Raw genomic sequence first — 72,089 nt, 5'->3', positions numbered from 1 at the left:
ACTGGGAACACCCACCACTGACTTAGTGCGGGAATCAGGAACGGGCCGGACCGGACTGGCGACACGCACCACTTGATTGGTGCGAGGAGCGGGACTGGGTTCCTTCATTAACCCCCGCTTCCTTCTGCTGCCTAACCAGCTCCTCTCGCCGTGCCTCTACACTTTCCTTCTGCTCCCTCTGAACCAATGACCCCCCTAATCTGGTGGCCTCCTCTGCTAAACAGCTGAACCGCTCTATCGCGGCCTCCTGCTGCCTCGTCGTCCACGGCGTGAGCCCCCCCCTAAAATGTTTTGGGGATTGTCTCGCCCCCGTGATCATGGCCTCCATCCCGCTTGCCAGACTCTCGCTCATCTCCTCCCAAGTCCATCCTCTCTCCTCGTCACACTGCTTGATCCAGGATTGGTGGGATCTTCTGTCACGATCGTTTACGAACGAGAAGGACCAAGGCGCAGCGTGATATGCATTCATATTTATTTACGGCTAAACACACGACAAAACAACAAACGAAACGTGAAGTCCAAGGTAGCATACAAACAACATACCTTACACGGAACATACACACCCTGACTCAACAAATACAAGTCCTCAGAGTCAGGGCGTGACAGTACTGTTGAGGGGATTTACAGATACCTGGTTTATATGGATATTTGGGCTGACATATGCAGGTGTAGATCTGGTTTATATTAGTATTGGGAGTCAGTCAAAGGTGTAGACTTGGTTTGTAGGAGTACTGGAGCTGAGGTGCAGGCGTAGATCTGGTTGACAGTTTATGAGTTTTCAGGCTTCGGCACATTTAGACCTGACTTAGTTGACTAATTGGGTTCAAGCACAGGTGCAGACATTGTAGGTATGTAAATGGAGCTGAAGTACTGGGGTAGACCTGGTCTGTAAGAATATTGGGGCTGAAGTACAAGTATAGACCTGGTTTGTATGAATGTTGAGGCTTGGGCACTGGGGTAGACCTGTTTTATATGAGTATGCCCATGGATTTACCTGGTTTATATGAGTAATGTGGTGTAGAGATACACAAGGCTCATACAGGTAATCGGTTTGGATGGACATCTATTGCCCATTCAAGTTTTTGGTAGGAAAAAGTGAATGGCTCTGGGGCATATTTTGTTATAGCACTGTACTATACATGTATCTATAAAAAGATTAGCATATACAGGTCAGAGGTCACAGGACTAAGATATGCAAATAACAGGGTTGGAATGTGCAGCAAATAGCTGGATATAGGTTACTGTTGGTGACTTGGGGAATACAGGGCTAAGGAAAGTGGGTAACAGGACTGAGATGGGCAAGTAACAGGGATGAGGTGTACAACATTTCAGACACACTTTCTGTGTAAACTCTATATTTATTTATTTATTGACTGTTTTGTCCTATTCAGGTCAGGTGAATATCATTTGCATCACTGTTTAGATTTAGCATAGGTTTTTGTGTAAAGTAAAATGATAAGAAATCACATTTCATTTGTTAGCGTTTGAAGATCTGTCAATTCTGATCTCCAAATAACATTTTGTGCAGCATCATGGAACGTGCACCTTGTCATTGGCATCACAGTACATTTTTTCTGGAAATAGGTTTTTTGCTTATAAATGGTGGAATTTCACTCACTTTACTGTAAACCCAGAGCACGTCAGACAACTTTATCATGAACTGCTCCAGCTCCAGAACTAGGTGTAAATCTCTTGATACAGCCTTTAACATTTACTTAAAGACAAGAACACAACCACAATGGAAATGTTGCATTGTAAAGCTAGTTGCGCAAAAACATCAATTTAAAATACTTTGGCTACTAAAGGAAATATGTGGTTAGGAATATGCTTGTATAATATTGCAATGTCACTTTCTTCCTAAATCCGAAAAAAATCATCATGCAACTCAAATGATTTGAGCAAAGTAAAACTCCATGCTCTCGACCAGCTCTTGATGTGGTAACACCCACCCACGCTATGAAGAGGTCAACTTCGTCTCTCTCCGTCTGCCCGATACAGAAAGGCTTGAATAATAATCATAGAAAACAATGTAAAAATACAGTGGTAAGTAGACTGTTTCATAACCCTCAAAGCAGTGTTTTCCCTGCCCTGATAATATTAATTCCAGCACTTGGAGAGGAAAATGGATCCCATGGTATTCTGAAATAATGTTGAGGACTTGTACAGTAGGTTTGTCAGTACTTGTTTACTGTATTGCTCCAAATAGTACTATGATTATTTGTCACAACCGTTGCATGCACTTTTACTAATTTCACGTGTATGAGATTTATTTTACAACATTAAAATGTATGTAGGTCTATCTATGCCACTGAAGACAGGGAGCTGATTGAAAACATGTACACCTCTGCAGCGTGGAACTGAATTGTAGGTGATCCAAGCCTTCTTTTCAAAGAGCCCTTAAATGACAGTGATATATGATGATGTCATTAGAATCAGTGGAGCTCAACCACTGACTGGCTCTCTCCCTCGCATTTAACCCCTCCCTAACCGGGCACTTGACAGCAGCAGTGGGGGTTTGATATTGGATGAGAGACCTCAGTCAGTGCTATAATCTCAGTGAGAGCCATTTACATGAAGTAAATATGATTACATAAAGAAAAACTGATTTTCGCCAAGCATGATTGAGGGAGAGTCGAGGAACAGTGGGCACCCTAAATGCACTCAAGAAAAAGAGAAAGAGCGGACTCCAGACTTGAACAAGTAATACATTTTATTCTGTGTGACTTATTCTTTCAAAACAAGACCATATCTGAAAGACCTGAATAGATTTATTTCCGTTCAATAGGGAAAAAGTGCTTCAATCAGCAAATGAGGGGGACCTTGATTGGCTGGCCTTATGCTAAAGCTGCTTTGTGGCTGCAAGGGGCTCCAGTGAAGACTGTCTGCTTGGCGCTTTTATGGGGGACTATGTGCTGCAGAGTCGGACCAGCAGGATCTATATATCTGAGCCTTATCTCCGAGCACCAAATTGAATATTACCTTGAGCCAGCACAGCTTTACATCTCAGTGGCCACAAAAATAAACACTCCAGGCCACCAGAGTTAGTAACATTCAAAGGATCCCAGTGCAATGTTTCTGCCCCCTGCAACCATTGTCAAAGGCCTGCTAACAATAAATAATGTTCTGGGTGTCTACCAGTACACTAGTTTTGGTTCACACTACATGGTTAGAGACCATACTAAGCTCATGTCATCTTGCAGTCATGGTGTGAGCTTGTTGCAGCCTTATGCTTCACAGGGAGCGAATAGCAGTAAGTAATTAAGTAACCTCACCTTGTCCATTTTCTTTTCAGTGTTCGAGGAATGTTTGTTCCAAAGGAACTGTCCCACAACGTTCCCAGAACTCCAGGGGGCGTTCCTTGATCTAATTATGACACAAATAAAAGCTTTTCCTTTGCTCTGATAATTTCTGAGTGGTTGTGCTTGACTGAACATTGTTGGACAAGTTTGGCAAACATTGCACTTTAAGGTTATCTCACAACCAAATGGGCACTAGACAAAAAAAAATCCCTTTTATTCTAGCATCTGGTTAGCTGGCCTTATAGAGTTGTGTGTGTCTACAAAGAACTAATTGAAATGTCACTTGCAGGTTTAAGTATATTGACACTAATAATTAAAGCAAGGGTGTTATAACTGTATTCTGAGAAAAAGTGGCAGAGGGCTGGATTCTCAATAAGACTGTGACAAGCACCAGGCTAGTCTGTCAGGAGCTCATTTAGCCTCTTTTAACCCCCACCACTCTCTCTCCCCCCTTCAGCCACATTGTGACACTGAGGGAGCTGGATGTGTTCTTTGTGGTGACATCCCAGAGGAGAGGGATAACCCTGGGGTACAGAGGCAGGCAGGGAGGAGCAGCTGGAGAGCAACTCTCCCTTGGCTCCTGTCCCAGTAAGCATGGTCTCACATACACATGTGCACGGACACACACTCACACACATACACACACACGAGATTGAATAGCCTCTGGATCACATTGAGGCCTGTGGGGCCAGAATGCCAGTTACTGGAAAGAAAAGCACGCAACCCCAGTTTGACATTTAGACAGCTCTAGTAAATATCTGTCTCACAAACAAAATGTTAAAATGTTCCACTAATTGATTTATATCCTGTAGTGACATTTGATTTCTGTATCGTCTTCCCCATTAGCATGATGGTCTTTAGAAACCATAACATGATTTGGCAAGACATCAGGACAGGAGTTAAGACCAGGACACATCCCTGTGGTTATGGACATGTTGGCACAAACCATCAAACAACCCTCCTTTCTGTGGTGACTCAGCTCCTGGCTTTCACTTGGCACGTCCCTCTCACAGACTGACAATCTGTGTCCGAGTGGTGTCCTCATCCTACCAGAATTTATTTTTTACATCTCTGGCAGAAATGCAACAGTCTCTGTCTTGTAAAAAAAAAATGCTGTATGAAGCCATGGATCAGCAGAATATCCGCCAGCCAATTCTCTGCTGCTTGGACCTGACCAAGCTCTTCTTGGCAGTGAAGGATGGTAAAGCAAAAACTTGGAATGATTTCCACACTGATTCCAACTATGCAGATTGCAACTCATTCAGTCCCTACGCCCCACTTTAATATTCCAGCTTCTCCTAGTACGCAGATTTCAAAGGAAGCTGACTGCGACTGGGAGGGACATTTAATGGCGGCACCATTTCGAGACCCAGTCTTGTTCTGTCGGAGCTCATTATACCGTCTCCACAGGTGACTGACAGCTGTTCTCTGGAGCTCTGCACCACCTCAAGGAATGATGGGAAATATCTGTAGCGAGGGAGACAAAGAAAAGGGAGGGAAGGAGGAAATGGAGGAAAGAAGGCCATGAGCAGCCATTAAAATATTAAACATTGAAGATTAGAGATGGAAGGAAAGTGGAGACGGAGTTATTAGACTTACTCCCTGTGGAGGGAGGAGGCCACAGATGTGCCTCTCTGCTGCAGCTTGGAGGAATATAGCCCAAGTTGAGGCCCAATTAAAACATTAACTGTAATGTTAGGCATGACAGTACAGTAAGACTGATAATTGTTTACGACAACACTAACTAAATACGACACCTCATGGTGGATCCATTGTACTACAGTTTATGGTAGTCAGTCAACCACTGAACGTAAGTGTGTGAGCCATGCAACGCTTCTAGATCTGTGTCTGGACATTACTTTATTATTCATATTGAACATATGGAATATTACATTAACCAATCAAAACTGTACCACAGGAACACATTAGGGGGTATATTAGACCCCGATCACACCCAGTCAATGATACCAACCACAGCAGCAAATGAGATGGTTGCACCCAGCAATCACAAGTGCTCAATCTAATAAAGTTAATTTACCTATCAATCTAGAGACATTGTTTATTGTCCAGAGATGGTAGGTGTGGGCACAAGACCAAAAATGGTGGGCTATCTAGACGTAGAAAAATAAATGTTAAGACACTGATGGATTCCCTTTGTGGAAGCAAATTGAAGCTATAGTGTTGAGAGCCATCGCCTCATTTTCAAGTGTAAAACAAGGAGAACCAATGGGCTCAGGTTCAGATATTGATATTGTCATAGGGACTTAGCTCCCTTGATTGGCCTGTAGAAGGGAGGTGTCAGGAAGAGTGGATCTGATCGGACACTGAAGTGGTTCTGACTCCTGGGCCATGATGAAAACGGACGGGACAGAGTGGGTATTGGGGATGTGTCAACAGCACATCTGTTTGCAAGGGGGTACTATGATGAAACTGAGCCAAGCAACCAATTGTCTGTGAAACAGAAGGCAGCAGTCACATAATGTGAAGGATGTGAGAGGGAATGGATTGACTGGGAGCAGACACAGCAGAGTGAGGTGGACTGTATCGACGACTCAGGGCTCTTGGAAAGGGAGAAATGCTTTGCCACTGTGAGAGTTGCTAGTGTCAAGGCTCCTGGCCAGAAGCCAGTGTAAATATCCTACAATTGTCATGAGCCCTCTCACTCCACCGGGTTACCACCTTAATGTGTTTCCACTATCTTCCACTCTGCTCATCTCTCTCTCTCTACTCAGCCTAACGAGCTCCACCTGTCCCTGCTCTGCTCGGCTCTAATTACTCTGCCAGCTGCGCTGCATTACCCACTAACCTCTCCCAGTATTTAAAGTCCCGTCTGTCAGCTCTCCTTTGTCAGATCGTCTGCAAAGCTCACACCCGGAACCTGTGTGCTCGCGCTTCTGGCTCACCCCTGTTTTGTGACCCCGGACCTGCCTGATTCTTGGATACTCTTCTGCCCCAGGAAAACCAGACCTGCTTTCTGCCATTACGACTCCTGACTACTCTTCGACCCCGGTAACTCTGACCAGCCTTCTGCCTTGCTACAACGTATTTGGATTGCCCTTGAACTGTACTTCTGCCTGTTTTCATCCGCCCCGTTGTGTCTGTGTTTCCTCCCCCCCCAGGACTTCTGGACCACCAACCACCGGCGTCATCGGACGCATCGCTGCCACTGGGGGGAGGCACAGACCCAGCACATCGGACGGGATAACCCCTGGAGCCTTCACTCACTCCCTACATCCCTTTCCCCTTAAGTTTAAATAAACTTTCTGGTGTGACGCAATTGTGGTCCTCTTGTCGTCTGTCTGAACCGTGACAACAATGGCTGTGTCAGCAGTGGTTTCATACACATAGCTTGGTGTTTTATGTCCTCTCCACTCCTCCTTCACCAGTTTATGAAGAAACCAAATGAAAAAATCTTGAAAATACTACTGGAAATTTCACAGAGTAACTAAATGTGTGTTTAAGCACTACTCATCCAAAAACACAGGTGGTGCCTGTCATACCCAGTTGATGTATGACTTACTGACATGCTGCACAATGTGTCCTAGTCACCAGGCTTCCACATTATCTCATCTCCTGACATGAGGATTTTGTCATGCTGCAGATGGCTCGCTGTACCTCGGCCCATATAATAACACATGACAGGAAGCTCCCCACTGGGAATATTCTTGGATTAAGAATGACACAGGCATGAATTGGAGTATTGATATACAGTGGGGAAAAAAGTATTTAGTCAGCCACCAATTGTGCAAGTTCTCCCACTTAAAAAGATGAGAGAGGCCTGTAATTTTCATCATAGGTACACGTCAACTATGACAGACAAATTTAGATTTTTTTTCTCCAGAAAATCACATTGTAGGATTTTTTATGAATTTATTTGCAAATTATGGTGGAAAATAAGTATTTGGTCACCTACAAACAAGCAAGATTTCTGGCTCACAGACCTGTAACTTCTTTTTAAGAGGCTCCTCTGTCCTCCACTCGTTACCTGTATTAATGGCACCTGTTTGAACTTGTTATCCGTATAAAAGACACCTGTCCACAACCTCAAACAGTATTGAGAAACTTTTGTTATTGACCAAATACTTATTTTCCACCATAATTTGCAAATAATTTCATAAAAAATCCTACAATGTGATTTTCGGGATTTTTTTTTCTCATTTTGTCTGTCATAGTTGACGTGTACCTATGATGAAAATTACAGGCCTCTCTCATCTTTTTAAGTGGGAGAACTTGCATAATTGGTGGCTGACTAAATACTTTTTTCCCCCACTGTACTACACATTAGTAGGGTAACACACTATACATTGATTGTGGATATCAAATAGTAAATCTGAATATAATTTTTTGGAGTAATACAAGCTGTTTTCAATGTCCCTAGAAATAAAATACACACTTTAACAAAAGACTTGAGCTGGGCCATCTCCCTCGGAGGATTCAGCATAGTTAAAAAAATAATTGAACCACCCAATAGTCAAATGTCCCTGCATCTCCATTCTACAGCCTTCCTGTCCCTTAGTTGTGTCTCTGAGGAGAGAGAGGCTGTACTAGCAGAGAACAGCCTGCCAGCATACAGGGAGCCCTCCAACTGTAATTAAAGAGGCCATTCAAAGACACACTTAACTCCCAAAGAACTTGTGAAGTATAAAACGGTGGGCGTAAAGTAAATAACACAACATTATAAAATAGCCTTTGGGTTACAGTGATATGTCCTAACACTGAGTGGTGGAAGTGAGTCACTATGAGTGACAACAGCAGGAGATTGAATTGTCAGGTGTCACTGACGATTGACGTCAAAGTCCATTCAGTGTTGAAATACTTGGGTTACAACTTCATATGGCCAAATTGAATGGGTTTCCTCTATGGTTTCAAATGGAGGTTCTTTTTAATCTTTTGTACAAACTTTGAAAAAAGCTTTGAAGAAATTGACAATTAAAAGTCCTCTTGTATAAGTTATTATCTTGTATAATAGGTATCCAATAACAAAACAAAACAAATAACTTTTTGGAGAGAACTTTCCCCTCGCCACCACCTCATGGTATAAATGTTAATTCACTGCCAAATTAGAGATGGTTGTTGCACCATTTTTCAGAAAAACCTATTATGAGTTCTCACCTCCAGTGTGGAGTGGTACAGTACTTAGGGGGACCTTGGGGTAAGGTGCCCTGCCTGCTTGGGAAAGAGAGCTAATATTAGTACTAAACAAGAGTTGGACTATATCAGGAAAACCACAGCATAACAATGCATTTTATGTCTACCCCCAAACCAACGGTCTCATTTTCTGAAATTACATTTGTCCAAGTAAAGGATGTATGGGCCATTCATTTTATAAATCACAGCTGTACTACATTTCAGTTAACAAATACAAATAGCAGAAAAATACTGCATACTGCATTGAGCAGATTCAAGCAGTCAATACAGTCATCTGCGTAAATTAATCAAAATAGCTACAGTTCCAATTATCTATGTCATGTAGTCAATGTAGGAGATTTAAAAGAAAGCAATTGAAAACGATCCTGTCAAAACATTAATTGACCGTAACAATGCCAAACTAAGCCCCTCTGCATATGGTTGCATAACTGAACACACACACGCTCCATACATACTAGGTTTAGTCAGGACAGCAAGAACAGTGCAGTACCAAAACATCCCAAGAGGGTCTGCCTCTGTCTTCCTCATGGAGCACAATGCAAGTAACTCGCATTATGTCTCCAGAGAGGCCTGGGTTTCAATTAGACGATGCTATAGCACTATGTGTTGACAGAGCTTAACTTTCAAACCGAAGTCCATGTTAATCAGGCGTCCAATGTTGTCTGATCCTAGAGCGGTTAGGCTAAACAATAGGATCACAACACAACGGGAAGCTAAAGGTAAAGTCATGATCGTTATGAGAAGCGGACCAAGGCGCAGCGTGATAGGCGTACATACTTTTATTAAGTGTACACAACACGAACAAAAACAACAAAACGATACGTGAAGTCCTAGGTAATACAACAAAACCATACGGAACAAGATCCCACAAAACTAAAATGTCAAAAGGCTGCCTAAGTATGGTCCCCAATCAGAGACAACGAGCTACAGCTGTCTCTGATTGGGAACCACCCTGGCCAACATAGATCTAAACGATCTAGAACAAAACATAGAAAATGTAACAGAAATTCCACACCCTGGCTCAACATTTAATAACTGTCACGCCCAGAGCCAGGGCGTGACAGTACCCCCCCCCCCAAAGGCGCGGACTGCGACCGCACCACACCAACACAACGGGGTAGGGGCCGGGTGGGCATTCCGCCTCGGAGGCGGATCCGGCTCCGGGCGTGACCACCACTCTCTGTCTACCCCCCCGTAGCGCCCCTGGTCTGGTCTGGCCCCGCAGGCCGGAGCTGGACTGGACACCGGTGGCGCGGATTGCTCTGGCTCCGGTGTGGAGCAGCTGACCGGTGCCGGACAGAGAGTGGTGTGGTGTGGACAGGAACAGGCACGGACCGTGCCGGACTGACGACGCGCACCACTGGCTTGGTGCGGGGAGCAGGAACGGGCCGGACCGGGCTGACGACGCGCACCACTGGCTTGGTGCGGGGAGCAGGAATGGGCCGGACCGGGCTGACGACGCGCACCACCGGCCTGGCGCGGGGAGCAGGAACAGGCCGGACCGGGCTGGCGACGCGCACCACCGGCCTGGCGCGGGGAGCAGGAACAGGCCGGACCGGGCTGGCGACGCGCACCACTGGCTTGGTGCGGGGAGCAGGAACAGGCCAGACCGGGCTGGCGACGTGCACCACTGGCTTGGTGCGAGGGACAGGAACAGGCCGGACCGGGCTGGCGACGCGCACCACTGGCTTGGTGCGAGGGACAGGAACAGGCCGGACCGGGCTGACGACGCCGCACCACTGGCTTGGTGCGAGGGACAGGAACAGGCCGGACCGGGCTGGCGGCGCGCACCACTGGCTTGGTGCGGGAGCAGGAACAGGCCGGACCGGGCTGGCAACGCCGCACCTATGGCTTGGTGCGGGGAGCAGGAACAAGCCGGACCGGGCTGGCGAGCGCACCACAGGCTTGGTGCGAGGGTCAGGAACAGGCCGGACCGGGCTGGCGACGCGCACCACTGGCTTGGCGCGGGGAGCAGGAACGGGCCGGACCGGGCTGGCGACGCGCACCACTGGTTTGGTGCGAGGGACAGGAACAGGCCGGACCGGGCTGGCGACGCGCACCACAGGCTTGGTGAGAGGGACAGGAACAGGCCGGACCGGGCTGGCGACGCGCACCACTGGTTTGGTGCGAGGGACAGGAACAGGCCGGACCGGGCTGGCGACGCGCACCACTGGCTTGGCGCGGGGGAGCAGGAACAGGCCGGACCGGGCTGGCGACGCGCACCACAGGCTTGGTGAGAGGGACAGGAACAGGCCGGACCGGGCTGGCGACGCGCACCACTGGTTTGGTGCGAGGGACAGGAACAGGCCGGACCGGGCTGTGGAGACGGACTGGAGGTCTGGAGCGGAGAGCTGACACAACCCGTCCTGGCTGAATGCCTATTTCCACACAACCTGTGTGAGGCATCAGCACAGGACGTACAGGGCTGTGCACTCGTACTGGCACTACAGCACGTGGCACTGGCGCAGGATATCCGGGACCGAGGAGGGGTACTGGAGGCCACGAGCGTTGAGCTGGGACACTCCGTCCTGGCTGCATGCCCACCTTAGCACGACACGTGCGTGGTGCTAGCACAGGACGTACAGGACTGTGCCGGAACACTCGCGGCACAGTACGTGGCTCCGCATAACACGGAACCTGCCCAGTCTCACGCTGCCTAGCCTGAGTACGGGGAGTTGGCTCTGCTCTACCTCTAGGCTCCGCCAACCACCCTTCCAGCCCCCCAAACCTGGTGGCCTCCTCTCCTAGTCCGCAGATTCGCCCTGTAGCTGCCTCCAGCAGCCCCGTCGTCCACGCCGTGTGCCCCCCAAAAAAAATTACTTGGGGTTGCCTCTCGCTTGTCCGTTGTCGGCACGGTTGGCGCCGTTTCTCCTCTCCTGCCTGGGCATTTACTTTTGCCCATGGCCCTCTGCCCGCGAATGTGTCCTCCCAAGACCACCATTCGCCCACCTGGGACATCGCCAACTTCTCCTCCTGGGCACACTGCTTGGTCCTCTGGTGGTGGGATCTTCTGTCACGATCGTTATGAGAAGCGGACCAAGGCGCAGCGTGATAGGCGTACATACTTTTGTTAAGTGTACACAACACGAACAAAAACAACAAAACAATACGTGAAGTCCTAGGTAATACAACAAAACCATACGGAACAAGATCCCACAAAACTAAAATGCCAAAAGGCTGCCTAAGTATGGTTCCCGATCAGAGACAACGAGCTACAGCTGTCTCTGATTGGGAACCACCCTGGCCAACATAGATCTAAACTATCTAGAACAAAACATAGAAAATGTAACAGAAATTCCACACCCTGGCTCAACATTTAATAGTCCCCAGAGCCAGGGCGTGACAGTGGCCTTGGAAAGGAACAGTGGAAGCTATCATTAACATAAATGCCTTCCAGTAGCAAGGTGCTCATTACCATGATCGAAAAGGCTAAATATACTGTAGTCTTAATCCAATGCCCAAGGGTAGACAAACTAATCACAGTGCACAGCGCAATTACAGATGCACTTACACGTACAACGTTTCATTATTACTACTAAAACATTAACTATCGACATGAAATCCAAGGCGTTTTCTGTCACTTAACATATGACCCTGTGAGAAGCATTACGTATGCTGCAGTGAGGCTGTGACTGAGAACCATGGCTGCAGGCTGGAGGATGTCAGGGGAATCTGTGGAAAGGTCACAAGCCTGTACTTTCTCTGTTTGAGACGAACAGCAATGGAGAAGAAACTCACGTTAGAGAAAAATACAATGTAGTTGAGACTGAGGATTGCAACCTCTTTTGTTTAGTTGTATAGAGCAGTGACAATTCTTTGAGCAATTTCTCTTCCATCTTAGCTTTGTATGTGTAAGTACAATGTACTATACTATTGCTGACGATTGAAGGATGACTCATTCAGCGGGACCTTGCAGCATGCTTCTATTTACGTAAAGGGACTAGGCAGTACACCTACGCAGTCAATACAGTACATGCGTACAGTAAATCCATAAATTGCAGTGGCTAAGGAAAATGACGGTTCCGGTTGTTATATATTTGTTCCTTGTCATCCGGGTGCTTCCCTTATTATCCAAATGTAACTTACAGCTAGAGGATTATAGCCAGAGGAGTCAGCCAGGGTTCACTCACTGAGGATTTCATTTGGATCGGATGAGTAATCACTGAACTTTCACTACAGTTTTTCCCCCTTGGTCACACTAGCTTTAGTCTATTTACAGTAGCCTTTACCCTGGCCTGACCTAACCTACCAAATGTTCCAAAAGTCGAGATATCCTGCAACTATGTAATAATGGTATGAAACTCCATTGAACATAAAGGGCCAATTTTAGTCCTGGAATAGTCAGCGTCCGCGAACCAGTCCAGAATATTTGTAACCCTAAAAGTGAAGAGACGACACAGCAGTATGTATATGTGCCCCAATACAGCGGCGCAAGAAGAAAATATATTCCGCTTAATAAAATAACTAATGGGGTGGTTTTTGCCTTTTGCGGAATATATCAAGCTTAATGTTGTAGTTTAAATGAAATATATTCTATTTATGAGGGACGGTAGGTGTCATTTTGTACGAGTGAGCAGAAAAGTGAACACTGTTAAACTCCTGCAGTAGTGTGGCGTGTAAGTGAGTCAGTTGGAGGAAAAACACTTTAGTCATCCAGCGATGCGTCATGACTGTAGTGAGAGTGAGGACAGTATACCTCTTGTGGTTTAGTGTGTAGGTGGAAGTGGGGAACACATAGTCAAGGTGAAGAACAGTGAGTGAACACTAGTAAACAAATAATAGCGTAAATAAAAATGTGGCTCATATACTCAAATCTCATTTGGTCCCTGCAGTTATTCAATACCAATAAGTAGCACATTGCAAAGTAGGCAGTACATATTATTTTACAATTAAAACTGTCCATGAAAATGGTACCTCAGGGCATACCCACTGGGCACACACTGGTTGAATCAACGTTGTTTCCACGTCATTTCAATGAAATGACATTGAACCACGTGGAATAGATGCTGAATTGACGTCTGTGCCAAGTTGATATTTTGTCAGCAAGTTATTCAAGTGTTCTTTGCAGATAGTTAATCACAACATTTTTGGACACAGTGGACACTATTCTACTGTAGAGGCCTTACTACAGGTATAACTACTGACTCAGTCCTACTGTATACTATGGTACGTGTTTTGATGTTTCTGAATCAAATCTTAAATAGCCCAGAACCATTTGTCTGCCTTTTGAAGTCTGTTTATCAGATTTGGCTGAACAAGGAGGTTGCATCCCAACTGGTTGTAGAGTTTTAATGTCGGAATAGAAAACTGTCTCGGCGCAGAGTCAAGCCCTGCAGAAGCTTAGAACTTTGTTACCACAAAGTATATTTTGAAGATAGAGCTTCAAGACACAAATAACTGAGGCCTCTAATTGGAGCCATTGTTTGGGCCTATTGATTTACCAGTACCATTGATGTAGGTTTTCTCACTTTGAACAGAACACTCCCTCTTGAATCACCAGAGGCCTCCTATGAAGAAAATAAGAGAAGTCTATCACATACATCATTCCAAATGTGTAGTGGAAAAATTAGAGAAGGTGATACTCGCGACTAGCAACTGGTTCGCGTGGGAGCACAGCATGAGGACTCAATACATTGTTTGGATGGATGGCTGTATATTTGCACACTTTAGCCATTGAAATCTCCGGGGAAGAGATGTTTCCACAGATGTCCTGGGGTCACTGACGCCAGGGGGAGAGGTGTGAAGACTGATGAAAACTTTAATCGACTAAATGAGTGTTACTGTGTGAATTAAATTGTTATGTTTGGTTTGCTTCAAGAGTTCATAAAGAGCTACAGAAAAACTGTGTTATTCTGTTCGTCGGATGGCAGATAGTTCAAAAGAGGTAGCGACACGGGAGTGCACTCCTATCATTTAAATTGAGTTGATTTGATTAGAATCTGAGTGTGTTGTTTCTGCCTTTTGTTTTAACTAGCAAAGTGCAAAGAAATGTTAATTCAGGTTGAGCGTGAGTTTCTGCTTGAATTTGGTTAAAAGGGCAGTGAATTCGCTCATACTTGGAGAACTTGCTTCCAAGCTCCTGTGTGTATCAGACGCACATCGTTTTTTCTCTTAGAGATTATTCTGAACTGAAGACACGTGTAACCACATCAAGTCTTATTTACTCTGGGTATTCTGTAATGTATCATGTATTTGATGTACACTGTAATTGTTTGAGTGTTAATTATTTCATGTCTAATAAATCCTATTAGTTGAATTGAGTAAATGCATTCCTCGTTTTACAGAATAATTTTATGATTGACTATACGTTCAGAATTTAGTAGGTCTATTGGTAAATATTATTTACACTACACATAGTATACAGTAGACTTGGGTTCCACCTTGATATCCCTGGTCTACTTGACTCAATAAATTAATGCTAGAACATTGGTTGCCAGGATTAGCTATTTGTATCTTGCTTCTTAATAATTGCATAAGTGCAAGTTAGACACATGTTCATTATAGTCATACTGAGAGGTGATGAGAGGCTCGCTACCTTGATTAGATCCTCCAGAGACGCACAGGGCCTGTTGCATTTATTCACATAATAATGGAGTCAGATTGATGAATGTAGTTTATTATTATATTCAACATAGTTCTACACAGTGGCAACCCGTCATTTTTTTGGGGGGGTTGCCTGTTTTGCATGTTATTTTGGCATTAATACGTGTCACATATCAGTTTGCAAACAATGTTTAAAAAAAATAATTGAGTTAATAAAGCCGCATACAAACATGGTCTCTTTTTTGCTTTCTTTAGTAAGGCAGCTCCAAAATGCAGATGTTTCAGCCTAGCTCAGTGCTTTCTGTGGTGGAGGGGCAGCCAGCGGAAAATACAGAGCGTAGGTGTTGGTAATGTTCTCTAGTTGCGCCGTGATTGGCTCAGTGTTCTGTCACTCATGGGGACACTACGTCACCGCCAAGCCTAAGGGTAGAGCTAGAAAATTCAAGCCTCTTGGGTGCTGCCATAGAGTTACATTAGAAGTACCCATCCAAGAAGGCTCAAGGTCATTGGCCACAGATAAAATGACGTCAAATCACGTTATATCTACAATAGCTTTGATTGGACTGATCATGTCAACATCATACTTTCAAAATCTTAGTTAGCAGTCATCATCATGAATCAAGTTGACAATCTACTGGCAAATCCTTTTTAATCCTTGTCATATGAAGAGAAATAATGAAGAGAAATTATAGATAAAACGTATCGATGCTCATCGGCCATTGGACATAAACATTACACAACAAGTTGGAAATCGCAAATTCAACAATGAGTGGTTTGGAAGGAATCAGTGGCTAACTGCAAGCATTGCAAAGCAATCACTAGCCTGGCTGTGTGGTCCCAAATCTGGGACCAAATTTTAAATGATAAACATTCAACATTGGCCATGCTGTCAATGAAGCATGATTTGTGCCGCGCTCAAAACAACTGTTAACTCAGAACTGCGAAAACTTAACTGCAGTGAGTTCAAGACTGGGAACTCGGGAAAAAATGAGCTCCGACTGGGAATATACGCTTTGAACGGTCATCCAACTTGGAATTGTAAATCCGGAACTAGGGCCTCTTTCTAGAGCTATGACCTGAAGATCACTGACGTCATCATGATTCAACCTTGTTTTTTTCCGAGTTCCCACCACAGAAAGCACCATAAATCCAGAGAATGCCAGACTTTGATGACAAAATTTGCCCACGAAGGACCGCTGCGCCACCTTCCTGTTCAAGTGAGCACAGCACAACAAGGTGAGTCCAAAAATGTATTGTATGCTGCTGCATAAATTATGTAATATGCCAGGGAGATATGTATACTGTAGCTAAGAAAGTAATACTAAGTGTATGTGTGCCTCACCCTAATAATTTGGTATATTTTCCCATCTTAATTTCGCCTACAGTTCTGACTTTGTGGTGCACATGTAGCCTATAACCTGTTTTAGAAAAATGTAATCATTAAATATTGTAAGAGCTTTCATTGTCTGCTGATATGCCCCCTTTATTTATCCTACGGCCCATATTCTGAATTCTGTCGCTGTACATTTCAAAAGTGCTAAAGAAATAGTTATATTGACTACATCCGTCCTAGCTCTGTCAAGAATGCTGTAGGTGGGTGTAGTGGTGGAATCAAGCGCAGGACACCGAAGTATAGTCCAAAAGACTTTAGTTCAATTTCCAACAAGGAAAATACGAATAAACTTGCCCGAAGTCGAAACTACGCACGAAGGCGACAAAAACAAAAGGCGCACTAAACATGTGCGTAAACGCTCCAACACAGTGGAGTAAAGCTCAACCGAGCGAATAAGCAATATACAAGCACAACACACGACAGAAATAAATCAATCACACACAACACTAGACAAACACAACGAGAAACTTATAGGACACTAATTACGCTAAACGAGAACAGGTGTCACAACAAACAGACAAAAGCAAACGAACATGAAACATACAACGGCTGCAGCTAGTATTCCGGAGACAACGAACGCCGAAGCCTGCCCGAACAAGGAAGAGAGGCAGCCTCGGCCGAAACCGTGACAGTACCCCCACCTTGACGCGCGGCTCCAGACGTGCGCCGACTCCGGCCTCGGGGACGACCTGGAGGACGCGGAGCAGGGTGCGTCGGGTGCCCACGATGGAATTCCGTCAGGAGAGACGGGTCCAAAATGTCTCTCCTCGGCACCCAGCACCGTTCCTCCGGACCGTACCCCTCCACTCCACTAGATATTGGAGACCCCCCATCCGACGTCTCGAATCCAAGATGGACCTCACGGAGTACGCCGGTGCCCCCTCGATGTCCAATGGGGGCGGAGGAGTCTCCCTGATCTCACTTTCTTGGAGTGGGCCAGCTACCACCGGCCTGAGAAGGGACACATGGAACGCAGGGGTTAATACTTTTATATTTAACAGGTAGTTGTAATTTGTAACACACCTCGTTCAACCTTCTCAGGACTTTAAATGGCCCTACAAACCGCCCGACCCAGTTTCCGACAGGGCAGGCGGAGGGGCAGGTTTCTGGTAGAGAGCCAGACTCGATCACCAGGTGCGTACACCGGTCCCTCACTGCGGTGGAGATCGGCGCTCGCCTTATGATGTCGGAGGGCCCGCTGCAGGTGGACGTGTGCAGCGTTCCATGTCTCCTCCGAGCGCCGCGCCCACTCATCCACCGCAGGAGCCTCGATTTGGCTCTGCTGCCAAGGTGCCAGAACCGGCTGGTAACCTAACACACATTGGAAAGGGGGTTAGGTTAGTGGAGGAATGGCGTAGGGAATTCTGGGCCATCTCGGCCCAGGGAACGTATCTGCCCACTCCTCCGGCCGGTCCTGGCAGTATGTTCTAAGAAACCTACCCACATCCTGGTTCACGCGTTCCACCTGCCCATTACTCTCCGGGTGGTAACCCGAGGTGAGGCTCACCGAGACCCCCAACCGCTCCATAAAGGCTCTCCAGACCCTGGAGGTAAATTGGGGACCTCGATCAGACACAATATCCTCGGGTACCCCGTAGTGCCGGAACACATGGGTGAATAGTGCTTCGGCAGTTTGCAGGGCGGTAGGAAGGCCCGGCATGGGGAGCAAACGACAGGCCTTAGAAAACCGGTCCACAACGACCAGTATAGTGGTATTCCCCTGTGAAGGAGGAAGGTCAGTAAGGAAATCCACCGAGAGGTGAGACCATGGTCGTTGTGGAACGGGCAGGGGTAGTAACTTACCCCTAGGCAGATGTCTAGGCGCCTTACACTGGGCGCACACCGAGCAGGAGGAAACATAAACCCTCACATCCCTTGCCAACGTGGGCCACCAGTACTTGGCACTAAGACAGTGCACTGTCCGGCCGATACCAGGGTGTCCAGAGGAGGGTGACGTGTGAGCCCAATAGATCAATCGATCCCGAACCTCGAGCGGAACGTACTTCCGACCCTCCGGGCATTGCGGTGGACTAGGGTCGGTGCGTAACGCCCGCTCGAGCTCAGCATCGACCTCCCACACTACCGGTGCCACCAGACACGACTCCGGCAGTATGGGAGTGGGCTCCACGGACCTCTCCTCCGTGTCATACCGCCGAGACAGTGCATCTGCTTTACCATTCTGTGACCCAGGGATGTACGTGATCTTAAATGTAAACCGGGTCAAAAACATATTCCATCTTGCCTGGCGAGGGTTCAGCCTCCTCGCTGCCCGGATGTACTCCAGGTTACGGTGGTCCGTCAAAATTAGGAAAGGGTGTTGAGCCCCCTCAAGCCAGTGCCTCCACACCTTTAGGGCCTGTACCACGGCTAACAGCTCCCTGTCCCCTACGTCATAGTTTCGCTCCGCCGGACTGAGCTTCTTGGAATAAAAAGCACAGGGGCGGAGTTTAGGTGGCGCGCCTGACCGTTGTGAAAGCACGGCTCCTATACCGGCCTCAGACGCGTCCACCTCTACCTGAAATGGCAAAGAGGGATCCGGATGCGCCAGCACCGGGGCCGAGGTAAACAGGTTCTTTAGCCTCCCAAACTCCCTGTCCGCCTCGGCAGACCACTGCAGACGCACCGGACCCCCCTTCAAAAGAGACGTGATGGGAGCTGCCACCTGTCCAAAACCCCGGATAAACCTCCGGTAGTAATTCGCAAACCCCAAAAACTGCTGCACCTCCTTCACAGTGGTTGGTGTTTGCCAATTACGCACGGCTGACACCCGGTCTACCTCCATCTTCACCCCTGACGCAGACAACTGATACCCCCAAAAAGGAGACCGACTCCTGGAAAAACAGACACTTCTCTGCCTTAACATACAGGTCGTGCTCCACCAGCCTCCGCAACACTCTGCGCACCAGGGCCACATGCTCGACACGGGTAGGCGAGTACACGAGAATGTCATCTATGTACACAACCACCCCCTGCCCCTGCATGTCCCTGAAGATCTCATCCACGAATGATTGGAAAACTGACGGAGCGTTCATCAACCCGTATGGCATGACAAGATACTCGTAATGGCCCGAGGTGGTACTAAAGGCTGTCTTCCATTCATCGCCCTCCCTGATGCGCACCAAGTTGTACGCGCTCCTGAGATCTAATTTAGTGAAGAAACGCGCCCCATGCAATGACTCAGTCATGGTCGCAATCAGCGGGAGTGGATAACTGTACTTCACCGTGATCTGATTGAGACCACGGTAATCGATGCACGGGCGTAAACCACCATCCTTTTTCTTCACAAAAAAGAAACTCGAGGACGCAGGGGAAGTGGAAGGCCGTATGTATCCTTGTCTCAGAGATTCGTCTATGTAAGTCTCCATAGCTTTCTTCTCCTCCTGAGACAGAGGATACACATGGCTCCGTGGGAGCGCAGCTCCTGCCTGGAGGTCTATCGCACAATCTCCCTGCCTATGAGGCGGCAACCGCGTCGCCCTCGACTTACTAAACGCAATAGCCAAATCCCCATACTCAGGGGGGAACGTGCAATGCGGGCACCTGGTTTGGACTCTCCACCGAGGTAGCCCCCTACGGAAACGCCCAAACATCGACCCACACACTGGGCAGACCACTCCATCAGAGCCCTCTCCTGCCACGAAATAGATGGGTTATGGGTACTCAACCCGGGCATGCCCAGCACCACCGGATACGCAGGCGAGTCAATCAGAAATAGCTGAATCATCTCCTGATGACCCCCCTGCGCACACATCCTAAGTGGCGCAGTGACCTCCCTGATCAAGCCCGCACCCAACGGACGGCTATCTAGGGCATGAACGGGGAAAGGGACATCAACAGGAAGAAGGGGAATCCCTAAGGCTAAACAAAACTTCTTATCAACAAAATTCCCAGCCGCGCCTGAATCTACCAGCGCCTTATGCTGGGAATGAGGTGCTACCTGTGGAAAACGCACAGGTATACAGAAATGTGCAACAGAGAGCTCTGGGTGAGTGGGGCGCCTACTCACCTGGAAGGAATCCCCAGTGCGGGACCTGTCGTCCTCTCCCCTAGGAGGCCATCCCCAGCACCTAGCCGCGGTGTGTCCTCCCCGACCACAGTTGGTGCAGGAGATGGACCCCCTCGTAAGCCGACCCCTCCTCTCTCTAGCGCCAGCGCCCCCGAGCTCCATGGGGCACGGCTCGGAGGCGCTGGAGGGTGAAATGGTCGGACCCCCCTCGGAACGTCCGTGGGTAGCTAGCAGGTTATCCAGCCTGATGGACATGTCGACCAAATGGTCGAACGAGAGGCTGGTGTCCCTACAGGCCAGCTCCCGACGGACGTCCTCGCGTAGACTACATCTGTAGTGATCGATGAGAGCCCGCTCATTCCACCCTGCATCTGCCGCTAGAGTACGGAATTCTAGGGCGAACTCCTGGGCACTCCTCTTCCCCTGCCGGAGGAAGACCAGACGCTCCCCCGCCGCTTTCCCCTCCGGGGGATGGTCAAACACAGCCCTGAAGCGGCGGTAGAACTCGTCGTAGGTGATGGTGTCCGCGTCGATCCTCCTCCACTCCGCGTTGGCCCATTCCAACGCCTTCCCGGAAAGGCAGGAGATCAGGCCGGACACGCTCTCATGTCCCGAGGGCGCCGGGTGCACGGTGGCCAGGTACAGCTCCACCTGGAGAAGGAATCCCTGACACCCGGCCGCGGTCCCATCGTAGGCCCTCGGGAGCGAGAGTCGAACTCCTCGGGGTTCCGGAGCGGGAATGGGCTGACTGGCCGATGGTGCTGGCAGGGAGGATGGCGGTGGAGGAGTCCCCCAGCCTCGGATGGTGGTGATCACCTCCTGCAGTGCGGACCCCATATGCAGGATCTGGTCACTCTGTTCACGGACCTTGTCCTCCAGCGTCGCCTGGGCTGCTGCGGCTCCTGCTGATTCCATTCTTGAAGGTGTGTGATTCTGTCAAGAATGCTGTAGGTGGGTGTAGTGGTGGAATCAAGCGCAGGACACCGAAGTATAGTCCAAAATACTTTAGTTCAATTTCCAACAAGGAAAATACGAACAAACTTGCCCGAAGGCGAAACTACGCACGAAGGCGACAAAAACAAAAGGCGCACTAAACATGTGCGTAAACGCTCCAACACAGTGGAGTAAAGCTCAACCGAGCGAATAAGCAATATACAAGCACAACACACGACATAAATAAATCAATCACACACAACACTAGACAAACACAACGAGAAACTTATAGGACACTAATTACGCTAAACGAGAACAGGTGTCACAACAAACAGACAAAAGCAAACGAACATGAAACATACAACGGTGGCAGCTAGTATTCCGGAGACAACGAACGCCGAAGCCTGCCCGAACAAGGAAGAGAGGCAGCCTCGGCCGAAACCATGACAAGCTCGCTCATTAATGTCTTAATCGAAATTACGGATTGCCTCTTATCCGCTTGTCGTCCCCTTATGCCATAGTTTGTACATCTCAATTGTCAGTAGAAACCACATTTGTTTAAGCAAGTCAGTCATATCTGCTATGTTTTTTTAAAAGGCAGTAAATAAGGCTGAATGAACTGTTTCGCTGCCAGACAAGGCTCCACTGATAGACAGGTGTAGCAGTGGTAAGGTGTTGGGACTGCTGTTGGGACTCTGCTGTTGGGACAGCTTTATGTAGGCCCTAACTGTTTGTGGGCACCGTTTGTCACCGTTATAGTGCAATTAATGTATTGTTTAGTGTTGTGTTGTGTAGTGGCTTTGCTGGCATGCATTCCACATTTTTTTTGGATTTGCCCCACCAAGATTTACATGCTAAAATCTCCACTGATTCTACACAACTACGAATGTACACAAATCAAAACTGGAAAGAAACAGCAGCTCCTGTTTTATTTACCATAGTTTTAATGCAAATCAAAAATGTAGCTGAACTAGTCCTTCGACTTCAAGTTCATCAGGAAGTGGACACGTTTTTAAAGTATACTTTTCAATTTTTTGCATCATCCTCATTTGAATGTTCCTTCACTAAAGATGTCCAAATCATTAGGGAGATGTAGTCTTTTCTCCAATAACCATCTGGATGCCCTTTCCCTTAACTGCATGTTATGAGACTGAAAAGCTCCAAGACAGAATGTACTAGCAGACGGCCCTTTATTGTTTCCTGTCTAACAAACAAAAATTGTCAGTTGCCAGTGAAAGCATCACTCAAACTCTGCAGACATAAACTACATACATTATGATTCAAAATGTAACTATTTGTGTTCCAGGCAGAAAGGGACACATTTCACTACCCATAAGCACCTCACATATTTTCTAGTGTAGTTAATAATGCCTAGCTACTGTACCTCCCCACCACATCAATAATGTTCCAAGCTGAAGGTTAATCTAAATAAGCTCATGATCTGTCTTTCAGAGTTTGAGCTCATGCTCAGAGAAGTACTGAAAAAGCTGTTTATATTACATTTCTTCCCTCTGCGAAAATGCATCTAATTCTCAAGTCTGAGTCAGAAAATGATACACCACCAGCCCCAAGAAGATTTCAACCCTGCCATGAGGATTCTATCCCCACCGAAACAGATCAAGAAGTCCTTCTCACATTAAAAACATCATCTCACATTGCCTTTTACCTCAGTGGCCGATATCCCTACCTGTGAGTTGACTGTAGAGCTTGTAGTTCCAAATATGATCTTGTTCCTGGGGATATACAGTCATGTAGCACAGCAGGTGACCCAAGCCTCACAACAGCTCTGTAGGAGATGGTTCCCACTGCTAGGAGAAGGGGGCTGTGACATCCCATCAAAGCCCATCGCCCTGAAGCATCAAAGAGTCAGACCCAGCCTCTCTCTCGCCTCCCTGGCCCCTGGGTGAAGTCAAAGGCCTCTATGATGGAGAGATAATCACATCCACTGGTGGTGCACTGGTGGTGCACAATCCAGGCTCTGTCGTAGCCGGCCGTGACCGGGAGACCCATGGGGCGGCGCACAATTGGCCCAGCGTCGTCCAGGGTAGGGGAGGGAATGGCCGGCAGGGATGTTGGTAGAGCATGGTGTTTGCAACGCCAGGGTTGTGGGTTCGATTCCCGCGGGGGGCCATTATGAAAAATAAATACAAATATGTATGTACTCACTAACTGTAAGTCGCTCTGGATAAGAGCGTCTGCTAAATGACTAAAATGTAAATGTAAAATGATTCCCACGGGGGGCCAGTATGTATAACTGTAAGTCGCTCTGGATAAGAGCGTCTGCTAAATGACTAAAAATGTAAAAATGTAAATGTAAACACTTGGAAGAGAACATTGAAACCAGGGGCTCAAAGGGGGACATCAAACACATTCACATGACATCTACACAGCCTTTGCACCAGCCAGGTATGGGAGGGAGGTTGGAGGAAGGGAATGATCGGATTGCTATGGGTAGACACAGTGACCTAAAGCGAATTAAGCTTTGTGATGCTCTTCTCTCTGGTTTTGGTCAAAATAAAACAAGCCTCATTGTAGGAGGTTTTGTGGATGACTGTAGATATTTAGTTCAGAGAAAAATAACACAAGACAGTATGTCTACCCATTCAAAATGAATACAATTACAGGTTCAGGCTATCTCTAAAAGTGGAGTGTGTGTGTGTGTTCAGTAGTGCGTGGGTGTTGTTCAGTGGGGTCAGATATAGCGTCGGCCCACTCCATTCCTCCCACTTGCTTTTCCCTAAGTTAATTTCTCTTGCTTAAACGGGATGTTCTGTTCTGGTTACATGTTTGTTAATGGATGCTGAACTTATATTTTTAACGAGCCTTTATTATTGAAAGGTGACAGAACCTGCATTGCCATGGATGGCCCTGGTAAGAACAATAGCCCCTTAGTCCAGGTATACTAACTGTACTGTATAGGTACATTCATCAGTCCTAGAGGGTTTCACCTTGTTTCTACAGTGTGTGCCCACAAGCACACACACACGCAGGCACACACACACACACGCGCACACGCACACACACACACACACACAAACTCATGAATTTTCAGGACTTTTTGGCAAGTAAAAATGTATTCCCATTCAAAATCCTATTTTCCCTAACCCCAACCCTAACCATAACTCTAACCTTAGCCCCAAACCCCTAAAACTAAACCTAAACGTAAACCTAACTCCTAACCCTAACCCTAACCTTAACCCCAAACCCTAAACCTAACCCTTAAAAAAGTCCTGACATTTCAAAAATGTTCTTGTTTTCACCTTGTCAAGACATTCTGGTGACTTGTCAGGACATTGTGGTCCTGATAATGTAGGAAAACATGTACAAACACACACACACACACACACACACACACACACACACACACACACAAACACACACACACACACACAGTTTCATATAAACAGTAATTAACCTTTGTTTCTGTCATAATTTCATTTATTCAAAGTCATATTGGAGGCCAGCAGATATTTGAAATGCAAGGTTCTGAATTAAGTAAAAGCCCAATCCATGAACATCATTGGCAATGAACTGTCATGCATTTCTATGGGACCCAAGATTTAATCAAAACTGCATGTTTCCAAACTCAAACTCACGCTTAAGATTAAGGGTCTATTCAGTCAAATCCGCTTTAGCCGACATCCGCATAGCGGTATTTTTGGCGGTGTCCGAGGTAGAACTGCGTTAGAGCTGTAAAATCCACAAGCGGCTCCTGGCATTATACTTAAAGCGGACATTGCCTTTGGCTGCATGGAGTCGCATTACGAGAAATCCCATGCAGCCTTGTTTACAAGTTCTAACACTGGAACACTGGCATATGAGATGCAATCTACACCTCGATTAGGATGATAGATATCCTTATCATTATTATTATTATTATTATTATTATTATTATTATTTCTGTATTATTTCTATATAGCCTACAATTTCTCTTTCTGAACATCTAACACCAGTGGGGCGGATGTTGCTTCATGACAATGATTGCAAGAGCAGCTAATCACTGATTTGACGGCTCCAACGTGCCAAAAAAATCCTCTATGCGGGTGTTTGCTATCGATGGTAGCTGATTGGCCTAGCGTTTGCTTTTAACCTGAGCAGAAATGTGATTATGGCGGTGACTTTTGTCGCGGGTTGTTTCTCTGTTCATTGTTACTAGCTGTGACATCTTCATAATCGTTCGGCAGGCTGTTTCAGGGGAAAACAATCTCCTAATACAAGCTGACTCAGAGATGGTGTTACACTGCTGGGTGGTGAGTATAGCTATTTCTGTTACCAGGGATTCTTACTCAATCGGAAATCATTTAGAAAGGCAACAGTGAATAAGCTGGGAATCATATAGCCAGGATTTGGCTCCTTTCCCTGATACCCTATGAGATAATGTTTTTGGTCAGTAATGATGAGGACAGAAAAACAGTATCACCCACACAGCTCTTGGCAGTCATACAAGAAATTGTGGTTCAATGCATGCTGTATGTACAGTACAGACGGTATTAAATTCATACATTGCCTTGGATTTCTATTTCTTGTTTGTATCATTGTTCCCTACCAGCTGCCTGTGCTTGGTAGTGTGTTTGTGCCCAGAGCTTCCATACAAGAAGAGATTGTTCCACACCAATTATAAATGGTTGCTTCAGTCTGTTTCTCATGATTCGATGCACCTCTAATCCAGTTGTCAGGTAGCATGTGTAAAAGTCACAACTGTTTTACCGAGCCTTGGGTGAAATCAGGCCTTGCTCACGCTGCAGCTTGTGCTGTGTACTCTCACTTCCACTAGCTCTCTCTCTGTGAGGTGAATAACTCCTAACCACACAAACTTACAGAGGACTAAATTAACACACTAACAAACACACAGACGCGCGCGCACGGACAGGCGGACACAGACACCCACATAAACAGGCACACATGGAGCCACGCACACACATGTGCACACGTGTGGGCTCACACACACACACACACACACACATACACACACACACACACACACACGGTTCTCTAACAGAAACATACTGTACTGTGCTTTTGGCCATACTAGGTTTATTACCATGAGAACACACAGAAAACAGATGACATTCCAGCTATAGGAGAAGTCTTTTTCTCTAATGATAAAGGATCTTTATGCAAATGGTATAAATATGATGATACAATGTCACAGTGAAATAAAATACATTGATGGGACAAGTGTTCGGAGAAATGCAAATAAATGTTATAGAAGGGGGAGAAGGGTTAAATTGAAGAGATTTGTCATCTTAGCTATCATCAACATATTGGTATACAATATCTGTAGAAATTGCTCATTGTAGTTTGCATGCCTAGAAAATACCCTGTATTATTAGTAGTGTATTAAACTTGCTATGTCGAGGGGACAGTTCCTTATCATGCAAGCTCTGTCACACACATCCCCAAAAGAAAACTGTAGAAAATGTGACACACAGGACAAGTGACAGGGTCATACACTCTCTCAAGCAGAGACAACAGTAGCTAGCTGAGTCCAGACCAGGACTATGGGCAGAATAGAACTGAATCTGGACATCTGCAAAATATGTCTACGCGACCGATACAATTTAATTTAATTTAGATTTCATTTAAAGAGAACTAACCAAAGGTGAAATAAGAGGAATAGCACTAATAGAGTGTATTATGTCACAGTGCAGGGAAGAAATACTTATGAGCGTAGACATCATTATAAACCTGCTTGTATCATCAGTAGCCTATACTCAACACCATGCACTAAAATATGCACCAGTCAGGGGCAGGAGGGGGGACAGGGATGGAGGGAAGGAAGGGGGGGCATATCAGGGTCACAGGACTTGTGCTTATGTATCATGAGTATCAAAATGAGGTACTGCCCGTTCCTCTGGGTCCAATACTGAGGGGCTCTCTGGGCCCTGTGTTTTGCTCTAGTATATTCATCACACGTAATGTGATTAAGCATGACAGCAGAACCGCGAGGGAGACTGGACAAAACGTGAGGGTGATTGGACAAAGAGACAGAGCTTGATCTATAGCGGCGAGCTGAACTGAGCTGAGCTCCACTTCCTGCCTATAGGAACAAAGGAGGGCTAAAGCGCGGCTGCGTACATATTGCCTTCAGTTAAGAGTTTCCGTAGCAGAGTAATAACAAAGCGTGATGGGATTGAAGATAAGGATCTGGTCCGCACATATTCTGTCCCTGTATTAGGAGCAGCAGGGAGCAACGTGAGGAGATATTAGCCAAGAGATGGAATCAATACTCAGTCAAATCAGCAGAATCAACAACCTCTAAAATTAGGATATTGGATCATATGTAAGCTGTCATATTTGTTGGTCATGGCTACCTGTTCTACTTCAGGTTACAGTATATCACTTGAGCTATTACTACTGTAATTGAAATATGTGTTTGCCTCAAATGTAAAAAGACAATACGACCAATCTGGAGCATATTATGTGTATTATGTGTATGTATAAGTGTGTGTGTGTGTGTGTGTGTGTTTGTTTGTGTGTATTTGTGTCTACAAAACAAATATATACTATAGATTGACATTCTGGAGAAGTACTGCATGGGGAGGGGGGATCTTTGATCTCCAAGCAATGCAATGGAACAAGCTGGCCATTGACTAAAATAAGCATAGTCTTTAGTAACTTTGTCTCTGGCTTGGCTTATCTGAAGTAGTCAGTTCAGTCCGGGCTGGTCTTCCAGAGCTGCAGCCGAGCCGTTGATCTCCCCCCTCTCCCCCTCCTCCCCCTTGTCCACCTCTTTGGTGAGTGGATTGTGGGTAGACAGGGGGTCCAGGGTGTAGGGTTTGAGGGGCTCGGGCGTCAGCGAAGAGAGCGTGGGGAGCAGCTGGCCCTCTCGTAGTGTAGCGGCTAGCTCTTTAGCGCTGCATGACGGCGTGTTGGTCTCGTAGATGTCGTGGAAGCTGTTGTAGTCCACCTCGTAGAAGCCCTTCTCCAGAGACAGGACCGGGGTGAAACGCCAGCCCCACAACACCTCTTTGTCCAGATAAGAGCTCCGGGCCTGGCAGGTCATCCCTGTTTAACACACACAGACGCGAACACACATGCACACACACAAACGCACACGCACACACAGAAATACACACACACACACACACACACACACACACAGACAGAAATACAAACACACAGAAAAGGAGAGCCAGATGGAGGGAGGAAGAGGAATAGTAAATTATTCACAAACAAGGCTCAACTCCAGAGTCAATAACGGTCTGAGGTCTCAGGATCAACAAACATAGAGGATCAGTGAGAATAAGGTATGAGGAGTATCAGGACTGAGAGGTCCAAGAAGATGTATTCCACCTGGGATTCTCTGTGTGTCTATGCTAATATCCATGCCTCTGGAGAATCTGTCTCATTACCTGATAGGAATCCAAAGTGTGCTTTACAAAGCATTGTAAGTTAGATCTCACTAACCATACAGCCCTCGCTGTAGTGTCCAACATAACTGATGGAGAATACAGTATCTATCCACATAGATTATGTAGCCTATACTGCCCTATCAAGCAAAAGGGCATTAACTACACATTTGGTCAAAAATTAGTTATTTACATTTTTATATATTTAATACATGCTTTATCATGTGGACAAATATCCTGCCTCCATTATGTTGTGTTATGGAGAAAATGGGGGTGTCATGTTTGCAGTAGCTGCAAAGAGTTACAGTGAAACCAAGGAAAAAAGCAGTAACTGCCATCACTTACGTCAGTTACTGCCTTTTACCTTGGTTTCACCAAGCTTTGGGCTGCAGTGTCTACGGTTTACCTTGGTTTTATTGATTGTTCTTTGCTGATACAAGTATCAAACTATATGAAACTGACAGACATATACAAATAAATCTATGAACACAAGTTTGTGTAAAAAAAAATCGTAATGGAAACGTATTCCAGTGGGTATACCAAGCAAGAAGGCAGTAACTGCCGTTTAGGGTCAAATGTCATGTCAGAGGTCAGGGTCAATATGAATAAAAAATTACCTGTTAGTAAGACAACAAAAACCACATATCCAGTGATCTGCCTACAACTAATTTGGTTGGACAATAAAAAAACTTTAAGGCCATTTTTATCAGTTCCACTCAATTAGCTGCTCTTTTGCATGGTAGGGCAGAATACTGGAAGGTCCTCGTGGTAATTGACAGCACACAGCGTCCTTGATACACAATCAATTGATCTGCGAAGCCAACTGCTTCTTTAGAGAACTGGCATAGGATATTTTTTCTTGGTGAATCACTGAACAAACATCTCTTGGTCTGTTGGGGAAAACAAAGACCCACCTATCTGCTGTGATCTAGAGCTAAATAACAGCATCTCCAGGAGCCTGTTACTCTCCTGCTGTGATTACATTAATTAAAAGTAAATCCATTACTCTGGGCGGGAAGACGAAGACACAAACACTATCTATTCTATGGGAAGAGAGAGAAAGACGTGGTATGGTCATGTTGACTCAGCCTGGTCTCATAGACTAGAAATAACATAGTAAACGTAAATCCGGGACACTCAAATTAGTATGATATGTTACGTTTGGTATGGTTACATAAGACAGATGGTTATTTACGGCAAAAACAAAAGTAGGGTGGTTGGTCAGGGTGGATGGGTGGGCGTATAACGCGAATGTCTAGCAACCCAAAGGTTGCTAATGTTAGCAACCTAGCCACCTAGCTAGAATTAGTACCATATCATACATTTAGCAAATTCGTACCATCAAATCAAATCAAATTGTATTTGTCACATGCACTGAAATGCTTACTTACAAGCCCTTAACCAACAATGCAGTTCAAGAAACAGAGTTAATCAAATATTTACTAAATAAATTAAAGTAAAAAATGTAATAAAAAGTAACACAAAATAACAATAAGGAGGTTATATATAGGGGGTACCGGTACCGAGTATGTGCGGCGGTACAGGTTAGTCGAGGTAATTTGTAAATGTAGGTAGGGGTAAAGTGACTATGCATATACTATATACTATGCATATACAGTGGCTTGCGAAAGTATTCACCCCCCTTGGCATTTTTCAAATTTTGTTGCCTTACAACCTGGAATTAAAACTCTTATCCAGAGCGACTTACAGTTAGTGAATACATTTTTATTTTTTTATACTGGCCCCCCGTGGGAATCGAACCCACAACCCTGGCGTTGCAAACGCCATGCTCTATCAACTGAGCTACATCCCTGCCGGCCATTCCCTCCCCTACCCTGGACCAATTGTGCGCCGCCAATGAGTCTCCCAGTCGCGGCCGGCGGCGACAGAGCCTGGATTCGAACCAGGATCTCTAGTGGCACAGTTAGCACTGCGATGCAGTGCCTTAGACCACTGCCCAACTCAGGAGTACACAACATGCCTACCACTTTGAAGATGCAAAAAATATTTTATTGTGAAACAGAAAACTTGAGCGTGCATAACTATTCACCTCCCCAAAGTCAATACTTTGTAGAGCCACCTTTTGCAGCAATTACAACTGCAAGTCTCTTGGGGTATGTCTCTAGAAGCTTGCCACATCTAGCCACTGGGATTTTTGCCTATTCTTCAAGGCAAAACTGCTCCAGCTCCTTCAAGTTGGATGGGTTTCGCAGATGTACAGCAATCTTTAAGTCATACCACAGATTCTCAATTTGATTGAGGTCTGGCCATTCCAAGACATAGGGTGAACGCACCAATTGGTGAGTCGCTCTGGATAAGAGCGTCTGCTAAATGACGTAAATGTGCCCTTGAGCAAGGCACTTAACCCTAATTGCTCCTGTAAGTCGCTCTGGATAAGAGCGTCTGCTAAATGACTAAAATGTAAAATGTAAAATGTTTCCCCTTAAACCACTCGAGTGTTGTTTTAGCAGTATGCTTAGGGTCATTGTTCTGCTGGAAGGTGAACCTCCGTCCCAGTCTCAAATCTCTGGAAGACTGAAACGGGTTTCCCTTAAGAATTTCCCTGTATTTAGTGCCATCCATCATTCCTTCAATTCTGACCAGTTTCCCAGTCCCCGATGAAAAACATCCCCACAGCATGATGCTGCCACCACCATGCTTCACTGTGGGGATGGTGTTCTCGGGGTGATGATAGGTGTTGGGTTTGCGCCAGACATAGCATTTTCCTTGATGGCCAAAAAGCTCAATTTTAGTCTCATCTGACCAGAGTACCTTCTTCCATATGTTTGGGGAGTCTCCCACATGGCTTTTGGTGAACACCAAACGTGTTTGCTTATTTTTTTCTTTAAGCAAATACTTTTTTCTGGCCACTCTTCCGTAAAGCCCAGCTTTGTGGAGTGTACGGCTTAAAGTGGTCCTATGGACAGATACTCCAATCTCCGCTGTGGAGATTTGCAGCTCCTTCAGGGTTATCTTTGGTCTCTTTGTTGCCTCTCTGATTAATGCCCTCCTTGCCTGGTCCATGAGTTTTGGTGGGTGGCCGTCTCTTGGCAGGTTTGTTGTGATGCCATATTCTTTCCATTTTTTAATAATGGGTTTAATGGTGCTCCGTGGGATGTTCACAGTTTCAGATATTTTTCTATAACCCAACCCCGATCTGTACTTCTCCACAACTTTGTCCCTGACCTGTTTGGAGAGCTCCTTGGTCTTCATGGTGCCGCTTGCTTGGTGGTGCCCTTTGCTTAGTGGTGTTGCAGACTCTGGGGCCTTTCAGAACAGGTGTATATAAACTGAGATCATGTGACACTTAGATTGCACACAGGTGGGCTTTATTTTACTAATTATGTGACTTCTGAAGGTAATTGGTTGCACCAGATCTTATTTAGGGGCTTCATAGCAAAGGGTGTGAATAGAAATGCACGCACCACTTTTCCGTTATCTATTTTTTAGAATTTTTTGAAACAAGGTATTTTTTATTTCACTTCACCAATTTGGACTATTTTGTGTATGTCCATTACATGAAATCCAAATAAAATCCATTTAAATTACAGGTTGTAATGCAACAAAATAGGAAAAAACGGCAAGGGGGATGAATACTTTTGCAAGGCACTGTACCATACTGTACGTTTTGCAAAATCGTTACATATTGTACGTTTAGTACATTTGTAACATATTGTACGTTTAGTAAATTCGTAACATACTGTATAATACGGATTGTACTTCGTAACATATCATACGAAATGGGTGATTGACAAATACAAATTACGTAAAGAATAATACAAAATGCTCTGAGACCTGGTTGGTTGACTCTGTAACCAGTGTTTTTTCATGTTTCAAATGAAGCAATAAATCCACTTTATAATGTACGATGGATGTTTTCTATACAATTTCAAAATCTAGGTTAACATGTGGGCTCAGTGTGCATTATGCAAATGTGTGTAGGCTACACAAGTAACCTATATGTGGTTATATCATGCAAATGTTACATTTTGTTACATTTTTACATTTAAGTCATTTAGCAGACACCCTTATCCAGAGCGACTTACAGTTAGTGAGTGCATACATTTTTCATACTGGCCCCCCGTGGGAAACAAACCCACAACCCTGGCATTGCAAACGCCATGCTCTACCAACTGAGCTACACTGGGCACATAATACAACAACAAGATACTATATTTAACATATTCATGAATCTGTTAGTAATTCTGTTTTAAATTTGACACGCTCTTCTTTGAAATCACACTGAAGGAGAGATATTGGAGAAGGATGTTCAGAAAACAGACAAAAATGTATTTATCTCTCTCCCCACCCTTCCTCCCTTTCATATGCCTAGGACTGTTTCTTCTCTCTTTTAAAGGGATGCATACCCAAGGACATCTTTATATAGATTTCAACATTTACACAACAACAAAGATGTTGGAAAACGGAATAAAACAGGCATATTGTTATGTGGGCAGCTTGTCTCTCCCTTTTCTGTTTCCCTTCCTCCTTGTTTTGTCCCCTCTTTTTCTGTTGTATCTGTATGTGTGTTTGTCCCCTTTATGTGGGTGTGTCTGGAGTGGATCAGGGGGCGTGCTCAGGATCTGCCTCTCCTGTGCAGCTGCGGGTTGTTTCCAGTGATTCCTGCCTACGCAGCTGCATCCTATTCTCTCATCAACCTGCACTACTTATTCCTGGGCATGGCTCTCCACCGGCGCCAGATCGTTGTTCTTACCAGAGCGTTTCGGACATATCTCCCAACCTGCCTGCCTTCCTGCCTGTCGGTCTGCCTGCCTGCCTGCCTGCCTGCCTGCCTGCCTGCCTGCCTGCCTGCCTCAGCCTCTCCTTCCTCCGGAGCCGACTAGCCCACTCTGTTCCTTTACTCCAGTTGTTTTTGGACTAAGACAATTTTAACTTTGATTAAATATTTTTGTTTCTTCCACTCCCTTTGTCGTGTTGTTTCTCTGAGTGCTGGGTTGAACCATAGCCTAACAGAACGATCTGGCCATGGACCCAACAGAGAAACAGCACGGGGCAAACAAAGACAGCTTCCAACAAGCTATCCAGGCTCAAGGAACGTTGCTAGGACAGCATGACCAGTTGATTCGGACTCTTGTGGAAGATAATCATCAACTGCTGAACCAGGTGACTCAGTTAACTACACACGTCTCTAAATTGTCTGTTATCAGTTCTCCATCTCTCTCTGACCCCCAGTTTGATGCACCCCAAGTTGTTTCCTCGGACACTAGGCAGGCTTCGTTCCGTCGGGAACCCCCTGTCACGTCGCCTGAACCGTTCAATGGAGAATTGGACAAGTGCCGGGGATTTTTGCTTCAGTGTGACTTGATTTTTTCGGCAGAGACCACTGTCGTTTTCTACTGATTCATCTAAGGTACATTATGTTCTGGGGCTGTTAAGAGGAAAGCTCTGGTTTGGGCTGAGGCTGTGTGCTCAGATCAAACTTTGACTGGATTGACTTTTGCTGATTTCTCTGCTAAATTGAAGACTGTTTTTGACCATCCTGACCATGTGGGTAATTCCTCCAAGATACTTTTTAATTTGAGGCAGGGTTCTAACAGTGTGGCAGAGTACTCTATTGAGTTCTGGACGTTGGCAGCGGACTCCAAGTGGAACAATGTGGCACTTCAAGGAGCATTTCTAAACGGTTTGAATGAAGCCATTAAGGATGAACTGGCTGCTCGTGATGAGCCACATGATTTACATTCTCTCGTTTCCCTGTCCATCAAGCTAGACAATCGGTTGCGGGAGAGGCGTCGGGAGAGAGGCGATCGGCCACATCTAGGAGGACGAGTTCCCCAGCCTTCAACCACTCGAGTCTCGCCTCTCCGGAGTCGGCAGCTTCTTGTTCCTGATTCCATCCCGAGCACAGAGGAGGAACCTATGCAAGTGGGTCGAGCTCGACTACCTCCAGCAGAGCGGCAACGGCGCCTCCAGGCGGGTGAGTGCCTGTACTGTGGAGACGCCACACACATTCTGGCTACATGCCCTAAGCGGCCAAAAGACAAGGCTCGCTCGTAACGGTGGGTCTACTTGCGAGCCCAGAGTTAGATCCTGAACCCATCATTCCCCGATTACAAGTACCTGTAACCTTACGTTTCCAGAGTCATTCCCTGCCACTCTCAGCTCTCATAGACTCAGGTGCAGAAGATAACTTTATTAGCCACCAGTTCGTTACACAAGCTCGTATCCCCATGGAGCCACTACCTACCCCCATTCGGGTCACAGCCCTTGATGGGCGCCTCCTCGCGGAGATAACTCATCAAACCACCCCCGTTTCCCCTAGTGATTTCTGGCAATCATTGTGAAAGCATTCAGCTAAGAGTTATGTCTGGCTCAGCTACCTCCCCTAATCCTTGGCTTCCCCTGGTTGGCTCTTCACAACCCACAAATTGATTGGACACGTCACACCATTCTCAGTTGGAGCACTAACTGCCATTCCGAGTGCCTGAGGTCAGCGGTTCCCCCACTAAGTGTAACCCAACTCCTCCCTCAGCTCCTCTTGATCTGTCATCTGTCCCCAAAGAATACCATGACTTAGCGGAGGTTTTCAGTAAGGACAAGGCTCTGTCTCTACCACCACATAGGCCTTATGATTGCCCTATTGAACTGCTTCCTGGTGCTCCCTTGCCCTCTAGTCGGTTATACAATCTGTCCCGACCGGAAAGAGAGGCAATGGAGCAGTACATTGGTGATTCTCTGGTCTCGGGCATAATCCGTCCCTCGTCGTCTCCTTTGGGTGCAGGTTTCTTTTTCGTGGAAAAGAAGGACAAGTCGTTACGCCCCTGTATCGATTTCAGGGGTTTAAACAACATAACTGTTAAAAACAAGTATCCCCTTCCACTCATCAACTCAGCTTTTGAACCTCTGCATGGCGCCACAGTGTTTTCCAAGCTCGACCTCAGGAATGCTTATCACCTTGTCCGAATCCGAAAGGGAGATGAGTGGAAAACCGCTTTCAACACTCCACTGGGACATTTTGAGTATTTGGTCATGCCCTTTGGGCTTTCAAATGCCCCTGCGGTTTTCCAAGCCATGGTGAACGATGTTCTTAGGGATTTTTGAACCGTTTTGTCTTTGTATACCTGGATGATATTCTTGTTTTTTCCAAGTCACCCGAGGAGCATGAGTCACACGTCCGTCAAGTCCTTCAACGGCTCTTGGAGAACAAGCTGTACGTCAAAGCAGAGAAGTGTGAGTTCCACAAACAGTCTACATCGTTCCTTGGATTCATAATTGAGAGCGGGCAGGTGAAGGCGGACCCCGAGAAGATCCGGGCAGTGACGGAATGGCCCACACCCACCACCCGTAAGCAACTTCAACGATTTTTGGGCTTTGCTAACTTCTACCGTAGATTCATTAAGGGTTTTAGTAGAGTGGTGGCACCCCTTACAAGACTCACATCTCCTAAAGTCCCTTTTCGGTGGTCCCCTGAGGCGGAGCAGGCGGTAGGGGTTTTGAAGGAACTGTTTTCCACCTCCCCGTGTTGATACACCCCAATACCTCTCTGCAGTTTGTTGTGGAGGTGGACGCGTCGGACTCAGGTGTGGGAGCAGTCCTCTCCCAGCGCTCCCCCACTGACCAAAAGCTTCACCCCTGTGCTTTTTCTCCAAGAAATTGTCACCCACAGAACGGAATTACGACGTTGGAAACCGGGAACTGCTGGCGGTCAAGCTTGCACCGGAAGAATGGCGGCACTGGCTGGATGGAGCTGAACTGCCGTTTGTGGTCTGGACTGACCACAAAAACTTGGCTTACATCCAAGCCACTAAGAGACTCAACTCACGCCAAGCCAGATGGGCCCTGTTTTTTAGTAGGTTTAACTTTATTCTTACATACAGACCGGGGTCAAGAAATGTTAAACCAGATGCTTTGTCCCGCCAGTTTGCTGACCCTTCGGAGACCAGCGAGCCTGAGGCAGTCCTGCCTTCCTCATGCGTCGTGGCGGCTGTTCAGTGGGAGATCGAGTCTCTTGTGAAGACTGCACTTGCCACGGACCCGGGACCGGGTGATGGACCTCCCAACCTACTCTTTGTTCCCGAGACGGTCCGGTCTCAGGTGTTGCAGTGGATTCACACCTCCCGTTTTGCTGGTCACCCTGGGATGAGACGCACGTTGACGCTGCTTAGGAGACATTTTTGGTGGCCTTCAATGGAAACTGACGTTCGGGCTTTTGTGGCAGCCTGTTCAACCTGTGCTCGGGGCAAAGCCTCCCATCAGTCCCCTTCGGGGCTGCTGCTACCCCTCCCAGTTCCCAGCCGTCCCTGGTCCCACATTGCCATGGATTTTGTCACCGGCCTACCCAAGTCTGAAGGTAATGATACTATACTTACCATTGTGGACAGATTCTCTAAATCTGTCCACTATATAGCATTACCAAAATTACCGTCTGCCAGTGAGACAGCGGACCTCCTAGTCCAACATGTATTCCGTCCCCATGGAATACCTGTGGACATCGTATCTGATAGAGGCCCACAGTTTACTTCCCGTGTTTGGAAGGTTTTCTGTTCTGCTTTGGGTGCTTCCGTTAGTCTGTCCTCAGGGTTTCATCCCCAGACCAACGGTCAAACAGAAAGAGCCAATCAAAACCTCGAAGCAACCCTTCGTTGTGTGGCTGCTCAACATCCATCATCCTGGGCCAAACATCTGCCCTGGATAGAGTACGCCCACAACTCCCTCACCGCCTCTGCCACCGGTCTTTCACCCTTCGAGGTTACCATGGGTTATCAACCCCCTCTGTTTCCTGCTCAGGAGAAGGAATTGGCTGTTCCTTCGGTTCAGGAGAACCTCCGCCGCTGCCAGAGAGTGTGGAGCGACGCTCGGGAAGCATTGCTTCGGACCACCGACAGGAACAAGACAACAGCGGATAGGAGCAGGACTCCCGCACCTGTGTTTCATCCTGGTCAAGAGGTTTGGCTGTCATCTAAGAACGTACCGCTTCGTACCAAATCACGCAAGCTGTCTCCTCGGTACCTGGGTCCGTTTGTGGTGGAGTCCATCATTAACCCCGCTGCGGTTCGTTTGAAGTTGCCTTCAGCCATGAAGATACACCCTACTTTCCACGTCTCCCAACTGAAACCTGTGTCCTCCAGCCTTTTGTGTCCGCCGGCTGATCCACCTCCACCTGTTCGCCTCATTGACGACCATCCGGCCTACACCGTCAGTAGGCTCCTGGACTCTCGGAGGCGGGGTAGGGGTCTCCAATACCTAGTCGATTGGGAAGGTTATGGACCAGAGGAGAGGTCTTGGGTCCCTAAAGCGTTTTGTGTTGGATCCTCAGCTGATCACGGACTTCCATCACGACAACCCTGACAGGCCTGGTGGGTCGCCAGGTGGCGACCATTGAGGGGGGTACTGTTATGTGGGCAGCTTGTCTCTCCCTTTTCTGTTTCCCTTCCTCCTTGTTTTGTCCCCTCTTTTCTGTTGTATCTGTATGTGTGTTTGTCCCCTTTATGTGGGTGTGTCTGGAGTGGATCAGGGGCGTGCTCAGGATCTGCCTCTCATGTGCAGCTGCGGGTTGTTTCCAGTGATTCCTGCCTACGCAGCTGCATCCTATTCTCTCATCAACCTGCACTACTTATTCCTGGGCATGGCTCTCCACCGGCGCCAGATCGTTGTTCTTACCAGAGCGTTTCGGACATATCTCCCAACCTGCCTGCCTTCCTGCCTGTCGGTCTGCCTGCCTGCCTGCCTGCCTGCCTGCCTGCCTGCCTGCCTGCCTCAGCCTCTCCTTCCTCCGGAGCCGACTAGCCCACTCTGTTCCTTTACTCCAGTTGTTTTTGGACTAAGACAATTTTAACTTTGATTAAATATTTTTGTTTCTTCCACTCCCTTTGTCGTGTTGTTTCTCTGAGTGCTGGGTTGAACCATAGCCTAACACATATTCGGTCTATAAATAAGGAGAAATTGTTTCATCCCCCAACTCTTCTGAGGACATTAAAAACAACAGCATTGCATGTAGGCAACAAGAAACACTGCAGGAAGCTCTTTGATGACTAGGGTCTTCGGCCTTGCAACTCCACTAGCTACATAATTATCAGCAGGGCATTCTTATTTGTGATTATACACAAAAATACTGTATATTCCACATTTTAAAAACATACTTTTTTTTAACAGCTCTTCTCACTATATAACTACGCCACTTTTATAACACTACGCCACGGGGGTCTCTACACACCACTCCCACCCCTCCTCTCCATCCCCATCCACAGTCACTTCTCAGGGCCATCAAGCTTGAAGAGGCATGTGTGGGAGAGAGATGTCACCTCTATGCAGCGTTCATTTAGCATCCAGCAGCAGCACAACAGAGCCCATTCACCCACATACTGGACCTGGATCCCTCTTAAGCCTGGGAGTCAATAGAACACTGGAATGTGTTTCTGGCCCCTTAAAAACACTGGCCATCACCTCAAGGCCAGGGTTCCTCTGGCTATTTCTATCTAGAGAGCTGTGTGTGTGCTGCAGTGATTTCAGCTGATACAATGGAACGCTTGTACGCGGGCACGTGCGCTCACACAACACTGGGTAACACAGTTTCTCTGTACCCCTGCACGGTCTATTAATGCCAAATAATATAGTCAGTCCACCCTCAAAACATTAGCTTACTAGGGATTGTTTCATTATGAGGGTGTACTATCTATAGCTACAGTGCCTTCGGAAAGTATTCAGACCCCTTGACTTTTTCAACATTTTGTTAGGTTACAGCCTTATTCTAAAATGGATTTTTTTTTAAATCTCAGCAATCTACACACAATACTCTGTAATGACAAAGCGAAAACAGGATTTTTGAAATTTTTGACTCTTCCTAGAGCTGGCAGCACAGCCAAATTGAACAATTGGGGGAGAAGGGCCTTGGTCAGAGAGGTGACCAAGAATCCGATGGTCACTCTGACAGAGCTCCAGAGTTCCTCTGTGGAGATGGGAGAACCTTACAGGAGGACAACCATCTCTGCAGCACTCCACCAATTAGGCCTTTATGGTAGAGTGGCCAGACGGAAGCCACTCCTCAGTAAAAGGCACATGACAGCCCGCTTGGAGTTTGCCAAAAGTCACCTAAAGACTCTCAGACCATGAGAAACAAGATTCTCTGGTCTGATGAAACCAAGATTGAAGTCTTTGGCCTGAATGCCAAGCGTCACGTCTGAAGGAAACCTGGCACCATCCCTACAGTGAATTATGGTGGTGGCAGCATCATGCTGTGGGGATATTTTTCAGCAGCAGGGACTAGGAGACTAGTCAGGATCGAGGCAAAGATGAACGGAGTAAAGTACAGAGAGATCCTTGATGAAAACCTGCTCCAGAGAGCTCAGGACCTCAGACTGGGGCGAAGGTTCACCTTCCAACAGGACAACAACCCTAAGCACACAGCCAAGACAACGCAGGAGTGGCTTCGGGGCAAGTCTCTGAATGTCCTTGATTGGCCCAGCAAGAGCCTGGACTTGAACCCGATCGAACATCTCTGGAGAGACCTGAAAATATCTGTGCAGCAACGCTCCCCATCCAACCTGACAGAGCTTGAGAGGATCTGCAGGGAAGAATGGGAGAAACTCCCCAAATACGGGTGTGCCAAGCTTGTAGCATCATACCCAAGAATACTCTATGCTGTAATCTCTGCCAAAGGTACTTCAACAAAGTACTGAGTAAATGGTCTGAATACTGATTGTAAATGTGATATTTCTGTTTTTATTTGGAATAAATTTGCAAACAACCAGTTTTTGCTTTGTCATTATGGGGTATTGTGTGTAGATTGATGAGGGAATAAAACAATTTAATCAATTTTAGAATGAGGCTGTTACGTAACAAAATGTGGAAAAAGTCAAGGGGTCTGAATATTTTCCGAATACTTTCCGAATGCTACTTTCCCGAATACCGCTATTTCTAAACTTTTTATACAAATTACACATCAAATAACCTAACAAAGTGGAAAAAAGTAGTTAGCTTGATGATACATTCAGGCACTATTTATTGTTGAACTTAGCAGGTTTTGTCTGTTTAATAGCCTACACAAATGGGCTGCAATATTCAAGGTCAATTAAATCAAATTAAATCCAACTTGAGAGACTCCCCTGCTTTTTGGTTCGCAAATGTTTTCACCAAGGGCTGCAGGTCCAGGTTGCGCGCCAGACTGTTTTCTATCCTGAGTATTGCCAACCTAGAGAGTCTTTCTTGAGACATTGTGAATTATAGGCCATTGCGCTGCACACAATTTAAACTTAGTGTTGAATGATGCATTCCAAGATATACCAGAGATAACGGACTATTGGTATTTGCAACAACACAATTCAAACACCGGTTCACCAGTATGAATGAAATCAAGCCCTCAAGAACTGTTGTCCGCTAAATATGATAACCTCCTTGCATCTGCTAATTTATTGGCTGTCCCGTGTCCAGACGACCTGTCCCCAGAGCTTCCTATACAGTTAATCTCTTTCTGTAATGTGTTGAGGCCAGCAATTAAGGAGAATGGGAGGATCAATTAAAGATGTTGCAAAACTGCTGTATTTGAAGCACAACTCCCCTCTGCCCAGTTTCCCTGATAGTACTACTGCAATCAAGCTGTTTTTACCATCCCTGCAACTTCTACAGAGAGATTGTTTTCTAAACAAAAACTCATAAAGAACTACCAAAGAAGCATTAGGCTCTTGGTCTGATATGCGCTTCTAAACACCTGAGTAAGTTCCACTCATTGAACTGGCGCCGGCTTGGCCAATGGCATTTGTTCACCAACATCCCCTTATACGTTAAATCAGTTTTAAAAAATCACTTTCAAGACCTGAGGCACTTTTTCAGTCACATTCCCGAAAGCCAAGAAACAAACACTTAGCTTCCTAGTACATATGGAAATTAAAAAGTTTTATGAATGACTTCTTGGAGGGTTACTATCAAAATGTTAAAAAAAAAATAATAATACTAGACAACGATGATAGGCTCCCAGAGCTCGTGGGCCCCCCTAATGTGCAGGTGCTGCGGGGGTGACACATGCACACACGCGCACACACACACAGGGTGATGGCTGGTAACACGATGCAGGCTGCATGAGGACATAAAACACCTTGCTTTCTCTTGTACATTGCAATACCTGCTGATATCTGTTTTCAGTTCAGTTTGTCAAGGAGGATTAAATAAGTGTATTAGCTTAGCTAGGCTTGAATTGTAAATGTAATAGGGTCTCATAAAATGTTGATTTGTGATATTGTATTTGAAGCAGGTTCTAATAAACAGTGTATTGACATATTAATAATGTGCTGAGAGAATGATAATTAGAGTATCTTACAAGACCATTTGATGTATTCCCTTTATATTTGTTACTGTTGAAATGACAAAGACATGGACATAATGTTCTTTAACAAGATAAATGATCATCTTGTTTTCTAATTATCTGAAATGCTCAAGGCGAGAGAAATGAAAGTTGTCAGTGATATAAGCGGCTGACTTAATGTTATTATTAAAAACATTTATTTTTTATCTTCAGGGTGGTAGGTTGTCAGTGTTGGCAAGGGAAAACTGATGTTGGGCCAGTAACATGAAAATTAAGCTGTTCCAATCCCTCAACACCTCTCAATATTTTGTCTCTTCTCTTTCAGAATTCTGTAGGATTCCATCTGTGGGCGGATCAGACCTTATAGATTGTGTGCTTTGAGTGTTTATATGATAGCCTCCGTTGACAGCAGCAGCAAATGTCAGATTGTATTTTTGTCAATGAGATTATGCTTATGCAATCAGTTGCTTGCTGCAGGGCTATACATGTCCACGGTGCAACATTTTTACATGAAAATCGCAGTTTACTGTACTTCAAGAGATGGAGATGTGTTTTGCATTGGGGGCTGTTTAGCATGCCCTCGGCTTGGCTATAGGAATGCATCCCACTAACCATCCAGATGATTCCCCTATTAATCTGAAAATCATTACGGTTTTGTCAACAGCACATTAACTACAGTACAAGCCTAGTAATTTAGCACTGCAGCAGAGGATGTACCCCATCTAGAAGCTATCTAGATATAATAGAGCAGAATAACAAACTCATACATTTATAATGACAAGTGTGGATGTAAATTCAAAAGTTGCTGCAGCATGGGGGTTACTATAATGGTGTCTTTGACCTTATAGTACATCCACTGGTTGTTAACTCTGAGTAACGCATCAAAAGTGAACCATCATTACCGAGTCTAGGTACTGTGGGCTTCGATCCAACAGTAAGAGTTGTAGGCTTATGCTTTCTTTGGCTTATAGCCGATACCATGATGACTGATCACTTACTTTGAAATTTACACAAAGTCCACAAAATCAATGTCATTAGCAAGAACTGACCATATCCCCCCTATAGCATTGATTTCCTCTCCTGCAGATGAACAACATTTAACGCAAAATGGTTGAAGGCCACAATTCCCAGGTCGGGAGAGGTCCTTCTGTTAATTCCTGTGAGAAAAGCTTGTGATTGCTTGTGCAAGACCCCTTTAGTATCATGGCATAGTGGAGGAGTGGTCAGAATTACTCAATGATCAGTGATTGCCATACTCAGCGTGCCATGCTCCTATTGGTCAAGAGGAAAGTGATGCAATTTAAGGCCTGAGTCTAGGCATCAGGCATGGTGTGAGTGTGAGGCTTGACTACTGGTGGTATGGAAAGACAAATTAAATGAATTAAAATCCTAAAAGAACTAGAGCAGAAATTTTCAGATGCATGAAAAGCCGTGCCAGATCAAATTAGAGGTCGGTGATTTCTGTATTTTAAAAACAGGGGAGGTTAAAAAGCAAACTGAAAAATAACTGTCCACCAATGAAAATATTCCTAATTATGCTGCTTTTTCTTGTAGTCACTGCATTTACACTGTATTTACAAGATAGGGAGAGCTACAGTTAATTCAGAAAGTATTCAGACCCCTTCACTTTTTCCACATTTTGTTACGTTACAGCCTTATTCTAAAATTGATTTAAAAGTTTTTTTCCCCTCATCAATCTACACACAATACCCCTAGTCTCCCGAGTGGCGCAGTGGTCTAAGGCACTGCATCGCAGTGCTAGCTGTGCCGCTAGAGATCCTGGTTCGAATCTAGGTTGTCGTAGCCAGCTGCGACTGGGAGACCCATGGGGCGGCGTACAATTGGCCCAGTGTCATCCAGGGTAGGGGAGGGAATGGCCGGCAGGGATGTAGCTCAGTTGGTAGAGCATGGCGTTTGCAATGCCAGGGTTGTGGGTTCAATTCCCACAGGTGGGCCAGTATGAAAAAAAAAAAAAAAAAAAAAAAATTATAATTATTTAATTATAATAATGTATGCACTCACTAACTGTAAGTCGCTCTGGATAAGAGCGTCTGCTAAATGACTAAAATGTAAAATGTAATGACAAAACAAAATGTTTTTTTATAAATTTTTGCTAATTTATTTGTTTTTAATCACCCGGAAATATCACATTTACATAAGTGTTCAGACCCTTTACTCAGTACTTTGTTGAAGCACCTTTGGCAGCGATTACAACCTGGAATCTTCCTGGTTATGACGCTACAAGCTTGGCACACCCATATTTGGGGAGTTTTTCCCATTCTTCTCTGCAGATCCTCTCAAGCTCTGTCAGGTTGGATGAGGAGCGCTGCTGCACAGCTATTTTCAGGTCTCTCCAGAGATGTTCGATCGGGTTCAAGTCCGGGCTCTGGCTGGGCTACTTAAGGACATTCAGAGGCTTGTCCCGAAGCCACTCCTGCGTTGTCTTGGCTGTGTGCTTAGGATGGGTGTCCTGTTGGAAGGTGAACCTTCGCCCCAGTCTGAGGTCCTGAGCACTCTGGAGCAGGTTTTCCTCAAGGATCTCTCTGTACAGTGTCTTGCAAAAGTATTCATCCCGCTTGGCATTTTTCCTATTTTGTTGCATTACAACCTGTAATTTAAATGGATTTTTATTTGGATTTAATGTAATGGACATACACAAAATAGTCCAAATTGGTGAAGTGAAATGAAAAAAATAACTTGTTTCAAAAAATTCTAATAAATAAATAACGGAAAAGTGGTGTGTGCATATGTATTCACCCCCTTTGCTATGAAGCCCCTAAATAAGATCTGGTGCAACCAATTACATTCAGAAGTCACATAATTAGTTAAATAAAGTCCATCTGTGTGTCACATGATATGTCACATGATCTCAGTATATATACACCTGTTCTGAAAGGCCCCAGAGTCTGCAACACCACTAAGCAAGGGGCACCACCAAGCAAGCGGCACAATGAAGACCAAGGAGCTCTCCAAACAGGTCACGGACAAAGTTGTGGAGAAGTACAGATCAGGGTTGGATTATAAAAAAATATGGAAAGAATATGGCACCTCAACAAACCTGCCAAGAGAGGGCCGCCCACCAAAACTCACTGACCAGGCAAGGAGGACATTAATCAGAGAGGCAACAAAGAGACCAAAGATAACCCTGAAGGAGCTGCAAAGCTCCACAGCGGAGATGGGAATATCTGTCCATAGGACCACTTTAAGCCGTACACTCCACAGAGCTGGGCTTTACGGAAGAGTGGCCAGAAAAAAGCCATTGTATCTTTGTACTCCCTGACGAAGGCCATGCTGCCAAAACACGTCAGAGTTTTAAAATATTTGTTCCATTGAACATGCCATACAAATAAAGGCATTGTAATTACATGAAGAGTGCCTTGGTTCTCCTTGCTTTTTAAAAACATTAATATTCATAAGTAAGAAGAAAAAACATCACCCTACTGATTAAAGTAAGCAAGTGACCTGTATAATGCATCGTATTTAGATTAGTGCATTATAATCTGTCCTTAAACAAAGGCCTATACACAATGCGTAAGGCTTGCACATACAGTGTTTACCTGAGTGGAGTAATACACCACAGGAACATATTAGGATAACCAAATAAGGAAGCCAGGGCTCTACATGTGTCTTTATTCCCTGTGCTACTGTGATAAATAAGCAGATTTCCTCAATCAATATTCCATACAAAGACTTCCAAGGCTACCAGGAAGCTAGCTGGGGATCTCGTTAATGCAATTAATTTAAAAGTCTCTGGGATGCAACTGGGGCATCTGCCCCTCATTAGGCATAGGACAGGTTTTTTACAGCTTGAATTTAAATATTGAGAGAAAATAAAAAATCTCCTTTTCCTGACTTTTTTACGGATGCATATAAAATGGTGGTTCTGTGTTTTTGGTAACTTTCCAGAGAAGAGAATGCGTTGAGAATGCGTTGGCCAGGCCAGTACTTTCTGCAACCCCCCTGGAGCAGTTGCTTTCATCATTGCACCACCTCTCCCCAAACACAGACCAGCGTAGGCAGCTAACGCGCTTTCCTTTTGGAACAAACATCTCAAAGAGGCCTCCCTAATGCACCAACATAGCGGAGACGCGGTCCTCAGTATGGATGTGGAAACATTTGCCTAACTGTAACAACCTTCCAAATAAAGATCCTGCTGACTGTTTTTCTTTGTGGAAAATTACAAGGTTGGTCATGGTAACAAGAAATAACCTATGCTCTCAAAAAAATTTATTTTCTATTTTGTAAATGGTCTTATGAAACTATAACAGCCATATTTACCTGAGTTGGTAAATATATTATTATATGCAGGTCTATACCACATGGTGCCTCTAGAACTTGTGTTTGTATGGGTTTGAAATTGTCTTGTTTGTTGAATGAAAGATATTACATTATCACTGAATATGAAGAACCTCAATGGATTTACTGAGCAGACAAGAGTTTAAATGGAATTGACCAAGGCCCTATCCAGAAACAACCCATAGCTAGCCCCTACCCCCTATGCACTTGTGTAGATGCAAACAGATTGGACAATTCCACCAAGCCTATGAGAAGGCAAGGTGGAGCTACTACCATTTGACACATTGTCTCCCGAGTGGCGCAGTGGTCTAAGGCACTGCATCGCAGTGCTAGCTGTGCCACTAGAATCCAGGCTCTGTCGTAGCCGGCCGCGACCGGGAGACCCATGGGGCGGCGCACAATTGGCCCAGCGTTGTCCAGGGTAGGGGAGGGAATGGCCGGCAGGGATGTAGCTCAGTTGGTAGAGCATGGCGTTTGCAACGCCAGGGTTGTGGGTTCGATTCCCACGGGGGGCCAGTATGAAAAAAATAATGTATGCACTAACTGTAAGTCGCTCTGGATAAGAGCGTCTGCTAAATGACTAAAATGTAAATGTAATATTGCTTACGCCTATCTAATTATTTCAGGTCTATGGGCTATGGGTCCTGGTGACCTATTAGCCTTGTTTCAAGAGGACGTACCTGTAGCTTCAACCATGCCCTCCAGGATGACCACGATCTCAAACTCCTCCTTGTCCATCTGGGCCTGGGATAACTCCCAGAAGGGGCTCTTCTCGTTGATCTCATGGGAGATTATGAGTGGGGACACCAGGAAGAGCCGGTCGTCTCCCGTGTCGAAACCGATGTTGATGTCCGTCTGGTTGAGAGGGATGAACTCCCCCTCCTTGGTCTGCTGTGAGCGGATCAGCTTGGCCCGGATTGAGGCCTCCACGATGTGGGAGTTGCGCAGGTCCCCGACTCTGAACATCAGACACAGCTTGTTGTCCCGCACAGAGATTACGGCCTTGTGGGAGAACATAAGCGTCTCGGCACGATTCTTGGGTTGGGAGATCTTCACGAACATGCAGCCCACCATCATTGCGTTGACGATGGAGCCCAGGATGGCCTGGATCAGCAGCAGGATGATGCCCTCAGGGCACTTCTCTGTGATGACGCGGTAGCCGTAGCCGATGGTGGTCTCCGTCTCAATGGAGAAGAGGAAGGCTGAGACGAAGCTGTTGAGGTTCTCTACACAGGGGGTCCAGCCCTCCTCGTCGCTGTGCCACAGGTCCCCTCGGATCAGGGCGATGATATACCACAGCAGGCCGAAGAACAGCCAATTGACCACGTAGACCAGAGTGAAGATGAAGAGGCTGAAGCGCCAGCGCAGGTCCACCAGAGTGGTAAACAGGTCGCTTAGGTAACGGTAGGTCTCCTGCACGTTGCCGTGGTGAACGTTGCACTTGCCGTCCTTCTGGACATAGCGTTGACGGGGCTTCTTGACGGGGTCGGCGATGAGGTGGGTGCGCTCAGTGGAGATCTGGGCCTCCCGCATGTGTTTGGGAAGCTTTTTCACCTGGAGAGACAGAGAGGAAGAGAGACAGTTCTGCTGAGACATTGGTCACAATGTCATTGTCTTCAGTAGTTCATGTGTGGAGCCAGGAGTGACCTGTTCAAGAAAAACCCTGGACTCTCGTTACAGTCTATCGCTAAAGGCAATTGTTTTCCTGGTCAGGTCAAATGGTGAGCAAAAACATCTGCCTCTTTTCATGTGCAATGTCCTCATATTACCCTTGTTGCTACAATGTGTGAAATGTCCTCATATTACCCTTGTTTCTAAAATGTGTGAAATGTCCTCATATTACAGTTTGTGGAATTTTCTCATATTACCCTTGTTGCTACAATGTGTGCATTGCAGTGCTGTCACACTGTCATGTTATATGAGAAAAGACACATTCTCAACCTTTTAAGTAATTGCTTTGCTTTCATCCTCAACCACCTTCAACTGCCACCCTCGTTGACCATAAATAAACTGTAAATCAATGCTACAGATATCTCTGCTACACCAGTGCTGGGCGAGGACCGCATACGATGCTCTGGCTAAATGAAATGAAGGGGCCTGATACTGTAGCTGCACTGCTCCCATAACACTGTGTGAGAGAGTGTCTCTCCAAGCACAAGGTGCGCCAGGACTGTGGGAGGGAGAAGAGCGAGAGAACATAAGGGTACAAGGCCTTCCTTCCTCACTGCTGGCCCAGCTCCAGCCAGGCGATCTGGCTCAACAGCTGTGCCTCCCCTGTCCCTAGTGCTGTACCTCACCCCCTATGGGACACTGGCAGGCCTGGATAGGAACACCCCGTCCCGGTCTCTCCCACCCCGTCCCTGTCCCTCCCAGCTCCTACTCTACCCCCCCCACACACGGGCCAAGGGCACATCGGCACTCTGTGTCCTGATCGTTGGAGACGACGAGCTCAGTTGTTAATTGAAATGTGGTATTGCCATTGTGGTGTTGCCCCTCCTGTGCCCTCTGAATCTCTGGGTGATAATCAAACACCTGTGTTCACTGCTTACTCTCTCCCCAGAGTGGTGTTACATCCGAGGCTGACACACTACTCCAAAACTGAAATAATGGCTCCCGATTGAAGGAATTCAAATTAAAGACATGCCTTTGAAAATACATGCTATAGTCCTCAAATGATTTAAATAAAGATCTGAATACTGTATGCAGGTTTCCATTGACCCAGGTTTAATAGACAAAAGTAATGTCGGCCCAAAAAATATTTGCAACGTGTAATGGAAAAAGCAGATATAGGACACATTTTGTAAAGATCTCGAACATTTTTATCCATTCAACAGGGGTGGATTTTTCTTTTGTCTAACTTTCTTTTTCTTTTTCTTTTATTTGTTTCACCTTTATTTATCCAGGTAAGCCAGTTGAGAACAAGTTCTCATTTACAACTGCGACCTGGCCAAGATAAAGCAAAGCAGTGAGATAAAAACAACAACACAGAGTTACATATGGGGTAAAACAAAACATAATGTCAAAAATACAACAGAAAATATATATACAGTGTGTGCAAATGTAGCAAGTTATGGAGGTAAGGCAATAAATAGGCTATAGTGCAAAATAATTACAATTAGTATTAACACTGGAATGATAGATGTGCAAGAGATGATGTGCAAATAGAGATACTGGGGTGCAAATTAGCAAAAATAAATAACAATATGGGGATGAGGTAGTTGGGCGGGCTAATTACAGATGGGCTGTGTACAGGTGCAGTGATCGGTAAGGTGCTCTGACAACTGATGCTTAAAGTTAGTGAGGGAGATAAGAGTCTCCAGCTTCAGAGATTTTTGCAATTCGTTCCAGTCATTGGCAGCAGAGAACTGGAAGGAATGGCGGCCAAAGGAGGTGTTGGCTTTGGGGATGACCAGTGAGATATACCTGCTGGAGCGCATACTACAGGTGGGTGTTGCTATGGTGACCAATGAGCTAAGATAAGGGGGGGATTTGCCTAGCAGTGATTTATAGATGGCCTGGAGCCAGTGGGTTTGGCGACGAATATGTATTGTGGACCAGCAAACAAGAGCTTACAGGTCACAGTGGTGGGTAGTATATGGGGGTTTGGTGACAAAACGGATGGCACTGTGATAGACTACATCCAATTTGCTGAGTAGAGTGTTGGAGGCTATTTTGTAAATGACATCGCCGAAGTCAAGGATCAGTAGGATAGTCCGTTTTACGGCATGGGCAAGTTGCAGCGGAGGGTGCAGAGCTGGTGGCCGGGATAGTGGTATCCAGGTGGAAAGCATGGCCAGCCGTAGCAAAATTATTGTAGATTTATCGGTGGTGATAGTGTTTCCTGGCCTCAGTGCAGTGGGCAGCTGGGAGGAGGTGCTCTTATTCTCCATGGACTTTACAGTGTCCCAAAACTTTTTGGAGTTAGTGCTACAGGATGCTAATTTATGTTTGAAAAAGTTAGCCTTTGCTTTCCTAACTGCTTGTGGTTCCTAACTTGGTTCCTAACTTCCCTGAAAAGTTACATATCGCGGGGTCTATTTGATGCTAATGCAGTACGCCACAGGATGTTTTTGTGCTGGTCAAGGGCAGTCAAGTCTGAGGAGAACCAGGGGCTATATCTGTTCTTAGTTCTGTATTTTTTGAATGGGGCATGTTTATTTAAGATTGAGAGGAAATTACTTTTAAAGAACAACCAGGCATCCTCTACTGACGGAATGAGATCTATATCCATCCAGGATACCTGGGCCAGGTCAATTAGGAAGGCCTGCTCGCTAAAGTGTTTTAGGGAGCGTTTGACAGTGATGAGGGGTGGTCGTTTGACCGCGGACCCGTTACGGATGCAGGAAATAAGGCAGTGATCGCTGAGATCCTGGTTGAAGACAGGATGATTAACACTGGAATGATAGTTAGTCAGGATGATATCTATGAGGGTACCCATGTTTACGGATTTAGGGTTGTACCTGGTAGGTTCGTTGATAATTTGTGTGAGATTGAGGGCATCTAGTTTGGATTGTAGGACGGCCGGGGTGTTAATCATATCACCAAGCAGTACGAACTCTGAGGATAAATGGGGGGCAATCAATTCACATATGGTGTCCAGGGCACAGCTGGGGGCTGAGGGGGGTCTGTAGAAAGCGGCAACAGTGAGAGACTTATTTCTGGAAAGGTGGATTTTTAGAAGTAGAAGCTCAAACTGTTTGGGCACAGACCTGGATAGTATGATAGAGCTCTGCAGGCTATCTCTACAGTAGATTGCAACTCCACCCCCTTTGGCAGTTCTATTTAGATGGAAAATGTTGTAGTTGGGGATGAAAATTTCAGAATTTTTGGTGGCCTTCCTAAGCCAGGATTCAGACACTGCTAGAACATCAGGGTTGGCGGAGTGTGCTAACGCAGTGAATAACTCAAACTTATGAAGGAGGCTTCTGATGTTAACGTGCAGAAAACCAAGGCTTTTACGGTTACAGAAGTCAACAAATAATAGCTCCTGGGGAGTAGGAGTGATACTGGGGGCTGCAGGGCCTGGGTTAGCCTCTACATCACCAGAGGAACAGAGGAGGACCAGAATAAGGATACGGCTAAAGGCTTTAAGAACTGGTCTTCTAGTGCGTTGGGTACAGAGAATAAAGGGGGCAGATTTCCGGGCGTTGTAGAAAAGATTCAGGGCATTATGTACAGACAAGAATATGGAAGGATATGAGTAGAGTGGAGGTAAACCTAAGCGTTGGGTAACAATGAAAGTGATAGTGTCACTGGAGGCACCGATTGAGCCGGTCTCGCGTGTATGGGGGGTGGAACAAAGGAACTATTTGAGGCAGTTTGAGAGGGACTTGGGGTTCCACAGTGAAATTGTATAATAAGAACTAACTGGAACAGCAATAGGCAAGGCATATTGACATGGGAGAGAGGCATAAAGCAATCACAGGTGTTATTAGAGAGAACTAAGACAACAACTGGTAATGGCGATAAAGTTTGGGCTGAGGCTAAACAGAATAAACAGGACAGGGTACCGTGTAAAGGAACAGTCCAGCAGGCATCAGCTGTGCAGCTGAGTGATCATAAGGTCCAGTGAACAGCAATATGTGAGTCCGAGAGCAGTTCAAATTGGTGCTTCAGCACAGCGAGCAGGAAGCACGGTTGTAGTTTGCGTGTGCTAGCGGGCCGGGGCTAGCAGATGTATCTTCGTGGTCGTTGCAACGGGAAGCCTGTTGAAACCACAGACAATTACGTCGGCAGACCAGTCGTGATGGATCGGCAGGGCTCTGTGTCGACTCTAGGAGGTCCCGTCCGGTTGACAGAGAGGTAGATAGCTGGGAGTTGTGCTTGACTCAAGGCTAGCTCAAGGCTGATTAGCCAACAACAACGTTCATTTGGTTGCAGCTAGCTAGTTGCGATTATCCAGTGTTAAAGGTCCAGTGATTCAGTGATTCCGGCAGAAAATCTGATAGGTTCTGACAAATTATGATGGAAACAGTGTTTTTCGAATAAATGATGATGACAAATAATTTTGAAGGTACGCAGGGCACGTGATGTAAACACATAACTATGAAGCTGCACTCATTTAATTCTACTGCCTGCTAAATCTATTTTTCAACTATAAAAATAATGTTTCTTTGCAGGATCCTTGTACTGACTTTCAAGAATGGCTGATTTGCTTCGACTTGCTTTCTGATTTGCTGGATGCAAGTTTCACCATCAATTATTTCAGATCTACAGGAGTGTAAGTTTCACCATGGCACGGACCGTGGCGATACGTTGACACGAGAATTATTAGAATATGGCAAATATTAGTAAATTCTTGCATTCTATCTATGCTGGCTTTTGCGGGCTACCTGAGACATGAAACAGATAGGTGGGAGGGCATACAGCCTATGACCAATGTATTAATCCACAATTTGCCTAAATGGGTAATGTAAACACATCAACCACTTAATTTGTATTCAACAGTGTAGTTTTTTTGTAGGTGTGACGTCATTTCGGCCTGCTGTTTTTATCGACACAATATAGCAACCAATTGCCGAATCTGTATTCTATGAAAAAGTTCTAAATGTCGACACTTTATTAATGTATTGATCTTTTTCTAGATTATACGGTAATGAGAGGTTTGACAGTGAAGTGAAAGACAACATCCATTGACCAATACAGCTATTAGTCACTCAATGACATTGGGCTCTTGTGACGAGTGTTTGGGAGAAAGCAGGGGCCACTTCAAAATGTAATGTCTCTATTTCCTTGGGGGAAGGTAGCTTTTAAATTTCCTGCATTGCAAGTTCTCCTGCAACAGGGTAATCAAATTAAGATCCTACATCTGTACCTGTACAGTCCTAAATCAAAGACAATGCACCTATTTGTTTCTATTTGAGAGCGTTAAAGAAATTCCTAATTGAGTGATTGATGAAGCCAGTCACAGACAGTGCTACAATAGTGCAGCCAGCCCACTGTTGGCCATCCCAGAGTCAATGATGTCTGCAGTGCTGATACTCCATAAACAAATTAATTAGCAATTGCTGTGTGCTGGTGTTTTTCCACAATTGGTTTGTCTCACCACACTCGGTTAGGGAGAATACATTCAATCGTCTCTGGAATAAAGACAAATAACCTGGACTGTTTCACTATCCATTATCAGGACGTGTGAGTTGTTTTCTCACAATCTTTTCCACGGTAGTGGGCTGAACCATCCATCAATCCTCTTCTGCAGAGACAGACAGGCACACACACATGATCACCCCTCTTATAGGAAAGTCATGATCCACAATGGTCTCATCTCCTTATATTTTTCCCTTACACCAGACACTTCCATCTTTCACCACCCCCTCTTTCTTTCCCTCTTCCCCGCTCTGCCCCCTGTCTCTATACCTCCCAGCATTGTTACACAGGACAATTGGGGGAGAGAGAGGACTGTGTGTGCGTATGGGAAATATGTTCTTACCGCTGTGGGTGTGACTCCTATCTCCATGTCGTGGTCCATGTGGACTCGAGAATCTCCTGCCATACTCAGCTGGAGCTCAACACCTGTTGGGAGAGAGGGAGATGGAGGTTCAACAAACTGTGAATCTCCACTACAGTCAGCATTTCACTTTCATTAATGTACAGAATTATGCATCAATCAGCTCTCAACAATGGATGATTTTTCACAATATATCCCATAAGATCAATCAGGAAAAATCAAGGATAAGGAACATTTTGCATAGTCAATACTATATTGACTGATAAACACCCAATAAATTGTTTTCTACACATATCAATACTACTATGCCAGTCATCTGTTTGAATAGGAGCCACTACTAACAGTGAGCCTGAATCTTAACAATGCATGTCTCCATTTTCATGTCAAATCTATAGGCTAAACGACTATGTTCCAACAACCATACTAGCATGCCGCTAAGAATGCATATCCAGTACATTACTCCATTCATTACTTCATGCTACAGTAGGTGGTATGTGAGGACAGTGAAGTCAGTATTGAGGACATTAACACAGAGCCTCAGTTCATCATAATAAGACAGACCTGTTTCACCAACACAGAATGCTATTGTGTGGATTAACTCTGGACTCACATGGGAAATGGGACTGTGTTCAAAATGTGCATCACTCTGTTAGCTAATTTGTAATCTCTGAATGAAGCAGTCTCAGCTGTCTGTAGCTACCATGTTCAACCTTTGTCATCCCCCCGAGGAGGAGAGGAGGAGAACACATCAGTGCCAGTACGCTGCCTGGGTTGAACACCAACCCAACTGTTAAAAGCCCTGATGCTGCAAGGACACGCTGACCACTACGTGTATCACAACAATCACCAGCATGGACCGCTCACAATCTGTCCACAGCTCATTTTAAAGTCTTAATATCTTTGTCTAAACTTCCCATGTGACTACAATAATAGCTTTTTTGCTATTTTTTTTTACAAAGTAACACCATGAAAGGTGATTTGATGTAGTTTTGAAGACTTCTTTCGAACAGTGAATGTGGTTTCTTTGTTGCTATTTTTGGTATCTTGGTGTAATACAGTGATCTAGTGACAGACTGCAGTATCTGTGATCTGATTTCAAAGTGCTGGAAATTGTATTTTTAAACATCAATTACATAAGACTCAAACTGACAGAGGGAAAAAAAGAAAAGACAAATATTTTTTGGCAATAGGATTAAATAACACATACAGGAAGTCAGCACTACAGATATGAGAGGCGGAGAGAGCACGTCGATAGGGACTAATTTTAGCTACAATTTCACAACAACACCTTTTCAGTTATATAAAAGCATAATAACTGATAGGGTCACTGGTGTTTGAAAATAAACCAATAGAGTGACAGAGAGTATGAACTGTGTGTTTCAAAATCAACAATCAGCAGAGGTGTGGATTCGAGACACATGACTTGGACTTCAGTCTGACTCGAGACACAAATTTGATGACTTGAGACTCGACTTGATAGAAAATAAAATAACTTCAGACTTGATTGGAGCCTCAAGACTCGGGACTCGACTTTGACTTGAGACTTGAAATTATCTGGCCAGGTTTTGTCACTCATTTTGTGGCACAGAGTCCCCTTGGATTACTCTCCACACAGCCAGAGACCGTTGCCGCAGCATGCACTTGCAATAAAAAAGACGTGCAACAGATTGGCTAGTGAAAACAATCAGTGTCAATCAACACAGGTCGCTAGTGTCAATCAACACAGGTTGGGTGAGCTAGCACAATGGTTGTCAAAGTGGGGAGAAGGTTTTGGGTGGTTGTGAGTGTGAGTGTGAAACTGAATGGGAAAAATACATATTGTTCATACATATTTTAATAGGTTACATATAGCCTACCATTTGTATTTATATACACTACATGACCAAAAGTATGTGGACACCTGCTCTTCGAACATCTCATTCCAAAATCATGATAATTAATATGGAGTTGGTCCCCCCTTTGCTGCTATAAAAGCCTACACTCTTCTGGGAAGGCTTTCCACTAGATGTTGGAACATTGCTGCGGGGACTTGCTTTCATTCAGCCACAAGAGCATTAGTGAGGTCGGGCACTGATGTTGGGCGATTAGGCCTGGCTCGCAGTCGGCATTCCAATTAATCTCAAAGGTGTTCGATGGGGTTGAGGTCAGGGCTCTGTGCAGGCCAGTCAAGTTCTTCCACACCGATCTCTACAAATCATTTCTGTATGGACCTAGCTTTGTGCACGGGGGCATTGTCATGCTGAAACAGTAAAGGACCTTCCCCAAACCGTTGCCACAATGTTGGAAGCACAGAATCTTCTAGAATGTCATTGTATGCTATAGCGTTAATATTTCAGATGGTGAAGCGTGATTCATCACTCCAGAGAATGCGTTTCCACTGCTCTAGAGTCCAATGGAGGTGAGTTTTACACCACTCCAGCCGACGCTTGGCATTGTGCATGGTGATCTTGGGCTTGTGTGCAGCTGCTCGGCCATGGAAACCCATTTCATATATATATACCAAGGTATGTGGACAATTTTGAAAAAGAAAAGGAGAGCCGCACACTCTAGGAGATCAGATGCAATAATTTAATAACCTAATAACCAACTTTTCGACAGGCAAGCTGTCTTCATCAGGGTGTTCTACTCTGCTAGACAGCACCTTGCCTAAACAGGTGTGCATTTCTTTCGCCTCCATGTGGACAATTTTTGCCATATTAGCATTGACATGAAATCAGTCAAAACACCTCAAAACAAGACATGGCATCAAGAACAAGCTGAAACTAGCTGAAACGAGTCACTTACGATTCCCCACATGGCAGTTTCTTGTTATTGTTGGTAGCTATCTGGGCATCCAGAATCACAACTCACAGACTTCTGCCCCATTCAAATAAAATTAAATGTTATTTGCCACATGCGCCGAATACAACAGGTGTAGACATTACCGTGAAATGCTTACTTACAGCACTAAACCAACAATGCATTTTTTTTAAATAAAAAAGTAAAATAAAACAACAACAACAAAAAAGTGTTGATAAAAAAAGAGCAGAAGTAAAATTAAATAACAGTAGGGAGGCTATATACAGGGGGTACTGGTGCAGCTAGTTGAGGTAGTTGAGGTAATATGTACATTTGGGTAGAGTTAAAGTGACTATGCATAAATAATTAACAGAGTAGCAGCAGCGTAAAAAGATGGGGTGGGGGTGGGGTGGCAGTGCAAATAGTCCGGGCAGCGATGATTAGCTGTTCAGGTGTCTTATGGCTTGGGGGTAGAAGCTGTTGAGAAGCCTTTTGTACCTAGACTTGGCGCTCTGGTACCACTTGCCGTGCAGTAGCAGAGAGAACAGTCTATGACTAGGGTAGCTGGAGTCTTTGACAATTTTGAGGGCCTTCCTCTGACACCGCCTGGTATAGAGGTCCTGGATGGCAGGAAGCTTGGCCCCAGTGATGTACTGGGCCGTACGCACTACCCTCTGTAGTGCCTTGCGGTCGGAGGCCGAGCAGTTGCCATACCAGGCGGTGATGCAACCAGTCAGGATGCTCTCGATGGTGCAGCTGTATAACGTTTTGAGGATCTGGGGACCAATGCCAAATCTTTTCAGTCTCCTGAGGGGGAATAGGCTTGAAGCGTGAACATCGTTTTCGTGACATTGTCAGCTAATCCATCTATAAAATACAATTTAGAAATATACTATGGAGGCATCTTTGCCAGAACAATAATAGGCTACCCGGCGGTTACATTGATCATTTTTATATTTCAGATAGGCCTAGTTTGGGTGGCTACTGGCTATATGTCTAAAGATAGCTGTAACATCTCTCTGCCTTCAATATCATGGGATGAATATTGAACATATTTTGGTGAATTAATTACAGTATTTGTGAGGAAGAAAAGGGCTACCCAATTGGCAACAAGCATTATGCGGAAAGGCAGCCCTCGAAAGTGATAGTGATTGGTGTAGACAGACCATGCTTTCCATCTGATCCTACACCCTCCACTGCATACAGGTAGGTAGGCCGTATGATTCTTCTTGCTCTGAACTCCAGAGAAGTGACATGATATCCCTACTTGATATTGGCTTCTAACATGAATGACTTTCAGCTCAAAATGCAGGTATAAAACAAAGTTTATTTCTGTGTCTTATTAAGTTTTGAAAATGCAGTGACGTTTATGGATGTATTGACAGGCTACATTTGCACAGCTATTGTGCGTGCATGCATGTGCGGAGGTCGCAAGCTTTGAACCACTGTTTTTTGGGGGTCGGGTGTCAAAAAGTTTGAGAACCACTGAGCTAGTGAATAGATTGCTGATTTGCTATACAGCTATAGGATCGGGTGCAGCGCAAACATCACATTTTAGAGAGAGGATTTCCATAAATAAATATGCAGCTCCAAAAATTGTTTGCTGATATTAACTGTTTACTTTGCAAGCTCACCAGCAATGGGGCAACAAGCAACAATTACTAGCATAGGCCTACTGGTCTATTGTGTGTCAAAATTGATTGAAATGGATCATTTACTTATGAAGCTTGCATTTGGAATTTGGTGTTAAAATGAATTATTACATAATCTAACTACACAACCGGTCAAAAGTTTTAGAACACCTACTCATTCAAGGGTTTTTCTTTATTTTTACTGTTTTCTACATTGTAGAATAATAGTAAAGATATCAAAACTATGAAATCATAAAGTACCCAAAAAAGTGTTAAACAAATCAAAATATAGTTCATAATTGAGATTCTTCAAATAGCCACACTTTGCCTTGATGACAGCTTTGCACACTCTTGGCATTCTCTCAACCAGCTTCATGAGGTAGTCACCTGGAATGCATTTCAATTAACAGGTGTGCTTTCTTAAAAGTTAATTTGTGGAATTTCTTTCCTTCTTAATGCCTTTGAGCCAATCAGTTGTGTTGTGACAAGGTAGGGGGAGTATACAGAAGATAGCCCTATTTGGTAAAAGACCAAGTCCATATTATGGCAAGAACAGCTCAAATAAGCAAAGAGAAATGACAGTCCATCATTACTTTAAGACATGAAGGTCAGTCAATACGGAACATTTCAAGAACTTTGAAAGTTTCTTCAAGTGCAGTCACAAAAACCATCAAGTGCTATGATGAAACTGGCTCTCATGAGGACTGCCACAGGAATGGAAGACCCAGAGTTACCTCTGCTGCAGAGGATAAGTTCATTAAAGTTACCAGCCTCTGAAATTGCAGCCCAAATAAATGCTTCACAGAGTTCAAGTAACAGACACATCTCAACATCAACTGTTCAGAGGAGACTGTGTGAATCAGGCCTTCATGGTCAAATTGCTGCAAAGAAACCACTACTAAAGGACACCAATAAGGAGAAGATACTTGCTTGGGCCAAAAAACACAAGCAATGGACATTAGACCGGTGGAAATGTGTCATTTGGTCTGGAGTCCAAATTTGAGATTTTTGGTTCCAACCGCCGTGTCTTTTTTGAGACGCAGTGTGGGTGAACGGATGATCTCCGCATGTGTGGTTCCCACTGTAAAGCATGGAGGAGGAGGTGTTATGGTGTGGGGGTACTTTGCTGGTGACACGGTCAGTGATTTATTTAGAATTCAAGGCACACTTAACAAGCATGGCTACCACAGCATTCTGTAGCGATACGCCATCCCATCTGGTTTGGGCTTAGTGGGACTATCATTTGTTTTTCAACTGGACAATGACCCAACACACCTCCAGGCTGTGTAAGGGCTATTTGACCAAGAAGGAGAGTGATGGAGTGCTGCATCAGATGACCTGGCCTCTACAATCCCCCGACCTCAACCAAATTGAGATGGTTTGGGATGAGTCGAACCGCAGAGTGAAGGAAAAGTAGCCAACAATTGTTCAGCATATGTGGGAACTCCTTCAAGACTGTTGGAAAAGCATTCCAGGTGAAGGTGGTTGAGAGAATGCCAAGAGAGTGCAAAGCTGTCATCAATGCAAATGGTGGCTATTTGAAGAATCTCAAATATAAAATATATTTAGATTTGTTTAACACTTTTTTGGTTACTACATGATTCCATATGTGTTATTTTATAGTTTGGATGTCTTCACTATTATTCTACAATGTAGAAAATAGTAAAAATAAAGAAAAACCATTGAATGAGTAGGTGTTCTAAAACATTTGACTGGTAATGTATGTTTTCGACAAAATAATGAAAAGGGCTGTCTGGCAGCCTCAGTTAATAGATAAAGATTTGTAGTTTTGTGAACAACTCATTGCTAAATGGCATATTATTATTATTATTATTATTATTGCATGTATAGCATTTTTTAAAACTTGAAATGAGACTTGACTTGAAAAAACTATTTACACGACTTGGACTTGACTCTAGACTCAACCCATTCTACTTGGCACTCAACTTGAGACTCAGACCTTATGACTTGAGACTTGCTTGTGACTGGAATAATAGTGACTTGATCCCAGCTCTGCAATCAGAGAACAATCACAAAATTGCTTCTACCTGAGAATAACAACACCATCTGATTTGTCTCTGTCATCCTGCTCTGACATTGCTCTGTTTGATCAGTGAGATGCAAGGCAAGGCATCATGGAGAAAATTGCAAAGCAGGGTGGAGGAGTGAGGGCCCACGTCACACATGAGATCCACACAGGAAAACAGTGTTGACATTGACGGGTTTAAAGCAAAGGGCAGAGCAACGTGACAGGCATCTGAGATGCAGAAAGACAGACAGACAGAGGAATACAAGACACACAAAGCCCCAGAAGAACCCTGGGTGAATGCATTATAGTGTCACTATGTCCTGCTTTCCAAGTCAGTTTAGGCTTTCATGCATTAAACATCTCCCCAGTGACTGGTGAACCCAGGACCTCTGTGCATACTCTGCCTGCGTTTGATTGCTGCTCTGCTCTCGTTGCAGACTCACCAGCGGTTGTGCGAACACAGATTCCAGCTCAGTGTTTTATCTTTAAGAGGGTAACAAGCGTTTATCTTGTTACTTGAAGAGTGACAGGATGCTTTGGGTAAATTGTGTTTAGGCTCTGATAGCATGAGCGCTCATCTGTCGTGTTTAGAGGCACGGTGATGGTGGCAGAGAAGTAAACCTGCTTTCCCCCTCTCTCTCTCTCTCTCTCTCTCTCTCTCTCTCTCTCTCTCTCTCTCTCTCTCTCTCTCTCTCTCTCTCTCTCTCTCTCTCTTTCTCTCTTTCTCTCTCTCTCTCTCTTTCTCTCTCTCTCTCTCTCTCTCTCTCTCTCTCTCTCTCTCTCTCTCTCTCTCTCTCTCTCTCTCTCTCTCTCTCTCTCTCTCTCTCTCTCTCTCTCTCTCTCTCTCTCTCTCTCTCTCTCTTTCTCTCACTACAGCAGCTGTGTCAGGCTGCTGTAGTGTTTCCACCTGTACACTTTCACTATATGTTTTTTGAGGACAATCCAAGTCTTTGTTTGAGTTACACAAACAGCTATTGTAAAGTTTAATTAACTTAATTAAAGACACTTTTAAAATGTAGTCGATGTCAGTCCTCTGTGGAGTTTGGAAAGTTGAGGGCTAGCCGTGAGGAGCCAGGTGGCCAGGCCAGGATGTGGCTTGTATCAATACTAATTACTGCTCCAATAACACGGCCGTCGGCAAGCAGAGTTAAACCGGCCTCTGGAGGACCGTAGTACAGAGGCCTTAGACTTCCCCCTAATCATTACTCTGCCTGAGAAGACAAATAAATTGATCAACAAGATAACTGGGTTTGGAGCACTTTATTTTCTCGATTAGCTTATATTTTCTCATAATTTAAAGGTAATAAAGCTCTTTAAAATAGCAAGTTTAGGGAGTCTGGGAAACAAACACATTTCCTGCCTGAAAATATCCATGAGACGTGCATGTTTTGCAAATTGTTTCAAGCTAGATCTGTGAACGAGCTACAGTATACCACGGTACTGTCCATTCCTCAGAGAATGATGAGTGCAGTGAGAAACTGCTAATTCTGCAGTAATCCTTTGGTTTACAATACAAATTCTGCTATTAGGGGGCACTCATCCATATATTCTAAGGTCATACAGACGCTTTCCGTTTTCCACTGAAAATGAAATGCTGAGGAGTCATCAAGACAGAGCACAGGTCTGGCAGAGGAGAGGAAAAAGAGAGAGAGCTGAGTCTTAAGCAGTATCTGCACTGGGAGGATCTGCACAATCAGTGCATAAGATAGATATCTCCTCTAGTGGAATAATTTGCTCCAATGTCTTTGTCATCTCTGTGGCCCAGCATTGGGAGCCTACCAGAACTTTCTTTCCCCTCCCCTGCTTTTCTCTTCCCAGAGCAAACTCTCAGCAGCAGCGTCATGGTTACCAGGTCCTCATACATGCGTTCGTCTCAGGCTAAGACAAGTGGCCCACAGTGCAGCGCTTCATCCCTATCTCTGCTCACTTATGACACTTTGAGGTTGGTCAGGGCAAATTACTAAAAACGTCTCTAAAGCCTGCGGATGCCAGCCAGCTTGGCTCCAGGCCCAGACTGCTTTTTCCCCTCCCTTTGGCTGATAGCCGGCCTTGAGCATATACAGTACAGTACTTGTATCATCTCTCACGGATCACCTTCTCCAGAGCAACAGACACTGCCTCAACTAGATGTCCTGCCCACACTGGAGACTATTAGCCTAATGAAATGACAACAGACAAAACAAATAAAACACCACACAGCCGCAGCCAGGAATAGCTGTCGCAAGTTGAGTCTCTGCTGCTTGCTCCAATCTCGTCCTCTCGCGCCCCTGCGCGAAGGGTACGTGTATTTATAAAAGTGATGCCCCAGACTCCCCAACACTGTTGAGTGATTCTGGACGGACTGAGCACCAGGCCAAGCCAAAAACACCCACTCTACTGGACCAGAGCAGTCCTACAGGACATGAATGTGGCGGGAGAGGGGGATGGGAGTTAAGGAGAGGACAGGAGCACCAACACCCTGTCCCGCTTTTATCAGGTGGCTCGTCAGCCTCTTGTCATGATTTACAGCCCAGAGCCCACATTCCCTCTCTCACAGCGCCTTCTCTGTAGGAGTGAGAGAGTGAGGGATGGATGGACGAGAGGAGGTAGAGAGCAGGAGAGAAAGAGAGGAGGGGGTGCCGAGTGCATGCAGGAAGAGCCAAAGGTCACACAGACCTAATTAGAATTCCTGCGGTACCTTGCTCTGTCCCTGCACCAGTCCTTTGAGGAGGCCGTTCTGCTCGCCACCACCATACTACATCAGAACATCCATGATGTCACTCAATAGGCCTTGAGATTGTTATATTAAACATATGTCTGTCTTCTCTGTGTTAATGGTGTGTGATTGAGGGCAACTTCTCCCCTGAGTGATGGATAATCACGCTTGGCTCCATAGATAGATGCGTACGCAAAGGAAAACTCCTCTGGAGATGGTTAAGTCAACAACATGTTCACTTATTTCACCTTAATGATAGTGTGTGTTGTAATTATGATTCTCCAGCATAGACACCACTACTGCTTCATACCACCTTCATATTATAGAACAAATAATACATTCATATTGTCATATGAAAGGAAAATGAAGATACAATTATAATTATGTCAATTAGATTGATGCACACATGCGTCAATAGACTGTTAAGGATTTTAATGTCATCAAACATTTTCTGAAGTAGATAATAATCATATGGTCATTGGGCAGATGGTTTTATCCAAACGGACTTACGGTGAACATGTACTGAGAAAGGACTGATGCACCAGTCTCACCCTGAGAAAGATCATGTTCAATTGACTTGACCTGCATGTTAACCAGCTGGCCAGTGGAACTAAGGAACAGTATCATGGGATCTCCTCTAGAATGTCTTTATCAGGGTTAAGGAGAAACTGCCCCTAAAAACCAACTTCACATTTAGAAAACAGCCTACGTGGCATCGATATGAGTCCGAAACATTTATTTTACTGTCAGAATTGATTACAAAGTGTAAATAGGATAATTTTGGTCATAAAGTCAGTCTGATCCAAAACAGAGTTTTGAATGTAAATGAAGGTTGGTTTTGTTTCAATCCTGTGCACATGCCCACAGCTGGCTGCACACAAGTAATCATCAATTCGGAGTGCAGCTGCATGCAACCCAATCATAATGGATATTCCTATGGGGCTAGTTAGGGACCATCGGTAAATTACGCAATATACATGGGACAATATGTAAAAATGTGGATAGCACCAAATATCAGTAACTTAACCTCAAACCAACTATAATTTGTAGAAATTAATATACAGATATTGAAAGCGTTTAATGAGAGCATAAAAGGTGTGCAACTTGACAGCCCCTAACTAGACCTGGAGATAGGCTATCCAAAGTCAAACCAACTTTGCTACGGTCGCACACCAGCCGGCTGAAGCTAATTGGCGAAATAATTTGGCTAACTCTTCCCACCTGCGAACATACACGAGACACCCACATCAAACCACACCCCGAAACCAACTCACGTTTGAATTCAGCCATGGCCACTAGCATTTCTTAATGAACCACATCTAAAACGAGGCCAAATCAGGATGTTCAGCCGCCCTTTAACAATGAAGCTCCAGTCATTACAAGCTGCAGCAGCCTAATCCCCTTAATGACCTTAAAGATAAAGGACATCACTGCTTTTACAAGGAGCTCTGTCTCTAAAACCTCAATGTCATCCCACATTGTTCTCTGGTCGGTGACACTGGAAAGATTAGAGCATGGCCAATTATTACTCTCCTCCCACCTCCACCTCGGTAACGGCCAATTAACCTGGACAAGGAACGCTCTCCCATTCTGCCTAGCTGAGTGGCTTTACATGGGAGGAGCAAATTATTGTACTGCACTGTCAGACACGGTAGTAGAGACTGAAGGTGATCTGCTAGCTCTGTCTCTGCTGTACGAGGAGGTCTGGCTGTGACAGAGAGGCGAGGGGCATAGAGGACAAAAAGGTGACCCCTGCAGCTGCGGACCAGCCTCTGTTTAAGACACCCATTTTACAGGCTGCAGGAGGTGCGTTTGTTCTGCTTTCAAGCAGAGTGGACTACCATGTATCAACTTTATGTGTGACAGAACCAGGCAATAGCAATAGACAGAGCATAGACACACACATCTCTAAATCTCATACATTAAACATATACGATGACACTTTTAAACACAGAGCTCTTACATTTCCAATGGCCAAAAATGTACATTTACAGAGCTCAGTGTTGGCTATATCTTTCAATTATAAAACATGCTACAGGCTAGAGCAATTCTACAGTAGATTACTTTTTAATTCCGCTAACTAATTCTACAGCACAGCAGGTAACAGAAGAGAGCACTCCATTCATCCACAGTTGACCGTTACACAATATATAATATAAAGTATAGCTTTCTATTCTAATCATAAAGACACACAGTTTCTTCACGCTTGGCTAAGCTCCTGACACAGATGCATTGCTACAGTGCATTCGGAAAGTATTCAGGCCCCTTGACTTTTTCCACATTTTGTTACGTTACAGCTTTATTCTAAAATTGATTAAATGAATTTCTTTCCTCATCAATTTACACACAATACCCCATAATGCCAAAGTGAAAACAGGTTTTTAGATTTAACAAAAATACCTTATTTACATAAGTATTCAGACCCTTTGCCATGAGGCTCGACATTTAGCTCAGCTCAGGTGCATACTGTTTCCTTTGGTCATTCTTGAGATGTTTCTACAACTTGATTGGAGTCCACCTGTGATAAATTCAATTGATTGGACATGATTTGGAAAGGCACACACCTGTCTATATAAGGTCCCTCATTTGACAATGCATGTCAGAGCAAAAACCAAGCCATGAGGTCGAAGGAATTGTCCTTAGAGCTCCAAGACAGGAGTGTATCAAGGCACAGATCTGGGGAAGGGTACAAAAATAATTCTGCAGCATTGAAGGTCCCCAAGAACACAGTGGCCTCTATCGTTCTTAAATGAAAGAAGTTTGGAACCACCAAGACTCTTCCTAGAGCTGGCCACCCGGCCGAACTGAGCAATCGAGGGAGAAAGGCCTTGGTCAGGGAGGTGACCAAGAACCCGATGGTCACTCTGACAGAGCTCCAGAGTTCCTCCGTTGAGATGGGAGAACCTTCCAGAAGGACAACCATCTCTGCAGCACTCCACCAATCAGGCCTTTATGGTAGAGTGGCCAGACGGAAGCCACTCCTCAGTAAAAGGCACATTTTGCCAAAAGGCACTCAAAGGACTCTCAGACCATGAGAAAAAAGATTATCTGGTCTGATGAAACCAAGATCGAACTCTTTGTCCTGAATGCCAAGTGTCACGTCTGGAGGAAATTTGGCACCATCCCTACGGTGAAGCATGGGGGTGTCAGTATCATGCTGTGGGGATGTTTTCGAGTGGCAGGAACTGGGAGACTAGTAAGGATTGAGGGAAAGATGAACAGAGCAAAGTACAGAGAGATCCTTGATGAAAACCTGCTCCAGAGTGCTCAGGACCTCAGACTGGGGTGAAGGTTAACCTTCCAACAGGAGAACGACCCTAAGCACACAGCCAAGACAAATGCAGTCGCAAAAACCATCAAGAGCTATGATGAAACTGGCTCTCATGAGGACCGCCACAGGAAAGGAAGACCCATTGTAACCTCTGCTGCAGATGATAAGTTCATTAGAGTTAACTGCACCTCAGAAATTGCAGCCCAAATAAATGCTTCACAGAGTTCAAGTAACAGACACATCTCAACATCAACTGTTCAGAGGAGACTGCGTGAATCAGGCCTTCATGGTCGAATTGCTGCAAAGAATCCACTACTAAAGGACACCAATAATAAGAAGAGACTTGCTTGGGCCAAAAAACACAAGCAATGGACATTAGACCAGTGGAAATCTGTCCTTTGGTATGATGAGTCAAAATGTGAGGTTTTTGGTTCCAACCGCCGTGTCTTTGTGAGACGCAGAGTAGGTGAACGGATCTCTGCATGTGTGGTTCCCACCATGAAGCATGGAGGAGGAGGTGTGATGGTGTGGGGTGGTTTGCTGGTGACAGTCTGTGATTTATTTAAAATTCAATGCACAGTTAACCGGCATGGCTACCACAGCATTCTGAAGCGATACGCCATCCCATCTGGTTTGGGCTTAGTGGGACTATCATTTGTTTTTCAACTGGACAATGACCCAACACACCTCCAGGTTGTGTAAGGGATATTGGAACAAGAAGGAGAGTGATGGAGTGCTGCATCAGATGACCTGGCCTCCACAATCACCCGACCTCAACCCAATTGAGATAGTTTGGGATGAGTTGGACAGCAGAGTGAAGGAATAGCAGCCAACAAGTGCTCAGCATATGTGGGAAGTCCTTCAAGACTGTTGGAAAAATATTCCAGGTGAAGCTGGTTGAGAGAATGCCAAGTGTGCAAAGCTGTCATCAAGGCAAAGGGTGGCTACTTCGAAGAATCTAAAATCTAAACAATATTTTGATTTGTTTAACACTTTTTTGGTTACTACATGATTCCATATTTGTTATTTTATAGTTTTGATGACTTCACTATTATTCTACAATGTAGAAAATAGTAAAAATAAAGAAAATCCCTTGAATGCATAGGTGTGTCCAAACCGTTGACTGGTACTATACGTAAATGTGTTTTATTTATTTATAAATTTGCAAAAATTGCTAAAAACCTGCTTTTGCTTTGTCATTATGGGATATTGTGTGTATATTGATGAAGGAAAAAAACATTTGAATCAATTCTAGAATAATTCTGTAACATAACATAATGTGTAAAAAGTCAAGGGGTCTGAATATTTTCCCAATGCACTGTATTATAGAAGCTTTTTAACTCTGCCATGCCTACCACCTTCCCCAGAGACCCTGTGTTCACTAAATAAACAGACACAATTCATTATTCACACACAGTTATCTCATCTTAATGTCTCCTTAGATTTGGGCTAGCGTTCTGGGCTGAATCCAACATCTGTCCACAAAATGAGAGAGACTGGGTTGGTTTCAGCGGTTGACAAAGGTGATGCGCAGAGGCTGGATGATGATGATGATGATGGCTTTACAAGACGAGTTGCAGTATAACTCTAATGCAGTTTACAAGATCAAAGGGCCATCCATCAAAATCACTTACGGTGCTGCAACTTTCACCCCGTGCAACAATCAAACAGCCGTCCAGGCTGCACTGTTTACAGATAGACTGGTCAGAATGAAGTGATGCCTATACAGATAGACTGGTCAGAAGGAAGTGATACCTATACAGATAGACTGGTCAGAATGAAGTGATACCTATACAGATGGACTGGTCAGAATGAAGTGATACCTATACAGATAGACTGGTCAGAATGAAGTGATACCTATACAGATGGACTGGTCAGAATGAAGTGATACCTATACAGATAGACTGGTCAGAATGAAGTGATGCATATACAGATGGACTGGTCAGAATGAAGTGATACACTAAATGTGTGGGAGAAAAAAAACTGCACATTGCCTCAAAAGGTCAATTTTTTTAGCATAGAATAAAATATGTGCTATGTGCTACTGTTCTGCACCATCCTTCTACTATAGCAGTTAGCCCTGCCTTTACACTGATCAAGGGGAAATGTATTAAAAAATTATGATCACATACACATTCTGCATGAGTACTGAACACTATTACACCACTTCTGCATTCCCTACTGAGGACATTCCCGGGAACATTGCGTAGGAAAAAAAATCTTGTTGGCCAAGGCCACTGACCTGATTGTCTTGAAAGTTTTACAGCGACAACTCTCAAGATGTTTTGTGCAGAGTGCACTCAACCAGGACAGCCTATAACAGGACAGCCTATAACAGAACAGCCTATAACAGGACAGCCTACAGTATAACAGCAGACAATAGCACATCACAATGGCACTGAAACCAGACTCTAATGCCAGGCTCAGAGAGGACTGAGCGCTTCAACGGAATCAATACAAATGATTTGCTCTAAATTCTTTGCTAGTCTCTGATATTCCAGCGAAAAGCTACAGCAAACAGATAATGGCCTCTCTCTCTCTCTCTATCCCTCTCTCTCCACCTTTCCTTCTTTCATTGAATGTGTGGACTGTGTTGTGCTGTCACCCTCCATAGCAAACCCCCACACTATTGGCTGCTGCACTCGTAAAACTCCTCTATTGTACTATGGGAGAATTAAAGCATCCTCTCGCACCAGACAGCTAGGCAGGCACACAAAGGCAGTAGCATCTGCAGCATCTCACAGTGGTCTGACAGGGCTGAAAACCTATTGCTTTTTCATTACCTAGCCCTCGCAGTGAGGGCAAACAAATGCACGGGTGATCTATCACTGCAGTGACATTAGTGATATAGAACACAGGCAGGCTGGGATGGGACAGAGGTTGCAGGCAGGCATGCAGGCAGGCAGGCAGTCAGGCTAGCAGGCTGGAGGAATCTGAGGCAGCTGAGCTCCACCACAACACACCATATCAGTCTCTCTCTTGGGGAGCATAAGAGCCATACTATATAATTTTAATTCACATACGCTGTTTGATCTGACACGCGGCTAAGTGGACGATGGCGAGGTGGTGAATTACGGAAGGCAATGACAGCACAGCAATGCATTCAAAGGCAGATCGAATGGCTCAGCTGCAGCCTGAGGGTACCCTATAACCACAGTGTTAGGCTTGCATCAGCGCTATACTTTCTCCACCCCTCCAGCTCTCTCGCTCTGCTCCGTCCGTGTCTCCCCACTTTTCTCAGTTTAGCATGAGTCTTACCTTTAGGTGGCAACAGGAGTAGCTGGCAGGCTCCCGTCGAGGCATTTCACGGCTACTGCTCTCCCCTGGACTCCACTCTCCTTCCCTTGCTTTGTTCAGCAGCCCTCCTGCCTCCCAGCTCTTCTCTTCTCCTCTTCACCGCTCTAGTCCTGTGTGTATGTGTGTGTGTGTGTGTGTGTGTGTGTTTGAGTGTGTGTGAGGGAGAGAGAGCATGTGAATGTGTGTGTGTGTTTCCTCCCCCAACCACCCCCAACCACCCCTTCCCCCAACCACCCACCTCCCCCTCTTGCTCTTCTCTCACTTCCACACAGAGCTCTTGTCTCTCAGGATTTGTCCTTTACGTGTGTGTGTGTGTCTGTGTGTGTTTGTGTGTGTCTGTGTGTGTGTGTGTGTCTGTGTGTGTTTGAATTTGTGCAGAAAGTGTCTATGTGTGTGTGCCTGCCTACCACATGGCTCGTTTCACTCTGCAGGCAAAGGCATAGAGGAATGAGCTGGGAAGAGGAAATACTGAGAGAGAGAGAGAGAGAGAGAGAGAGAGAGAGAGAGAGAGAGAGAGAGAGAGAGAGAGAGAGAGAGAGAGAGAGAGAGAGAGAGAGAGAGAGAGAGAGAGAGAGAGAGAGAGAGAGAGAGAGAGAGAGAGAGAGAGAGAGAGAGAGAGAGAGAGAGAGAGAGAGAGAGAGAGGGGGGGATAGGGAGAGAGAGAGAATAGGGGGAAAGAGGATAGAGAGAGTGAGGGAGAAAGAGAGAGGATAGGGAGAGAGAGGATAGAGAGAGTGAGGAAGAGAGAGAGAGGATAGGGAGAGAGAGATAGGCCAAAGAGAAGTGCTGTATAATCAATTGCTCTAAAACTGCAGTTGAGGAAAAGGCCCTGAGGGGTTCAGCGAGAGAGAGAGAGAGAGAGAGAGAAAGAGAGAGAGAGAGAGAGAGAGAGAAATGAGGGAGGGAGAGTAAGAGACATATAGAGAGAGGTTGGAGGTGTAGGTGAAGTGAGAGGAGAGGAGAAGGAAGAGAGTATCAGGGGAGGGAAGTTTGGACCTGGTGTTTCCCTGGGAAAGGTCATTAGAGTGATCAGCGCAGCTCTTCTGTAAAGCTCCCGTTGGGAGAGAGCGAGAGGGAGAGGTTCTGGGTGCATGGGGAGTTTATATTAGCATGGTGTCAAGGTAGAAACATAATACACTGAATTTTTAAGTTTCACACTTTAAGACATTAATCATTTACCTCATCTCCAGAACCATGGTATTATGTAAAATGTGTTCTGGGTGACCTTTTATTCATCAATTTATCCATTTACATACACATGATGTACAGTATTGTCAATTGAGTTGCACAATTTTTGTTAGCTACATTGGATCCCAATAATAAATAGGAAAACAGTGTTTACTGTGCACACAACAGCTCAACTATATAAGAGCATGTTGGGATACTGTGAATGGAAAGAAAATACAGTACAAACTCTAAATAATTGAATTAGCCATGTAGTAAAAATAGGTCAGGCAGGACAGCTATGTTGCTGTAATTAATGGTCCTGGAGGATGACTGCACATCTCATTCACAACCAGCGACCATCTGTCTGACCCTTCACACAAGCCTTGTCCTCATTTACCATGGACTGATGGGAGGCTGGGCCACAGGGTTGTCGGATGTGTCCCTGGAAAATGTTAATTACCCAGACTTAGGAGGCACCAAATTCTGAATGAGTGAGTCATTTATCTCCCTCCCTCCCTCCCTCCCTCCCTCCCTCCCTCCCTCCCTCCCTCCCTCCCTCCCTCCCTCCCTTCCTTCCTTCCTTCCTTCCTTCCGTCCTTCCTTCCTCGTTTACATTCCCCTGCCTTGTCCCAGGGTTCATTAGTTGTGATTGACACTTCAATGAACTGAAGTGTTACCAGCTCCCAAGAACAAGAAGGACCAGGCAGGAGGACCAGGCAGGAGGACCAGGCAGGAGGACCAGGCAGGAGGACCAGGCAGGAGGACCAGGCAGGAGGACCAGGCAGGAGCAGAGCAGGGAAATCAGAGAACGCCAAGGACCCACACCAACTCCTCATCACAGAAGAAACAGGACTATGGAGTAAGGGAGGGAGGGAGGGAGGGATTGCTTAAAAAATGAAAATAGTATTCCATAATCACTCTGCTCTGTTGGCTAACTAATAGTGCTGCAGAAAGTTGTAGGTTTTAACTGCTTTTAAGGTACAGTCCCTGCGTTAATGTCTACAATATTTATCCCCTTCACTAAATTATCATTTAGCATTTGATATTAAGCAAAGAGAGGGCCAACATTAAAAGCATTGTAATGATACATTCATAATGAAGCATATCTATTGGCGCCAGAAAATTATTAAATTATTAATTTATTGTCTGTGCTGGGACCGATTTGTTTAACTTCAATAAATCACCTTGTCAGCAAAGCAAACATTTTGGGCATTCAGATCGTGTAGATCATTGTCTTGGATTGAGCTGCTGGTCAAAGACTGTTATGATGTTTCAAGAACAAACCCAGATTAGACCATCCATTTACCAGCCAACCATCAATATACACTGGACAAAAATAGTGTTGGTCCCATGTTTCATGAGCTGAAATAAAAGATCCCAGAAATGTTCCATATGCACAAAAAGCAGAATATTTTTCAATTGACTGATTTCCTTATATGAACTGTAACTCAGTAAAATCTTTGAAATTGTTGCATTTTGCTTTTATATTTTTGTTCAATATACGTACACGTGTTTGATGCACAAACTAATTTATGGAAAGAGAACATCT

The 72,089-nt window shown here is 45.2% G+C and overlaps 1 protein-coding gene across 1 annotated transcript; it reads right to left on the bottom strand.

Annotated features, from left to right (window-relative positions):
• Nucleotides 1–26,339: 26,339 nt before the first annotated feature.
• Nucleotides 26,340–69,524, bottom strand: LOC121567770 (G protein-activated inward rectifier potassium channel 4). Its single transcript, XM_041878031.2, has 4 exons — nt 69,335–69,524; nt 53,655–53,737; nt 46,906–47,779; nt 26,340–28,330 (listed from the first exon to the last, which is right to left on the bottom strand). The coding sequence occupies exons 2-4, from the start codon at nt 53,715–53,717 to the stop codon at nt 27,972–27,974; spliced, it is 1,296 nt and encodes a 431-aa protein (XP_041733965.1). The 5' UTR covers nt 53,718–53,737; nt 69,335–69,524; the 3' UTR covers nt 26,340–27,971.
• Between the last annotated feature and the right edge of the window lie 2,565 nt (nt 69,525–72,089).

This window comes from Coregonus clupeaformis, chromosome 6, assembly GCF_020615455.1.
Source record: "Coregonus clupeaformis isolate EN_2021a chromosome 6, ASM2061545v1, whole genome shotgun sequence".
Taxonomy (NCBI): Eukaryota; Metazoa; Chordata; class Actinopteri; order Salmoniformes; family Salmonidae; genus Coregonus; species Coregonus clupeaformis.
Note: the sequence above shows the minus strand (reverse complement) of the source record. Positions and strands in the feature narration are given on the sequence as shown.

Bases quoted from the DNA above. Each gene is read 5' to 3' on its own strand.
- LOC121567770 (XM_041878031.2), bottom strand. From the start codon at position 53,717: ATGGCAGGAGATTCTCGAGTCCACATGGACCACGACATGGAGATAGGA. The intron at 47,780-53,654 runs GTAAGAACATAT...CTGTCTCTCCAG, and splicing joins TAGGAGTCACACCCACAGCG to GTGAAAAAGCTTCCCAAACA. The intron at 28,331-46,905 runs GTACGTCCTCTT...TGTGTTAAACAG, and splicing joins GGGCATGGTTGAAGCTACAG to GGATGACCTGCCAGGCCCGG.